The sequence below is a fragment of the Miscanthus floridulus genome, chromosome 18 (assembly GCF_019320115.1).
Source record: "Miscanthus floridulus cultivar M001 chromosome 18, ASM1932011v1, whole genome shotgun sequence".
In the NCBI taxonomy this organism is placed as follows: Eukaryota; Viridiplantae; Streptophyta; class Magnoliopsida; order Poales; family Poaceae; genus Miscanthus; species Miscanthus floridulus.
Genome location: NC_089597.1, coordinates 118,201,711 through 118,272,212, shown reverse-complemented (window position 1 = coordinate 118,272,212; position 70,502 = coordinate 118,201,711). Strand labels below are relative to the sequence as shown.

The following is a 70,502-nucleotide window of genomic DNA, read 5'->3' as shown; positions in this document are numbered from 1 at the left end:
CTTAGGAGCCACCTGATTGCGTTGAGCGCCCACGTCCGCGAGAGACTCCGAGGGGCGTTGCACACGGGTGTCAAGCGCGCCCTGGCCGTCGTCTCCTCGCATTACGCCATCAACCTCGAGGCTGTCAGCGACGGCTATGTGTTGCCAGAAGATGACGAGGAGGCTGATGCAGAGGTCGTGAGGCTGTTGGAGGCAGCCGAGGCGCCTGGCACTGCGTTGGCCAAGCTGTTCGAAGAAGAGGTGGTCCCTCCCGCGCCAGCCGCCGATCCTTGAGCTTTGACCTGGGCCAAAAGGGGCCATGTAACCGGATTTGGGTTAGTTGCCGAATCGCGACGTTTTTTGTGGCCGTCGAGGCCCTTAAAGTATCTGTGTATGTGTGTTTCTTAACCGTTTTCCATTCTATTTCTAAGTCCGTGCCCTCTATCTCGATCTTGGGAATCCGCAAAGAAAACCCTCGGGACCTAAGTCGTCCTTCGGCGAAGGGTGGTGAGGGAGCTGCCGTAGCCCAGAGGCGTAGGCCGTTCTCACGTCTCGACCGGCCCTTTGGCCTCCAGACAGACTTTTGGTCTTTGGGTTTCTTGTGAAGGTCCCGTCGGAGCGCGAGAGTTTGGCGTGGAAATTTTCGGAAAACGGTTGAGAAATGGTGTCCGGGACTTAGGGGGGTTCCCCCTTTTTAGCCCCCGAGGGAGGCTCGACTTTGCAGAGGCAGAGCCGAGTCTCCCTTATTGCGTTATTGTGATGTCGAGCCCCTATTGATAGACAAGCTCTCTGTACAGAACTTCCTCGGAGCCTACGCTGTCCTTTGGGTGAAAAGGTGGTGAGGGAGTTGCCGTAGCCCGGAGGCGTAGGCCGTTCTCACGGCTCAGCCGGCCTTTTCGCCTTTGAGGCGATCGTATGGTCCTTGGGTTCTATACAATCGGCTTGTTTATAAGGGGGGTTTCTCGAAAAAATTATAACAACTAAGAACGCTTCTTTATTGCATTTCGAGAAACAATGTAAACAACGTTTGGAATTTTAAGGGTAGAAACGACGTAGCTGTTCTATGTTCCAAGCGTTGGTGAAGATTTCGCCCTTCTCGTTGGCTAACTTGTAGGTCCCGGGCTTCAGCACTTGAGCGACGATGTACGGCCCTTCCCAGGGTGGGGTCAGCTTGTGGCGGCCCTTGTTGCTCTGCCTCAGTCTCAGCACAAGGTCGCCCACCTTTAGGTCCCGGCTTCGGACGCGCCGGGCTTGGTAGCGTCGTAGGGCTTGCTGGTACCTGGCCGAGTGTAGCAGCGCGACGTCTCGGGCTTCCTCCAGTTAGTCGAGGGCGTCTTCGCGGGCAGTGCGGTTGCTTTGTTCGTTGTACGCCTGTAGCCTCGGGGAACCGTATTCTAAGTCAGTGGGGAGGATGGCCTCGGCTCCATAGACCAGGAAGAACGGTGTGAATCCCGTGGCCTGGCTCGGGGTATTTCTTAGGCTCCAGATGACTGACGGGAGTTCGGCAAGCCATTTCTTGCCAAACTTCTTCAACTGGTTGAATATTCTTGGCTTGAGGCCTTGTAGGATCATGCCGTTGGCACGCTCTACTTGGCCATTCGTCCTTGGGTGCCCTACGGCCGACCAGGCCACCCGGGTGTGGTGGTCGTCGCAGAACGTTAGGAATTTGCGACCGGTGAATTGTGTCCCGTTGTCAGTGATGATGGTGTTAGGAACCCCGAACCTGTGGATGATATCCGTAAAGAACAGCACCGCTTGCTCGGATTTGATCTGAGCGATCGGACGAGCCTCGATCCATTTGGAGAATTTGTCGATAGCTACCAGCAGATGGGTATAGCCCCCGGGTGCCTTCTGCAGAGGCCCAACCATGTCCAGCCCCCACACAGCAAATGGCCATGTGATGGGGATGGTTTGGAGGGCTTGGGCCGGGAGGTGCGTCTGTCGAGCGTAGTACTGGCATCCCTCGCAGGTGCGTACTAGCTTTGTGGCGTCGGCCACCGCTGTTGGCCAATAGAAACCTTGGCGGAAGGCGTTACCCACGAGCGTCCGAGGCGCCGCGTGGTGCCCACAGACTCCCGCGTGTAGGTCCCGAAGTAAAGATTGGCCAGCCTCGGTGGTGATGCATCGTTGGAGAATACCAGATGGGCTGCGCCTATATAACTCGCCGTCGCAGAGGACGTAAGTCTTGGCGCGTCGCGCAAGCCGTCGGGCCTCGGTTCTGTCAGCAGGAAGGTCCTGTTCGACCTTGGCCTGAAGCTCGCGGAGCTGCTCCAGGTCTGGGCGTCGATGCCCCCCGCGAACGGGGTTCTCGTTCCGTGCTGCCGGGGCTTCGAGACGCGGAGGCGTGGCATCACCCGCCCCCGCCCGGGGCGGTGAATGATTGCCTGTCCTTTCTTCCTCTTCGCCCACCGTTGGCATCCCGAGCCCGACGTGGAAGCACTCACGGGACGGATCGTGAGTCCCCTCATCGTCGGAGTCGGGATAGCCGAGGCAGTAGTCGCTTGCGGCCAAGAATTGGCGCAAAGCCCCAGGGTTGTGGAGTTCGGAGAAATCTACCCCGGGCCATGCCTCGGCCTCGTCCGAGGGGTCGGAGTGGGTGCTCAGGTCGAGAGCGAAGCGCTGGCGGCGTTCCGAGGGATGCTCGTGAGCGGCAGCGTAAGCGTAGGCGTAAGAGGTGGCGGCATTCCTCAACCCAAAGGGGTACGGGAGCGGGGTCGTTTCCAGATTCTGCCCCGCCGGGGTCGGTTCTTCAGGGAGTGGCGGAGCGGGGTTAGATGACTGGGCATCGCCGTAAGCCCCCGGCGATTTTCCTTTGTCCAGGCTCAGGTCAGACAGGTCCCCAACCAGGGACCCCGTACCAACAGCTGGTCGCAGGATATCGGCGGGGAGTGGCGTGCCGCCCCGGGCTTGCGTAGCGTCGGGGTGGCATTGCTCGCGTCGTGCCTGGCGAGCGTGGCGAGAGCGGCCGCCCGGGCGCCGCCTGCGCCTGGGCTGCCGAGGCGCGACTTCGTCGTCTGACGGTGGGGTTCGAGGAGTGAGGAGCACCATGTCGTACTCATGCCCTAGAGACATGAACTCTAGGCTCCCGAACCAAACTATGGTGCCGAGACGCAATGGTCGTATGTGGTCTGCCATCCGGAACTTGTTAGGATGACGGAGCTGACACGCAGAGCCCCTACCTGGCGCGCCAACTGTCGGTGTTTTGGAACCGGGGGTCCCCCAACCGACGAGTGAATTTGTGCTGCGTGCCCCTAATCCCGGATGGTGATGCAAAGAGACACAAGGTTTATACTGGTTCGGGCAATCGAAGCCCTACGTCCAGTCTGAGAGATCGATCTTGTATTCCTTGCATCTGAGTGCTCGTAGTAGGGGTTACAAGCTAGGTGAGAGAGGGAGCTAACCCCAGATCTCGGCGAGGGTGATGCGGACTGCTCGAGACGTTGCTCCCAAGCAGCCCGGAAGTGCGTGGTTCTATCGGTGTGTTCGTTTTTTCTCTGCCCCCCTAGAAATGGCCCCGGCTACCTCCTTTTATAGTCACAAGGAGGAAGCCAGAAGTACATGAGAAGGCTACTATTTGCTGACGTATTCCGCTCCCTGGAGTAGCATGGCGTTGTGGGAGTTTCCGTCGATGTCTAATCGGTATGGTCTGGCGACATGTGGCGCTCCTGTACTTTTGTTGACTTGGTGAAGTGCCGAGGTCTGGTGGCTGCCGTAGTAGGCTGTGATGAAGCCTGCCGTGCTGAGGCCGAGACCCACTGTGCCGAGGCCTGCTGTGCCGAGGCCTTCAGCAGGTGGCAACGTGAGGTCTGGGCGGCCATCGTCGATAGTTGATTTAGGCGGAACAGTGCGGAACGTGCATCTACAGGATACGGTACCCTGTATCGTCAGTAAGGGATGGAAAAAAGGCGATTTGGCCGTTGTCCTGTCGCCCCTGTCGCGGCGTACTACCGATCGTGGCTTACGTAGTGGGGGCAGCTGGGCGCTTTAATTGGATGTGATAGCCTGCCAGAGTGACTTTTGAGGTGGAGGCGACGAGGTTGCGGGACGAGCCCAGCTTCGGGCGAGGCGGAACATGGCCAGTTCGCCCGAGGCCCTACCGGGAGTCTCGGGCGAGGCGGAACTCAGTTAGTTCGTCGGAGGTCACAGGAACCCGGTTCCGACTCCCCACGTCGTGTCCGTCCTGGGTGTAGGAGTTTAGGCGGCACAGTAGCCGGTAACCCCTGCACAGTCCCGCCGTGGATGGCAGGGTGCTGACGTGACGGTCGTCTGGTCTGCCACTTCGCTGTACTGTGCCGTCGTGGGGTTTGTCGGAGTGGTTGAGCGCCTTGATGGGACGTGCGGAAGTGACATGCTGGTCATACTCAGTCTCGTGCGTCGCGGGGCTCCAATACGGCTTGATGCAGGACATGGCGCGACGTGCTGGTTGCCGTGTAATGACGTCGCAGGGAGTAGCGGCTCTGCAGATGCCGAGGCCGAGCCATCGTGTGGGGCTCGGTGGTCATGGACCCTCACGCTGCCGAGCCCGTGAGGCAATCTGTCGAGGTCTTGGGGGGAGTTATTGGCCCTGGGTACTGATTCCGAGGCCACAGTAGCCCAGATGTGGCTCCCCGCGCTGCATTGTCCTTGGTGCAGGAGTTGGCATACAGTGAGGCATGGGCGTTACGGTGGTTAGTACAGTGGCGGGTAACCCCTGCCTAGTCCTGCCTCCTGTCCCATCGGCCACTTGCTGTACTGTGCCGGGCGTGCGGCTGTTGTCAGGGGCAGCAGTTGGCTGAGTTGATGTGACGCGACGTTTTGCCAGAGGGACGGGAGAAGGAAGAGGTAGCGGAGTGCTGCCGAGCCCTCCTTGCGTGAGACGGAGGGTCGGTGGCCCGGCCGAGGCCTTCGGCGGGGAATCAACCGAGGCCCGCGGTGAGGGGGCCTCGGGCGAATCGGAGAATCGGCCGAGGCCCGATGAGGCCTCGGGCGAGTCGGAGAATCGGCCGAGGCCAGCAGTGTTTAGCTGGTTTCGATCTTTACGAAATCTAAGCAGTCGTTTTTTGACCTTGCTTAGGGTACCCCTTCTCACGGTATCCGACAACTTCGTTGTAATTCGGGAGAAGTGCGAGGCCTATTTTGCAAAAACATCAGCGCGCGGGGGATTTCCCCACCGCAGGCCGTCTCCACGTGGGCCGACGTCGAGTGGGCCGCGCGTGTGGGCAACGCGGGAGAATTCATTTTTCTTTTTCATAAGGAATTAGAAATAATTTTCTAATTTAATTTTTGAACTGATCTTTGATAAATCATATAAAATCATATAGATGTCCAAAAATTGTGAAACAAATTTTGTTAGGTTTCTAAAATTATGCTCTCGTATTTAGTTCATATATACATATTGATACCAGGAGCTATTAAATCATTTGAAAGTGCTTAATATTATTAGGTTAAATATTGTAAGAATTTTTATGATAAATTGGTGATAGCTTTAGTCCTAAAAATTTTATAGTAGCCTCATGGTATTATTATGTGCTCACTGTAATTATTGTAGCTTTAGAATAGACTAAACATTAGGATAGTTAAGTGCTTTTTGTTTTAAATATACATTAAATCATTAGTAGAAATAAAGATATATTCTTCATTTGTAAAGCTAGGTGTTTGTTAGTTGAACCCAACACTTTGCTTGATGAAGATGATAGTTAGCTTAGTATCTTAGTCATTAGAGCTAGCTTAGTAGCTTAGTATGTGTATTCTTATTTTAAGAGTTGTTGTTGCATAAATGCTAAGTGTTGTATCATCATCGCATGCATGTAGAGAACGAGTTGGTGGAGATCGTGACCACCGACGATCATGAGTTCAAGGAGATCATCGAGGAGTATGAGGAGGAGATTCTCGTGCAGGAGGAGGTCCCGGAGCCGCTACTGACTGACTCAGCTGACACCTCGTCTGCCCAAGGCAAGCCCTGGTGCATAACCCTTATTTTTTATAATCACTGAATATATATATGTAATGTGCATTTACGTTACAAGAATTTTATGAAAACCATATGCATAGATATAATTGTTCTATGAGTCCTACTAGTATAGGTTCGAGTAGCTGCTATACTTAGGCTTTCGGTAGCGTGAGTAACCTACCGTTACTCACAATAGATGATTATAATTACTCTCATGATAAAATGATGAAAGGTAAAATGGAGACAGGGCAGGGATATGGTATGGGTATTGGTGGGTGTAACAGGTTGTGTCATGCGCCCATCAGGGCTTAGCTTGGCTACACTGTTTTCCCTGTTTGTGTCGATTAAGTACCGTCCGTTGCTATGGATGGTAGTCAGGTCACAGACTTATTATCCTAAGCACATACTTGCTTATGGGAGCGGGAAGGCTTGTTACGTTCTTGTCGTGGGTTCCGGCTCTTTCTGGACTGACTGATTAGAGGTGGGGACAGGTGGAGGTCTAAGCACCATACTGAGGCCGGGTCTCAAGTGTGGGGGCTTGTAGTCTAAGTTTGGACGGGGACCTCGACCCCGTGGTAAGAGTAGAATGGGTTGGTCTTATTTATGCCTGTGGTACAAATGGGGCATGTGTTTCGGGATACCCAGCTGGGATACATTGGTTCATGAATCGCCGTTTCTGTGAGACGGTACGACTTGGCTAGGGTCTAGCACTATAGTAAGAACTGGAAGATGAAAGATGATAAAATGGTCCTGATGGCTCAACCCTTGCTTGAAAGTAGAACATGTGCTTAACTAGAATGGTTAGCTAATGATGTAATCATGACTGCTAATAAAGCTTGACTGTAAGAATGAACTATTAGTGATGCTTTTCGCAAACAAAAAGAAAACAGCAAACCCATATTGCCTATCGTATTTCTTGGAGTCAAAAAACTATTCCCACTAGTCGGGTAAGTCTTGCGAGTACATTGTGTACTCAGGTTTTATTTTACCCCTGTTACAGGTGCAGCTTGAGGAGTAGCTCTTATGTGGAGGATTCTTCTAGTGGGCACAGACGGATCCTTGTATCGTTTCTTTTAGATGTTTATTTTCATTCTGCTGTTTAATTACCGCACTCTGAACTCTGGTATTGTAATAAATAATTTTCAAGAACTCTTGTTGTATCAAATGGACTAAGTGTTGTAAGCTCATACTCATTATTGGATCCTAGCGGTAAAACGTGGATTGTTTCGAGTTCTCCCTTGGGGTGGGCTTCGATAGAACTGTCCGATGTAGCTAACTTTCGAGGTGTTTAGTGTCCAGTGGAAGACGAGCGTCTTCGAAAATGTGTTATTTCAAACGATTCTGCCATAGAGCTCCCTGGTTGGGTCAAACAGCAGCACGTACCGCTCCTTCCAGCCTCGGCCGACGCCACCGTTGCCATACACGTTGGTCTGCATTCACCCGCCATGGCTTGCCCCAAATGTTGCCCAGGAACTCGAAGTCCAGCTTGTTGTGCCGCTTCTTGAACGCGTCGCCGGTGGATGCCTGCAGGCAGCATGTAGGAAGGCAGGAAGCATGTAGTTGGAGGGAAGCTTGATGAATGCGCTGAAGAAGCCGTGCTCGTACATACATGGATGAGGAGATGAAACCAGACCCTGCAACAAATTAATCCACCGCAAATGCATTCTCGTTCATCAATCGGATTAATAATTGCTCACTCATCGGATAGATGTTTTTGAATATGATCGACAAGCAATCCAGCAATCCAGCAATCAAATTGTTTATTGATGAATGTGTTTGACAAAGGCGTGCATGAAAAGTTGGTAATAGACAATCGTCGGTGCCGTGGTCGGCGGAGCGGAGGATGTTGGCATGTTGCCTACGCGTCCTCGAACGCCATCGTCGTCACGTTGATCGCCGGGAGCACGGACATGGCCGCAAGGACGACGAGCAGCGCCATCACCACCGCCGGCGTTAGGCGGCCCATGTCTGTACGGACCGCCACCGCCACCAGCCGAATGTTTCAGGGCCGCGCCGACCAACGATTGCAACCACCTGCTCTACACCATGGCCACGCAGTGGCTCACGAGGTGCCGGCCGTAGCCCGCAGAACGTCAAGAAGAGCAGCAGCAACTGGTTCAAGCTGTCGGCCATGCTATCGTTGGCGCGGGCTACGTCCTCCGCCCTGTTTGACGTCGAGGGCCTCGACGAGAACATGTTCATCCCGACCTGCCGACCAGGACGCCACGACGCAGCGACGAACAGCTTCAAGTGGCAGATCGACTCCGTGTTCCGTGGTGAGCTCCCTGACCAGAGCACTGTGGCGGTGAAGCGGATGAACGGGCTAGGCACACAGAGCCAGCGCGAGTTCCTGACGGAGATCGCCGTGATCGGCAACGTCCACAACGTGAACTTGGTGAAGCTCCGCGGGTTCTAGGCGGAGGGCGCCGGGCGACAGCTGCTGGTGTACGAGTACATGAACCAGGACTTCTTGGACCAGACGCTCTTCCATCCCCTGCGCTGGCGTCGACACGCTAGAGCTAGAGTAGACGGCCCAGCTACATGCGTGTGTGGGCGTGGTGCACGGGCTGGCGTACCTCCACGCCGGTCGCGGGCGCCAGCGCCGGTGAGGGCGAGGGCGAGCGACACCACGACGAGCGAGTCAACAACGGGGAGCAACGTGTGGACGCTGGTGCGACAGGGAGAGAATGGAGACCAGCGGGGAAGAGAATGGAGATCGGCGCTGAACGCTAGGGCCACAAAGGCAGAAGGAGGCAAGGGCACAATGGTCTTTTTCCATGCTAAGTTAGGGCTCCTATGGGCGCTGCTGCGCTGGCAAGCTCACGTGGCGCGCCACATCATCAAAAGTGGCAAAAACGTATGAGGTTCACTATTTTGTATGACAATTTTGTAGGTTCCATTCTAAAGCTGGCAATTGGAGAGGTGCTATCCGTAAGGATGGCAATAAGTTAAATATCCCCGACGCCGCAGATGAGGTGGCACCAGAGCTTCCAAACGAGGGCGGTGCAGACGAGGCTCGCGGGGTTCTCCGACGGGAGGCGGAGGAGGACCTCCTCCACGAGCTCCTCCATCAGCTCCGATGGCGGCGGCGGCATGCCACCTTGGTTGGTGGTTGGTGACAGCAAAAATGCGGGATAGATCGAACGAACTATGGTTTTCTCATCAACAGGTGAGTTTTGTGGCTTGCCTAGTTTGATGGTGTCTTTGCCAGGTGGGTCCAGATCGAGGTTCAGATCCCACAGGCCAGCGACGACTGCAGTTCAGCCCAAGTGCCGAACGCTTACAAGGGTGTGTTTGGTTTGTTGGCCAATTTCTAGCTTGGCTAGAATCCTAGCCTAGGCAGTCTTAATCTAGTCTACCAAACCAACCCCTGATTGTTTGATTGACCGTGATGTCTAAGCGTAGCTAGCACTAGGGTGTGTTTGATTGTCTAGTTTGTTTTGATATGGTTACCTCTTCTGCTAATCGGTAAGGTTACCCTCTTTTAGGCATTTCCTCGAACAAATGGTGGGCAGCGAGCACAACGGTGGACACGGCAGAGCAGGGCGAGCAGAACGAGCTTGGTGGCACCATGGTGGACACGGCAGAGCGAGCACGACGGCACCACGGCGAGCACAGCAGAGCAGGGCGAGCACGACGGCATCACGGCGAGCACAGCAGAGCAGGGTGAGCACGACTGGAGCACAGCTGGAGTAGGGCGAGCACGACTGGAGCACGGCGAGCATGACTGGAGCAGGGCGAGCACGACCGCGCGGCTGGAGCACGGCGAGGAGCCGGCGCAGCGCGCTTAGCCGACCTGCCGCGTCTCCGTCTCCGTCGTCGGGAGCAGTAGCCGCGGCTCGCCCTGGTCCGACGCAACAACTTCGCCGTGGCGTGGCCGAGCGGGACGCTGGTGTTCCTGACCGGCTTCGACACCGCCCTCTCGGTGCGTGGCCTCGCCGAACCTGGAGCATGTGGTGGGCACGGTCTGGCTGTGCGGGTCAAGACCTCCGTCACGCCGCCCGAGTCCTATCCGGACTTCCAGATTCCCACGCGCCCCCCCCCCCCCCCCCCCCCCCCCCCCCCCCCCCCACCCCCGGCCGCAGCGGTGTTCCACCACCAGGATGACAAGCCGTCGCGCCACGGTCGCGTGGCCCCTCACACCTTCGCCCACTTCGAGCACCCCAACGCCGCGGACCGCGCCGGCGACTTCTTCAGTACACGCATCCCCGCGCAGAACAGCTACGTCGATGCTGTTCCCGGACTCGCGCCGCGAGGTCGGCGACGTCGTGGCGCCCGGCACCTTCCTCGTCGTCTGGCACGGGACCGACGACTCCACCTCGGCACCTTCCTCGTCGCCTGGCGCGGAGTAGCGACGGAGCTCGCGTGTACGGGCCGAGGAGCTCGTCGGAGCAGGGGACCACCACCGACGGGGAGGACGAGCAGGGGAACACCACCGGTGGGGAGGAGCAGCAGAGTACCGGCGGGGAGGAGAGGAGAACGACGGGGAGGAGTAGCAGAGTACCGGCGGGGGCGGTGACAGGAACACTCGGGCCGGCCGATTTGGTATGGATGGCGAGCCCTAGGCTGCGAAAAAACTTCTCCGAATGCAGAACAGCGGTAGCATATATCCATCATCACATGATTTCACTTATTTGTTTATTTCTTATTTCCATTAATTTCCAAAATTCTGAGAGGGCTCAAATTCAGCATCGGTACACGGTAGATGGCTCCCACCCCACCTGTATATCTGTATTTTTGTATTTTTTTTCAATAACTAGAATCATGCCCGACCGTTGAAAAATAATAGCACATGATAATTCGAGTTTGAATACTTGTTATATTATAAAGAACGGTGCTTTGAGTGTGGTGTTTTTAACATTCTGTTTGTAGCCAATCATCAATATTACATGAGTTTTCATGAACCACGAACCATTAGAATACAATCTATGGTTTGATGTGAACAAAGGTAAACATCGTGTATTGATTAGCACGGTAAAATTATAGTACAGATGATCATTGGCGTTGTCAAGTAGTACCACCGTTCTGCATAAATTGGTTGACGAAGCTGACAACTTGTTTCAAATGGCCCCGTTCGGCTTACCTTAAAACCGGTTTATTCGGCTTCTTTTTTTTTCAGCCGGAACAATATTTTTCTCTCACAACGATTCAACCAGAACAGTGTTTTCAGCCAGTTTCAGCCAAGTTTCAACAAGCCGAACGGGGCCTCCCATATAACATATGGGCTAATGTATCCCAACACCCTATGCTAATATTAATTAGTATAAGCCGCGCGCATTTGCGCGGACGCAAATTTGCTTTTTGGTTTTGTTGCAGCGATGATGCTTATAAAGAAGGCGCACTGATGCAAGGACATAATGCAAACACACAGAGAGGTCGAATAGGTTAGGTAATAGCTGTCTGCACTGGAGAGAGATCGCTGGCGGGTCATATACATATCTGATGATGTACATAAGTAGGCTAATACTGGATATCATATATAGGTACGTATATGATACAGATGATGCAGCGGCGATGCGTTGCAGGTGAGGGCTTCATTCTCTGTTGTATGAGAGAGAGCCCTCGCGGGCGTACGCAAAATGCGACTCTGTTAATCTTGCAATGGTTAATTTATAAGATAGTCTAGATACATAGGAAAAAGGTACCTAGAGAAGCCAAAACCCAGGTATAATGTGGAATGGAGGGAGTGGTAGACATGTCACAAGCATAGATTCAACTATGAGTAGATTACATGTCTTATATTATACAGATGTGGCGTGGCAGCCAATGCAATACACATTGTAAGTGAAGAGTCTACAAACGGCTGACAGCAGCAACCTTTTGGTCCTTTATGAAGATCGAAGAGTCTACAAACAGGTGACATCGGCAACCTTTTGGACCTCTGTGGCTACTCAGCTGATTTATTGAGTAACGATCATTAAGCACTGTCACATACAGTCAAATTTGAAGAAGTGTTAGGTAATCCTATTTGTTACCTAATAGGAAAGGCCCGTGCGGAACTGTGGCAATGCCACAAATCTGATGAAAAGGGTCAAGAAGCTTAGTACCTTTTTTGTCCCCCTGGAACATGCAGCAGGGCATTGTTTTGCCGTTATTCAGATGGCATGCCCAATAGCTGTTTGCTCTCTTCTTGCTACCTGTTCAAGGCATTGGATATCTGTAAAGAGATGAACCACAGTATTAGATCCTGCATGTTTAGGCAAAGGCTACAGGCAACCTTGTTTCTTAAGAGAAAAAAAAGTACTGAAATCAAGCGGCAACTGGTGTCACAACAGCAAAACCAATAATGTATGAAAAGTACAAAACCTGGAGCCATTCTTAGAAAATATGGTGCGAAATTCCAAGGAACGCTACTAATGAGGTCAAGGATGTTCATATCTTGTTGTCGGATAAGGTGACCTTTTTTCCCAGAAGAACAAAGCCGATGAACTGTTAGCATAGGAGGTGGACCCTATTTCTCAAGCAAACACAGCTGAGAGTATAAAAAAATCATTAATGAACTAAATAGCAGCCTGTAGGTGAAATTTGTAGAAAGTTCAGCCAAGGCTACTGTTGAATAGTAAAGCACATTTCATCTGACAAAAAAATTGTTCAAAGAGGCATTTGGATGAATATAAAAAAGGCCACATAAAGTTCAGAGATGAAGATGCCTTGATTTTTTTTTGTACTTTCCTAACCCAGACTTAGGTTATATGTATGTACAACTCTGAAATTTTTCAGTACAAGGAACAAAAGACTGCGAAAACAAGGGCAACGATAATTATATGAATACCAAGTACAGCATAGCTAAAAGACAAGGCTGCATCAGACAAAACTGAGAAGCGAGCACATGGTCTGTAACAAATATAAAGAGAGAAAATAACATACTCTTCATAAGTGACCGAACAGTTTGTCAGTGAGGACCCAAAAAGAGCCAGCGTTGGTATGCCTCGCTCGAAATAATATAGACAACTCAACCTCGATGCCATAGAAATAGGCACTATCACCAGGAACCTCGTGTGTGATCGAAACGTACGGAAACTGACAACGGCATGCAACAAAGCTTACGAAGAACTATTTGTATGCCTGCAATAATAGATGACGGCAGGTAAGGGTAGAAAATTTCCTTGTAACAAAGAGAAACAATAGGGTCGTGAAGAACTATTATTTTTTTGGCACAGCAGGATAAAAAAATCCTTGTAACAACGTAGCCTGTTCAGCGCGAATACAAAACTCAGCATTTTTTTTTGACAGTAAGGCAGCAAACACAGGCAACTAAGCATAGTGCCGACATATATTTGGCAACAGAGCGTAAGGTATGAAGTAAGACCATACAGGATAATCTAAAATCATAGGAAAAACTCTAGCATACTAAACAACAACAACAACAACAATAAAGCCTTTTAGTCCAAGCATATTGAAGGCGGGAAAAGAATAAAGCACAAAGCTGTAAAGAGGAAATACATGGCGACGAATACTATGTCATCTCCATTTTATGTTTTGAAAAGGCTAGCAGTATATCGTGGTAAGCATGAGGCGAAGAAAAATTAGCATTGCTATTATACAGAAATCGAAGGGGTGCGTTAGGGATGAACCTGACCTTAACGAGTAGAATCATCATTGTTATATGTACCAACAACAGTTGCCTATACATTAAAAAAACATGTAAAGTCCAGTAAGCAGGTATAGGTAGGAAATCAACATGAAAGGTGAGGAGGTTCAGACTTTGTCTAATATGGCCAGGCATGATCGAGTACCAACTATCAACAGCCCTTACAAAAGCAGCATAGATAATTTTTCATCGTAGGCAAAGTTATCTGTAAAAAATAATGGCTGCCATGTTTGGATAGCACATTTACAGCAGCAAGTAAAATGGATGTGCATACAGATCATACCATTGCAAAATACTCAGCCGCATAATAGTTTACTTCATGGAAGTTGTAGTCCCGTGTTTCATACTACCATTTTGGTGTACCGTACCTGACAAAGTCATAATAATATCTGATCATGAGGACTGCATATATAGATATATATCATAAAATCAGTCCCAAATGTGCATCTTCGGGTTAGAACTAAGACAGCGGCTAACCACATATAAGTAGGTATATGAGTCTACATAGGCAACAAACATATTCAAATGCTTGTAGAAGCCCAAAAATATATGAGAAGAAGGTCCTGCTCTAATAATCGAAAAAGGAGACTAACTCAGTTTATCTGCAAGCATGCCTCAAAGTAAAACACAGATGAGCCAACTGCGCCTAACCAGAGGAACAGAGATATGCATATCAGGTAGGGTGATCACAGCGTTAGCCAGAAACCTTCAAACATTATGAAAAATTCAGGTTTGGGTTTTTTTGAGATTGGATAGGTAGGCGTGGTGAAGTGACCAGTGAAGACATTTCATCATCAGCCACGGTATTAAACATCCAGATTGGTCAGGTCAAACCTATGAGCAAGATGAATGAATAACTTGTAACAATTAGTGTGAAAAAGGATGCATCTGTAGTTGCAAATAGCGTTTAGGACCTGGCGCAACTGTTTTACGAAGGAAGCAATGCACACTGTGAAATCATTAAGAACTATATTATAAAAGGAGCACCACTATTTTGAGACAACATCATACCTTTTTCTGGAGAAGGGGGCTGCAAGAACATGCAAACAGTAGTGTGTACACACCAGCCTGCAACAAAAGAAGCAGAGGATAAAGGAAGCCATCTCATTGGTCTCTAAATCTAATGGCAGAGGAAACAATGTGCAAATGCTGCAGAAGCACAAAGAGGAGTCACAAAAACCGAACAAAGTGGTCTTTGAAATTAGGTGAATCCCTCTCCTTTCTTGAGTAGCTGAGAAACGGAAACCTGCAATGGGACAATAAACAATCAAGGCCGGCGCATGTAGCATGATTAAAAATGCAAGTTTATTTAGCAAAGGCTAACTGGGAACAGATGTATGATCATAGCCATCTGTATTTGTCACATAAGTTGTGCAGCAAAATATGAAGCAAAACAGTCTACTACTGGAACAAAGAAACTACTTTCTATATTAGAAGAAAGGTTTTGTCATGCTTCTTCTCAGCTATAGCAGGAGGCAAATATCCGCTGCACTCGCTGAGCCAACGTTGGAAACAAATCTAAGCGAACGTTGTACATTAAGGCATGGGGAAACCTACATGAACAAATGAAATCTGCATCACCCTCCATGCTGCAACCCTTTTGATTTGAAATCAGTAGAAGCTATCATCATGTATCAATACAAATCTGTGGGGCACATAGAGGATTTGTGACAATAACAAGGCTCAATTAGAGATAACGAGATTTAAAAAAGGGAAAGCACCTAAACAATTGTCTTGCGAACTAAATGGACATGTATATTTTTCATGCACCTAAAGATGATAAGCATCTCAACTTTTCATGGTCCAAGGGTGAAACGATCAGAAATAATGAAAGTTGGCATGATGGTACATGTGTCCGATTTGGTCTTTTATATTTTTCTTGAGCATGCAGTGCGTATAACTATCAACAACAACAACAAAGCCTTTAAGTCCCAAACAAATTGGGGTAGGCTAGAGTTGAAACCCAGCAGAAGCAATCAAGGTTCAGGCACGTGGATAGCTGTCTTCCAAGCACTCCTATCTAAGGCTAAGTCTTTGGGTATATTCCATCCTTTCAAGTCTCATTTTATTGCCTCTACCCAAGTCAACTTCGGTCTTCCTCTACCTCTCTTCACGTTACTATCCTGGCTTAGAATTCCACTACGCACCGGTGCCTCTGGAGGTCTCCGTTGGACATGTCCAAACCATCTCAACCGGTATTGGACAAGCTTTTCTTCAATTGGTGCTACCCCTAATCTATCACGTATATCATCGTTCCGAACTCGATCCCTTCTTATATGACCGCAAATCCAACGCAACATACGCATTTCCACAACACTTATCTGTTGAACATGTCGTCTTTTTGTAGGCCAACATTCTGCACCATACAACATAGCAGGTCTAATCGCCGTCCTATAAAATTTGCTTTTTAGCTTCTGTGGTACCCTTTTGTCACATAGGACACCAGATGCTTGCCGCCACTTCATCCACCCTGCTTTGATTCTATGGCTAACATCTTCATCAATATCCCCGTCTCTCTGTAGCATTGATCCTAAATATCGAAAGGTATCCTTCCTATGCACTACTTGACCTTCCAAACTAATATCTTCCTCCTCCCGAGTAGTAGTGCCGAAGTCACATCTCATATACTCAGTTTTAGTTCTACTGAGTCTAAAACCTTTGGACTCCAAAGTCTCCCGTCATAACTTCAGTTTCTGATTCACTCATGTCCGGCTTTCATCAACTAGCACTACATCGTCCGCGAAAAGCATACACCAAGGGATGTCCCCTTGTATGTCCTTGTGACCTCATCCATCACTAAGGCAAACAAATAAGGGCTCTAAGTCATCTTCATCAGGATGGCTAGATTTAACGTTGGCTCGCCACGCCTATCACAACCCTCCTCCTTTACCAGGGCTTGGGACCTGCTATGTTGAGACAACATAGGCGGAGTTGCAGTGCATATAACTATATTAAAACGAAAAGATCTACTCCTTTATGAATACATAGTATTGCATGAATAGATGAATGAGCTGAGAAAATAGCATGCCTAGATAACAACAGAGTGATATCTGTGGCAACTTTAGGGATTTCAACATGAATCACTTGTCGTCTAACAATGTATTTTAAGGCACGTAACAATTGAACTAACTGTAAGTTACACAGCGCAACAAGGATATTAGCTTTCAGTGTTTATTATGCTCGACATCTAGCCAGTGAAAAGTACGGAGAGGAGGTACGATAGAATTCAGAAACATATAATTCATTGTCAAACTCATCATCCCACTCAGATTCTTCAGGCTGCAGTTTTAATATATTGGATATCATCTCCCCAAAGTAAATAGGCAAGTCTAGTGGATATATGAAAATTTCAATGCACTTGCAATGGCCAATCTTGGCATGATAAGGAGAGGCAAATAAGAGGCTGTCAATCTCACATATATCATAGATGAGCGTACCTAGTGCAGAGGGCTCTCGCTCTGTGCGGGGTCTGGGGAAGGGTGTCAGTGGCAAGCCTTACCCTCGCCTGTGCAATGCGAGGAGACCGCGACTCGAACCCGGGACCTTCCGGTCACGGGTGGTAAGACTCTACCGCTTGAGGCCCGCCCTTCACATATATCATAGATGAGTCGGCAAGAAAAGCACTCGCAGTGGGCATGACCTGTACACCATCTTTCGCAGCTTTTGACCTGCAGAATTGGATACACAACTAAGGCGACAACATAGAAGACGGAAGAGCAGTGTTCTTGAAATGCAGAAGTTATAGCCAACCTTTGTACAACCAGAAGAGCACGGCATCCACGTTACTGCTACCTAGGAGGGAAGCTTCTGTCCTGGCATTGTTGTAAAACCAAAATCCATGTGCAGCCAAATGAAGGCAAGAAAGGAACCAAATTAAATACCTGGCTCAAATCCCTCATCCACCTCCAGTTTAGCACATCAGAACAAGCACACACATGATTTGAGGGGCATCATTTTGTAAACAAGGGAAAATATAACCATCCTCAGACCTTGGAAGTAAGAAAGATGGCCAGGTTGTTGTAAGGGCACGGCAATAAAAAAACAGAAAGAATCTAGGGAATAAGAGTAGCCTCAGAAATGAACAAAATGACATTGATCTCTCATAGGCGTGAATGCTCGTTATCTAGGTAGTGCCGTAGTTGTCACCCTTTTGTCCTCGGTCAGCATACGAGTGTGGAAGAGCGCTATCCTGGAACAGCATCCAAGTTTTGATAATCCTATGGTTGTCGTTTCCAATTGAGTTCTCTCTTAGGAACCTGAGCCTGTATATGTGGTTGCTAGCCTTGAACATTGCGCTACGAAGACTTTATCTATGCCTTTGCTTGACCTTAGGCCCAAGTTTAGTTCTCTTGAATGCTTGCATGTGTCGTGGTTGTCCCGCTCCTATGTGGGAGGACCTTGCTCAAAAATCCTTATCGGACTTCATTGCTCCTTCTCCTACAGATGATCTGGTGCAACGCTAATCGCTATCTACCCTGGCTTTGGAACCTTATCCTCACAGATTCTGTCATTGCTTTATCAACTGAATCCCTAGTCAGCGCAATGGCTCTGTCCCTTGAATCTCGTTTGTTTTGTCTCCAACCCTTTCAAATCTCTGAATATTTATCAGTCTTGATCTCATGTTGCTACTCGACAAGACCAAATCTCATGTTAATCTTTATCTGATAATCACTTGGGTGGACACAAGACATATATGGAAATTAGCAAGAGTCACCTGCTCAGTTGTCGTCGACAATTAGGCTATGTTCTCTTGCGCTGTGTTTTGATCTTCAGATCGCCTCCTTGTTGACTCCTAACCTTGTGACTACCATTATTTGCTATCCCTCCTTCTCATGGTGCTTGCTTCTATGCAACCCAAATTGTGCCACGTGAGATTTCTTGTGGGTTGTATGTTCAGTAATGGTGCCACGATTAGCGATCTACGGTGCCGTGATGAAACCGAGAGCCTCCTATGGGCGCGCACACAAGGTTGTGCTGCTCGGCACATGCTGGTATCGAGGTTTCTAGTCATGATCCATTGCAAAACTGCACCGATGTGTTATTTTCACGTAAGCTCTTCCTTGGTTATCTCTCCTTATCATGTCAAGAGATCTATATGTTGAACTAGATGCAATAGGACTCCCTTTTGAAGTCGTCCAACGATTAACCTTAAAGAACAGGTCACTAACCTGAACATTAATAGACTGCAAGAGGTGGTAGACAAGTGACTCGACGTGACTGTCCCTATAATGGCGTCGGTCATCTAGTGAGCAACTTATGTCATTCTCGTTGGATCAGAAAGGTGCACCACACTTAAGGTTGAGCAAGTTATCAGTCGGATGATAAATGGACCGGGATATTATGCGTTGTAATAGGTCACCTAGTACTTATGAGTTTCCTGTCCAAGTTTTCAATCTTTAGGTGCATAAGGATCACGTAGATGAACCGACCTCCTTTAGTGTGACCCCTTTCTGCTGACTTCAATGGCGACCATCTGTAGGCTTCGACCACAATTTTTATTATCAAGAGTGAAGATTTGGAACCTTTTTAGTGTTGAGGGACAACTGATTTGTTACCAGTAGGAAAGTTAGTCTTCAGTTAGGTAACGACTATTTGGTAACTATGAAGGCCAGATCTCACAGAACAATGTTGATCAAGGAAACAACAAACCTGGCCCCGCAATGCAAGTGCTACTTCTTCTCCAAATGTGCTATCAAGTCAATTCCATCATGGACAATCACGTATATAGTACAAGACGTTGTATCGGCTAGGTAGGAGCTAGCGAAAGCATGTCCCTAGTTTTAGTCAGCATCTTTGTGCCCTAAGGTGCCACTAACACATGTGTCCGGACTCTATTGGATGAAGTGCCGAAGGATATATAGGAATGGTTCCTTGTCAATGTAGAAATGCCCTACATGTGGAATAATGTTTTGTGCCCTGCGAAAACAGCCCATAAGTCCAATGCTTGTGCATAGTCAAGTTGGTGTCTAGAACGATGGTTGAAGTATTATCAGAGAAGCATGTGAGGAAAACTCTAGCCCCCATCCTCAGCTAGGGAAAGGCTGCTGCTGCTATGAGAAAGGTTAGAGAGTGCAAAACCCACACCTCAATGTGTGAAGCAAAGAAAAGGGAGAACATGAAATATGTCCCGATTTTGTGGCACTAAACCGGTTATCTTTAAGCCGGTGGTTAGTGACTCAAACGAAGTTGGATTGACCCCAAACTTGGTGATCTCATTCCTCGCTTAGGACCCTTCAATATCTTAAGTTGGTTTGAGTATTGGTTGAGTAAAACATCGGATTTGAGAGATATCTTGTCGGCTCGGTTTGCTGCCATTTCAGAACAGAGCAGTTTTGGTAGATGAATTGTTTGGATGGTCAAACGGTGTCCGTTTGAGTTGAATTTTGGTGAGTAGTTAGAAGACCCCTGGATCTACATGTCCACCAAAATTTGTGCATATTGGAGTAGTAGTTTGTGAGATATGAATAGAAAACAAAAGGGTACATAATCTACAATTTCGTTGTGACTGCGATCATCATTTGCATTAGACGGTTGTGTTTGTCATTCCTGCCAAGAAATTACAACTTGTAGGTGTATTGCTATTAGACAACCCTCCATACCCTTAAGAAGACTAATTGCACCCCTATGTTCCTTGCCTTTGCCCTCTTAGATCAGCAATGCGTGGGCAGTCAAGGTGTTCTAGAAGTCGAAAATTGTGCCCTTGCAATTCAAAAGCAACTGGAAAGGTGTCAAACCGTAGATTTTCGGATTATGGTTTTTGAGATATTGATTGGCCTTAGAATGGAAGCCTTGATGTCAAATATAGTTTAAGAAAGCTGGTTTTGCTACGATGCAAGTCAACCCAACTTGCTGTGCAACTGCACCACGAAGGCAAATTATACTCAACCTGCTTAGTAGTGAACTAGTCCCTAGTTTTGTGATTACTTGCAACTTGTGTTGTCCTCCAAGCCTCGCTAATATCCTTCTGCGTCAATGGTTCTCCAATGCTGACATGCCTTTGGTACCTTATATGTGTTTTTACCCAAGAGGTTGCATCAGATTCCACCCAGATCACTATTGCAACTTGGATCCAAAGGCTCCCTAAGGAATGATCATCGAGAACGTTGAGCCGATAGAGTCAGCTACTACGTTTACCACTCACTCAGCAGACTTAGACCATACAATATTGTTATCAGAGAAAGAGAACTACACCCATGGAACATTATGTAGCTTTCCATCAGTTGGCATTAAATGACTAGACAGTTACAACCGGAATAGACATTGTCTGTTGGTTAGTCGGTTTTCCATAACCTTAGTGGATGTTTGTCGTATAGGATCTCATCCCTTATGAAAAGTTGTGCTCAAGCCACTTTTGTAGAGATCTGCTTTTCAAACCTTAGGAACAAATATAGCACCGTTGCAAGGAATATCCATCAACAGGCTGTGATCTAGTGCAAAGTCCTTATGGTCCGTGCTATATCCACTTGGGAAGTAGATGCTGCAAGTATTTAGTCTACGTTTGTATCGCTCTTCGTACATCAAGGACGAAGTATGTAAGACATTGCTATCTTGGATTCCTCCCAAAGTAACAATACTTCATGAAGGCCAACAAAGGAAATTCTTCAGACAAAACTTACTACAAAGGACAAGTATCAGAAAGTGTCTTGACCAAATTAGCCTCTCTTATGCTTGAAGCTAGGTAGCCTAAAGCTATGGCTGATATTGGAAACTGGTAGCATGTCTTTCTTCCATAAAAAGTCTTTCGTCCTGAATCTCGGGACGCGATTCTTTTAAGGGGGGAGGGCTGTAACACCCCAGGTGTTTGCCGCTAGTTAAGCAATGGGTTTAAGCTCGAACATGGCATATTAAGTGATGATGAAGATGTCAAGGTCAAACCTATAGAAACGAGCCCCAACCTAAACTTGGATATTGCACCTTTGCTCGCCTATAGACCCCTTTTCAAGATATATGCTTGGGTGGTGTGATTGGGATATCTTCATGTGTCTCACATCAATACCCATCTATATTGGGCACTCGAAAAGTTTCATGAAGTTTGGAATCAAGAAGTCACATGAAATGACGAGTTATGTCCTTGCTTGAATTATTTTATACAATGAATGACAAGGCGCTACTAGGCGCTCGCCTACGCGCGCTTACGCGCTAGGCGGAGGGGCACCGCCTCGCCTAAGGGGGTAGGCGGAGGCTAGGCGGTGTGCCCCCGGATCCAGGGTTGCGCTGCCTGCGGGAGTGACAACGGGTGGCGGCGAGCGCGCCAGGAGGAGGCTAGCAACGGGCGCGGGCGTGGCTGGGAAGAGGGCGGGCTGCGAACGCGGCCAGGAGGCCGCATGCAGGCAGAGGCTGGGGCACGGATGGGAGGAAGACGAGACGCAGTAGCAGGACGGGAGCAAGCGAGCGCCGCCATGGGGGAGGAGAATGAAGGGCGAGCGGAAGAGCTGCCGCCGTCGGAGGCAGGAGAACCATCGGAAGGGACTTCGGGTGAGAAGCAGCGGGAGAGAAGAGAAGCGTCGGGGAGAAACCGGATGAGCTGCGACTGGCGGCTAGGATGGGAGAGAAGCGTTTTCTCTTAGGGTTACACACTATATATAGATGAATATGTTGGACTTGGGATGAAAATACTGCTATTGGGCTTTTTTTAGCCTGCTAATAGGCCTTTCTCTTTAATAAAGTCCACTTATCTCTTATTTCCTTTTCTTTTTTAAACATATATGTATGTAAATGCTAGCGCCTAGAAAAACGCCTTGTATCGCCTAGGCTCGCTTAGGCCCGCCTAGGCTCTAGGCTGAGGGTCACCGCCTAGAGAGCGCCTAGCGCCTTTCTTAACATTGATTTTATAAAGTGAATGGAATTCTCGATCGTCAACCAAATCTTGCAACCATGCCCAAATGACTCTAGATGAACTCTACAACAAAAGTCATGAAAGGTTCATGTTGGGCAAATGCCAAGAAAATGCTCCAATGGATTAAAAAGGATAATTTAAGCTTCATCGTGATCCTACTTTGGTCAAAGTAGAACAGTAGGTTCTATACCAGTTTTGAGGTTGGACCTTAAATGAAAGTTGTAGTCCATATCATGTAGAACAAACTTTGTTTTTGGACTAAGAGCTAGATCAGCTTGAAAGTAAGTCAAATTGAGGTCACAAGATCGAATTTGCTGTTGTTTTCAACACTTAGAATTATTCCAAGTCTGGAATTCATTGTCATTAGGTTGGCATTCCGCGTTCTCGAGTTTTTATTAAGCATCATGCTTTGACCCAAAAATAGAAGTTGGAGATATTTCATTAGAGAAGAGCATGTAAAAAGTTGGGACAAGTTTGATCATGTTTTGACCAACAAATTGGAGTCCTAACCGAGCAAGGCTTAATCCTTATTAAGTTGTTGACAGTGTCAACTTTGGACTTGATTAACCGCTAATCTACAACTCTAATGACTGTACACTTTAAATAGAAAATGTAGAGCAGTTTGCGGGCTTCAAACTTTGTTTTGGGCCTGAGGTCTAAATCGGCCCAGATCTGGCCCAATTTGGCGCCCACCTTACCCTCACCGACGCTCGCCACGTGCTCGACGTTTTGCCTACGTGGCCACCATGCACCAGAGCTCGCCCCCCCCCCCCCCCCCAATGGCCGATGCGCGTCCGAACTCCACGCCACGCGCTGCCCCACTCCCTGCGCCTCCAAATACGAACGCCCGAGCGTCGCCACGCATCCCGTACTCGCTCTCACCCTTCCTGGCGCTCTCCCTCTGCGCGCGCACGCCAGAACAGAGCCACCATGGCTGCGTCTGCCATGGCCGAGCTGGCCGCCGTCGCGTCCCCACCGTTTTGGGCTCCCCCGCGTCCTACCGTGTGCGCCACCACATTCTCCGTCGTGCGTCGCCCCTCCTACACCCCTTTTCCAGTCACCTCGACCGCCGTGGCGTCGTCGCCACCGAGCAGTCGCCGGCGCTCCGCCTGCTCGCGCGGCCAGCAGGCCACAGGCCGCCTCCGTCCATGTCGCGGCCACCTGGAGGCTCACCTGGATCCTCCTCTGCCAGAGCCTGCAGCTGCACGTCGTCGGCGCCGCCTCAGCCGGCCGGAGCCGCGAGTCTAGCCATCCTCTGCCCTATTTTCCGACCAGGGACCTCGCACAAGAATTTGATGAAAGGGAGGGATCTAACTGCGAAGTCTGTGACTTAAATGAATAGTGCCGATAAGGACCTATTTGCAGTAAATTTACTGAATCTTTGGAAATTCATAGTAATTCATAGGAAATTCGTAAAATAGCAAATGAGGACTTTTTGGAATCCTTGTAAAATTCTCTATGCATTAGATCTATAATATGGCATGTTTTAGTTTAAATATTTTGCGGCAAAAATAGATTTGTGCAGTAAGGTCGTAATGCTAGTTGAATTTGTTATTTTCCATAACTGCAGATCTAGGGCTCCAAATGAAGTGAAATTTTTGTGGCATGCTACTCATGTGATGTTTGATGTGTGGTAAAAATTGCATGGTCATTGGTTGCTGCATGAGTGAGTTATTGGTTTATCTTGCTCTCACATGATTTCTTGCTTTATCAACTTGTCCTTTTCATAGAGGTTGCTATACATATTCAAATGGAGTAAAATTTATACATTAGACTATTGAGAGTATATATGAGCCACTGTAATTTTTGTAGAAGTTATTGTGCACTTTTGGTATATGTTCATTAAGTCACCTTGTTATCTAAAATAAATTAAGAAATGCATTAAAAGAATTTATTTGGTCATGGACACTAGGTTTTCTGGTGTTCTTTAGTCATGTGTGACATTTTGGTAAAGTTGGTTTTGCCCGATTATGTGTTTGCAACATAAGTTAATAATTATTTTCTTGCAAATGTGGTTTATGGACAGATTTAGGAACTTAGCAAAGTTCTTTATGATAATGTGCTTTGTTGTGAAACTTGTTTATACAAAAGATGTAGATAATTTCATAAGCTTTCCAAAATGTCTTCTTGCAAGTCATTTGGATTTGTGTAACTCCAGTTATAGCTAAATCTTGTAGCTGCTGTTTGCATGTCCAGAAATTGGTAGATTCCAATTATAGTGTTTGCTTGTATATGGTTAAGTGTAACTTATGCCTTGAATGACGACTGAGTTAGAGCACCTGAGATCTTGGGAAACTTGTGCCATGCTTGATGTGCTTGCTCTCTATAGTTAGTGGTGTGAGGTTAGTTAAATAGCTATTGGTGTCTATGTCTTGCATAATCTTATGTTTGTCTTGAATGCTTATGTGATGCATCTTGTGTTACAATTCATCACATTCATACACATGCATCTTGCATCTCATTTAGGTACGCTAGATGAACCACATGAAGGACAGGATGTTGGAGCCGAACCCGGAGACGGTGCAAGCTAACTGAACTAACTTGTGTCGGATCCCAGGCAAGCCCCGAAGCATTATAAGTCTTCTACTTTATAAAAGCAATTCTTTCTATATATATGAGTTTATATATTGTTGCATTAAGTTGTAGGAGTTGATTGAAACCGTTGATGCATTTATTACTATTCTTGCCTACCTTATTACCTTATTACCCTGTTAGGTCGGGATCGAATACCTGCTTAGCCTTGCTTAGACCGGTAGCGATCGGTGATATCCGGTCACCTACATTATAGGCGGTTACTGGAAGAGTTTAGCTATGGAAAGAATGATATCCTGTAATTAACCATGTGTGATGGATAATTAGAGACCGGACGGAAAAGTTGGAGGCAACCAGACAGGGTTCTGGGGTGCTGTTAGTTTCCGTCTGTGTCGATTAAGGACCGACCGTTGCTCGTCCCTCTTGTCATGTTGAACGCATGCCTTACATTTAGTTGGCCGAAGAAAGTACCATTCGACCGCGAAGCTGGGAGATTATTCAGGCCAAGTAGATTGCCCACAGCGCACTGTACCGGAGCAGGTGTGGTAGGACACGGGGGCGCAATGATAAGACCAAAGGGCAGTCGGTCGGCCCTCGGGTACATGTGGTTCCTGGCAAACTCGAGATTCCTGGATAGTTGACTCGGTGACCGATACCTCACTTTAGCGGGTGAGTGAGGTTTGTGTAAGGAATAAATCACCAGCTGGTTAGGAATCAATTCAAATCGCCATCGCTCCTGGATAGTGAGCACTTGACTTGAGCTACGGCATCGTAATAATTATGATGGAACAATGATGGTTATCTGGATGGTATGAGATATGCTAAATCTAAGTTGGTAACTGGATGTTATTGGTTAATCAAGTGATTGCTATAGTACAGGTGCTTACCTAGATGGATAGGTCATAATAAAGATGATGCAAAGTACTTAAAATGGTTTCTTCATGATAGCTTATGCTTTTCGCAAACGAGTCAGCTAGCCCACTAAAGAAAGCCTTGCATAATCCTTGGTGTCGCTTTGTTTTGGTTTAAGACGGGTAAGTCTGGCTGAGTACATTCGAGTACTCAGGATTTATCCCACCTTGTTGCAGGTGATGTTCTCGACCTGTTGATGATGGTGGCTAACCGTCGGTGGGCTCTGTGATTCTATACTTACTTCTCATCTATATGCTTTTGTCGGATGATGTCACTTATGCTAGCCATATATTTGGAACTTATATTAATGTATTCATTTGAAAGCTATGTTGTTTTCACTAAATGGTTTTGAAGCCCAAACTTGTACTATTATTTGTGAACCCATTTGTAATGTTATTTCCGCTGCAACCATGTGTATGTGATGTGTATTTGCTTAATCATGCAATCTTGGTTGTGATATTGATTTACCGAGGTCTTTCGAGACACTCGGCGGACTACCGGGTTTATATAAGTGAAAGTATGCACGTGTCAACGTGTTAGCGGGGACAGCCGTACTTGATCTTATATAAATTGGGCGGTTCTGTCACAGCCCTGCCACTTCACCGATTAGCCCCCCAGTTGTCGCCACGTCATCCCTCTCACCGTGCCACCATGTATGGCGCGGCACAAGCGTTTCGCCGCGCCAGGGAAATAGACGAGAGCAAAAGTGTTAGTTTTGGAAAAAAATAAAACAGTGTTAGATTTAAAATTAGTTTACAAAAAGTGTTAAAAATAAAAAAAAAATCCGCTCGTGACGCAGGTGGCGGGGTCGCCCGTGTTGGGTGTGGCCGCACTGGGGGGTCGTCCGTGCTATGGGCGACCGTGCGCGATGGCGGGTGAGACGCTGATACGGCCGGGCGGTCCCGTGCTGGCATGGCGGTTGATCCATGCGCATGGAGGCCTCCCCACACTGGTACGCCGCCCGATCCAGGGCCGGAGAGAGAGATGCATGCATGACGGGGGAGGGGATAGGGACCGCTGGCCCGTGGCTATGCCCACCACCGGGGCTCGCCCGTAGCCGCGCGCCGAAGAGCGGCCATCGTGGGGGCCTGGCTATTGTGGTGCCACATCGGGAGATGGAGAGGGAGAGAGAGATGTGCATGGAGGGAGGAGAAGAGAAGAGACCGTCGGGACTCACCCGCATAGGGGATGGAGGGGGAGGGGGCCGCCGACGCGCCACCCACGGGATGCGCCGTCGCTTGGCCCGCCGGCGTCTCGGGAGACACCGCGAGAGAGGGAGAGGATACGAGAGAGAGAGAGAGAGGATGGGGAGGGCTATGTGCGTGGTTTTTTTTTTGCTAGACGGGGGAGAGTACATGTGGCCAGCGTTCATCGTCGCATTTCTAGACGACGTGGCCTGCTCATGTCCACGGGAGGGAATTTCAGGCGACGTGGTCGGCTGTGTGAATTCCGAGCGATGTGGCCACTTTGAGAGACCACAGAAGAACATTGGTTTGAAGCAGTTACTAGTCCATCACGCGCGCCCTTGCGCGCGTAGTATATTAGGACGATTATCATATACAGATGTAAAATTTTTGTTGGCAAAGAATTTATTTCTCCTTGACCACCGCTGACTAAATAAATTTAGTTTAGTATGTTCAGAGGGAATGCTGATAAGATGAGTAAGTTAATATATAGACGCATGTAACCTGAAGATCCAAATGGGCAAAAAAGGAGGAGCACATACCTGGTCGATGCGGTACCATTGAGAATTGACATATTGAATATGTAAGAAATCGGGAAGGCAAATGTAATCAGGAAATGACATATACGGAAAACATGAACAAACTGCATATATGAATATATTAGTGAACCACTAAATCAAAGAATTAATTGAACTGAGAGGTGGGAAATACACTGCCTATACATAGGTAATTGGAATTGTGTAAGAAGAGACGGCAAAGCTACAAGAATCTAAATTACCATTATGTCAATACTGTAAGTAACTTTTCATAAAAGAGATCAACAAGAAGAACATGTAACATGAAAAATAGCAGCATTTATATAACCAAGACAATAGATATTGCCAACAAAATATTTCTTTTCAAACTAACTTTTGAGTTTCAGAATTTCTGAAAGCGCTATGGTGCCAAATTCAAAGGCATTGTCATTTCAATAATCAACAACTCAACTAAGACACTACATGGAATAAGTAATGGGAAAATAAGCTGAGTAAACAGGCACACAAGAAATTATATCATAGAAAACAACTCAGGACTACAGACTACATCCACATTCAGTGAAAAAGCAACTCAAGTATACATACTGCACAAACAGTCACTTAAAAAGTTGTGCTATCAAGGGATGCTAACCCAATTGTACTTGCAAAGATTGTCAATATTGTTGCTCTTGCCAGATGCAACAGCGATTCCCAAACCTGAAATGTAAGCCATGAAGTTGATGAATGATTTGCCATATTTTCTTCCCAACAGAATTAGCAATCTAAATGAACGATGTGTAGATAAAATGGGTTAGACTGAGGAACGAAGACAAAGTGGTTCAATCCAGGCAATCTTACCCCACGAATGAACAATGTGTACATAAAATGGGTTAGACTGAGGGATGAAGATAAAGTGGTTCAATCTACCCGACACCATGGTTTTGAGCTCAACAACTAACTTGATGAGCAGGAAGTTTAACTAAACAGTAAATCTCCAATAATAGGCAAAACTAATTAGTGAATGTAGCTATCAAAATAGATAGTGAATTGGGGTAAATAAGATCCAACACCATGTTTTTTATGTCAGCAGTTAACCTGATGACCAAGAAGTTAAACTGAAAAAAATCTCAACTAATAGGCAAAACTAATTAGCAAATGTAGGTACCAGAATCAAATCAAATATCACGAACATTGCAAAATTGCTTGGAAAAGAATAGTTGGAGACATTTATATTCTAATGAGAACGTGTATGTTCAGGTAGCTACAAAGTGTCAACGATAATTAAACAAACGCTCAGAGCACAAACCTTATGAAAGCTTTGATGTCGTTGTAAATAGATCTTTACTTCACCAACTACAGAAACTATAGTACTAAAACTATCATCAGCCAACACCATGTGAGATGCCCCTTTGGCAACCTGAAACATTAGAGATTTGTTTTAAAAAACACTTCAAATTATAGCATGCAAAGTCATAGTTTTAGAGATAAATCTTCGTTGTGGGCAACACAACATATAAATTCATTTCCTATAGAGTTAAGCTGATGCTGTTAAGCAGTGTCCGTTGGCTATATTTATAAAACAAGAAACATAAGAAAGCAGTTATTCTCTGGTGACCTACGGCACACCCCTTCCAATAACAGCAGTTCTTGAATTTAATTGTCTGAAAACAATTGTTTTATAGGCTTCCTGAAGTAGAATTGATATGGCAATTCAAAAGGCTGGCAGGTCTATGTACATGACACCAAAAAGAAGTGATCTGAGGTGAATCTTAGTAAGATGTAAAACTAAGTATTTACCTGAGTTCTAGTAATGCCAAGCAGAATTAAGATGGCAATTCAAAAGGCTGGTAGGTGTATGGCCATGAAACTAAAAAGAAGTGATTTGAGCTGAACCTAATAAGATGGAAACCCAAGTATTTACCTCAGTTCCAATAATGCCCATAGCTAATCCTCCAGAACCTGGTAATAGTACCTAAAACTAACCATCCGGCATATGCACAGGTAGAAAATGATCTGCAAAATAAACGCTCGAGTAGTTATAGTTTAGATCTGTAAAACTATATACACCTTGGAGTTGGGCTATAGGCATCTTTGTAAGTGAAATAGAGGCTAGCAAAAGATGTTAGGAAAACAATAGGCAGTAACCATATCTCATAGCGGTATTCCATCAAGCAAATAGTATGCAACTCATATAGAATCATTCACACCTAGCTGAGATACAAGATGGCATGGTCATGTTAGCACAGGTCAAAGAAATTGTACAGGTCGGTCAAAGAACACCCTTGCAGATGAAATACAGGTTAGCAAAACGAAAGGTACAAACCACATATCACATGGGCATTCCATCGAGCACATGTTATGCAACTCTTATACATCGACATTTCATTGAACACACGTTATGCAACTCCTACAGAGTCATTCACATCTAGCTACAAATACAAGATGCCATGCTCATCTCAAACGCAGGTCAAAAAACACTAAATCCGAACAAAAATAAAAACCTAACACACCATATATGTTGCCTCCAAGAATAAAATGTATAATCAAAGTAGCTGGAAACAACAGCTGCAAATCCATTCATACCTATTGTGTGGCCTTTTGTGCAGGTCGAGAAACTGAAGAGGGGATGACCAGGTGGCTTGCTGCCATGGGGGCATGGGTGCACAGCCGCGACCAGCACGCGCCGTTGGCCCTCCTGGCAAACGGTGCCAGCGGTGGCTTTACAGTGGAAGCAGAGCATGCCGGGTATCAGCTCCTACTGGCGAGTGGCACCGGCGGCCTAGGTCCTGTGCACCACCGCCGAGGGGCCCTGTATGCCACCGCCTAAAACCCTAGCCCTAGCAGAGGCAAGGCAACGAATCCAATAAAGACAAAATAAAAATTAGACAACAAAGAAATCACGAACTGAGGAGGCCGTAGATGAGCCTGGCACTATGGAGAAGGCGGAGCAACGGAGCCGGCGATCGAAAGAGGTGGCGCTACGAAGACGGAGGAGGTCGCGGCCAGGCCCGTTTGACGTGCCGCAGCGAGGAGGGATGGGGGAGGGGAGGCGGCGGAGGGAGAAGAAGCGCAGGGAAGAGGACGATAGATGGGAGGTGACAGGCTCCTCATAAGCTGAGAAGAGGATAAGGACACGTTTTTTTAACGGTGGGAAGGAGGTTCAATCCACTCTGTGAATTCAGGATCGGACGCGGTAAAATTTTTTTTGCTGTCGTGGACAGGCTAGGAGGCGGCCAAAGCAAGCTGCCTTAATAAGAGTAGATTCAAAATAGTTGCTCAGTACCAATGTGGTGCTTGTTCTATAATCACATAAAAACATAATCCGTGCATACTATTTTGTAAGAATATTTTTATGGCATGTTTTGTGGACCTGAGTTCAGAATGAAGTTAAAATATCATAGCAAGAAGCAGAGTTGATTGGGTATGATCAAAATCTAGTTAAAAGAGGCAGTAACTTAATTATACACAAGATTTGAAGTTCAGTTAGAACTGTACTTCACAAAGTTACTCCGTAGCATAATTGAATGTGAACATTAAGAGGTTGTTTGGCAGGACTTCTCGCGCGGCTCCGGCTCTTGCTCCTGCTGAAGCCCTGCCAAACACCCGGCAAGGAGCCGGACGAAACGGTCCCAGAAAATGAACTAGGAGCTCGAATGCGGCTCCTCTCTTTTTCTCAAGATGTGAACATTTAGGACCCGTTTGGAGGAGCTCCTAGAGGCTCCGGCTCCGGGACTGTTCATGCACTGTAGCACGGAGCCGGCGGAGCTCGAAATTGTGGCTTCGTCGGCTCCTCCTCTTTTCGGCTTCTTTTCAGTTCATTTTGTGTCTCGATTTCCGAAACGGCTCCTGCTACAGTGTTGCTACAGTACCTCGGGGTGAGTGGCCGGAGCCGCCAGGAGCAGCGCCAAACGGGTCCTAAGAGGAGTCTGATGTTTGAACAAATGAAAAGGCTGTGGGCCACGACTAAATAAATAGTGTGCTTTCAAAATTTTGAAATCAATTTTCTTCTAAACCATGTATCCGTTTCTAAATCTGTTTTGACCATGATGTTATTTACAATTAATGAAATAAAATAAGATCAAACAATGATTATATTTTGATTTTTTCTTAAAAAGTTAATATTTTTATTTAGAAATACAACTATGAAAATTCTCTTTTGCTTGAAACATGTTCCTTTATTCTCATGACACATTTTGTGCTAACTCTTCCACATAAATGTGGTGCAAAATAGCCTTTTTAATATCGACCATCAAAAGAGCCAAAACATGAGAAGCTATTTTAGCAAATGTTTTTTCAAAAGGGCTTCTGCTCCTTTAGAGAAGCCGCTCCTTCAGAGGAAGGAGCCAGAGCCGAAGCCGTTTTGAGAGGAGCCGGAACCAAACAAGCCCTAACTTGCATACCGAGAGGGCACCCTCAACAGTATGATCTGTCTTAACAGTATTCGCTGTTAAAAGTGAAATATAATTCATAATCTCTTGGACACGTGAATATTGTTATTTTGAATAGACAAATTTTCAAAAGAGTCATCCCTTATGAATGGTGGCATGTTCCTTTGATGACATAACTGTTCCTGCTCCTGAAAGTTATTGTAAACTAAATATCCAAAGAATTCCTTTGACGACATAACTAACTGTTCTTGATCCTAATATAGAAAATGATCCAATGCTTGACAACTACTGGTTCTAAATGTCCAAAGAACATTTTACTTTAATGACTTAACCAACTGTTCCTGATCCTAATATCTAGTATCAACAGATGAGATCTATGGGAAAATGCATAGCGCACAGATCAACAAATGAGATATATGGGAAAATGCATCGGTCGCGGCAATGAATACAGTGAACACATACTTTAAACAGGTGATTTAGATGCGTGTGTTTGTCTTATGCCTCCCGTTCTCTCTAATGTCATCTTAGGAGTGACAACGTATTGAAACTGATTGTAATTGGAAAGAGAGTGAAAGAATAAATGATACATTGATGGATAACAAGTGATGCCGAGTTCATGACTATTTGGGAAGGACATGTCCCTTCGCAAGGTATGACGTCATCTAATCCCAAGTAGCATATGACTAAAGAAACTAATGTATAATTAACTGCCACTAATTGATCATCTAATTATATTTCCAACAAACTGCTTTCACAAAGTGAAAAAAGCTCTGGACTCTGGAGAACATCAGCAACAGTTGGATTTGACCTCAAATAACATTCAGCGTTCCAACATCTGGTCCTCAGGTATCATTCATACTCAAGAACTCTGTATAGCGCAAACAAACCAACACGAAAAAATGGAGAATAATGTCAGGAGACAAGAAAGCAAACATGTAGCCCTGAAAAACACTCATTCAAGAACTCCATATAGCGCAAACAAAACAGCACCAAAAAAAATGACCATGTAGGGGAATGCAGAGAAGACAATATTGGGCAAGGGCACTTAAGGATCTTCACAATAGAGAGCTGACTCGTTTTACAGAGCCGACTGAGGAGATTGAGGGAGCACAGAGCGACATGGTGCAGGCTGATGATATTTCGCAGCATTCTGAGCCACAGCCGGATAGATACCAACTGCAGGATACTTGGACCTATTTATGCAGGACCCATATTTCCAGAACCATGCAGAATTCCTACACCTTCACACGGTGAGTTTTCAGTTCAGAACCGGGATTCAATACTATGGGGTTGAGCTTTCAGAACCAGGATTCCACACTATGGGGCAGCAGTCACATGGACACTAACTTCCAGCAGTTTGGACATATACATAACTAACTATCAGACAATCATGGTGTCATGAAGATGTTAGTTATGTATAGGCCTAATCATAGCATCACCAGTCAATGCCCATGGCTACTGCGTTCGGCTGGTATAGTCCATGCTTGTTTCAGCTTATTTTCTCTCACAGAATACCATTCAATCATCCAAAACCAGCCAAAATATACTGTTCACCAGACCATCCGAGCGAGCTGTGAGCTCCATCACAGAAAAAACCACAAAGACTATGGTAGAAATGGACATCTAAAGTTGAGGCCGCTGCTATTTAGAGTCAAATGGCACTTCCTATCTATGAGTGTTGAGATCTTCACTGGTCTAGATAGCAGAACTTTAACAACTAAAATGACAGCAAAGCAAACTAAAGAAAAAACTTATCACATCAAACTATAGAAATTATTGGTACTATAACAAAGGCAAGAATAAAGCAGTCATCCTACAATACCTTGTGGTCAACCAACAATGGAAAAACCAAAGACCGTTACACATATCTGCAGAAGAAATTTTGCAAAGGATTCGAGCAAATTGAGGAATGTTGGACATCAGGATGCACACACTGTTTGAGGACAGTGAATGCATGATAACTTATTCCAAGCTCGCTATTGGCAACGTACAGCACTGAATGCGCTACAGAAAAGAAGCACACCAGAGACTCTAATTTGTTGCCTCTCAAGACACAATATTTCCAGTGATAATTGTTGAAGAGAAACCTCAAAACAAGCAAGATTAACATGATACATATATACATACGATACAAACAACTTAGAAAATAAAGCAGAGGACAACAAGATAATTCAGATGGGCTCAGCTCAGCGGGATATTCGGCATACAGGTTTAATCTCATTTAAAGAGATTTGACATGTGATTTGGTCTGTTGAGCTTGAATATTACCATGTCGTCACTGCCATTACTCTTAAATTCATTTATCAAGATATCAAATCAACCAACATTTAAAATTAGTTACACTCACAACTGAACAAATGGTCTGACACCGCACTAGTTCATGAGAGATATCAACAGATAATAGGCAAAAGTTTGCCTGTTCTGCAACAATCATCTCATCGAAGGCCAAGATCGAACAAAAACGAAATCAGACAATCAACTTTTGTTCAGATTTAAAATAAAATGCAGCTGAAAGGAGAAACTTCAAACTACTATAAATACATAGTTGTGTCAAATAAGTTTTCTCAGCACCCTTTGGAAGGAATAAGACAGGGATAACTTACTTTGTTATCGTCATCCACACCTCTAACTAGACCACTTGAACAATAAAAAAAAAGTTTCAGGGACAGATCAGGCGCTTTCACTTTCAAAGTTTTACATTATTTTATATCCCAAAAACACATGGAAAATTTATCAGCTTTGCATGCGATGGAATATATGTGGCCTTTCCAGGATTGGATTGACACAAAGACCGCCACCAATCAGGATATAACCACACAACTACCTAGAATAGCATGTCACGTCCGAGCCATTATACAAAGAGGAACAGAGTCATCCTCCAGAATTGGTAATGGACGCATCAAATGGAAAAAAAAGGAAAAAACATCTACATCTAAAATGACAAAGATATTGCTCACTTGTTAGATGAGTTCAGACAGCCAAGGGTTTGGTCTTCAACTACCTCAAGTAGTATCAGAAACTCTAGTCCAAAACACAATTGCTCATCACCACTCAAAATCTAACTTCTCAGAGCAGGAAGTAAAGAAAAATGTATGCAAACTAATAGTAAAAAGGTTGAGAACTGGTACTTAGGAGCTCAGACAGCCAAGGGTTTGATCGTCAAATACTACCATGATAATATCTGAAACTCTAGTCCACAAAAGTTGCTCTTCACCACTCTCATTTCAAATGAACCATTGTAACCACACAGAAAAGAAGACACGAATCCAGTCTATGATGCTGCCTGGAACAAAGAGAAAATAGACCAGAACCAGGACAAGCCACTGAGCTACAGCTTCGTGCCACAGCTGCACAGCTTATGCTTAGAATCCTAGGCAAGGACAAGAGATTGAAGGGATGTGCCTAAGGCTATCTAATACCTCTGCCCTCAGGGTTTCTAGGCATCATTATGCTGCATAGAATGCATTTTGGACTTTAGATTTAGTTATAAACTACAAATCCAGTCTAGTTTATAAGTCACATGTATATCAAGAATCAAATTTTACAATCTTTGACAAATAATTTGGCCAATAATTTTTAACTATTATAATACAGATTTGAATATTTGATACAGTTAGATTTGTGATCAATGTACTCTTCAGCATAATCATCATTTAAAATACAACTAGTCAATAGAGGGCGTGAGCTACATGCAAAGGCAGCCAAAACTACAGAGGATGTACATCAGACAGATGAATTAGTTTGACATAAGTAGCTAACTTACTTGTTCTGAAGGCTGAAAAAATAATTATGTTGCAACGAAAAGGCAAAATATGTGGCTTAAACCCACAGAAGTAAACAATCTTGTGCTGTTATTTAACTCCCAACTCACAGTACAGAGCCGAAGCTGATGACAACACACACTCTCCGAGTTTTTCAGCCTCAACACAAATCAGAAAGCACTAGTGCAAGGATAGTTAAACTCGGTTCCGATTTACCCAGTATAATTATTTGAGAGAAATAACTAAACTACAATACTATTACTAAACTGCAAATACATTTGGACACTGCCCAGTCTTGTCATGCGGGTGCAGCAGCTCCAAGTAGGAGCTACGCAGGAACTTGAGCCGATTGCAGACTCCAAATATTGGACGACTTCATGAGTGGCCAATGGAATGCAAGGTTTGCACCAAGAAAAATGCATGATCCTAAGTATAGATTTGTCAAAGCATGACACTGATAAGGCTCAGATATGAATCAGCTTTATCTGTCATGAGTTATCAGAAGCAGAACTGGCGTTGGAAGCTGAAGGTTGTATCATCACTGCCAAATCAATCACATGAACGAAATGACCTAATGCAGAAAATAACAAGAGACAATTGAATGATTACTAGATGGCTCATATTAAGAAATTCAACCATTATTTTTTTCCATTTGCTTCACGGGTTAGATCAGAAGCGCGGGTAATGTCAAATCACTGCCATCAATCATCAATTCAATCAAACGAAAGAGCAAACCAAACATAATAAGAAATGATGCACTACGAATATCTGTATCCATTACTTTGACACAGACCAATCACAAGATTCATCAGGGCCTGCAACACTGAATGGCATAGTGGATCTAGCACAGGCACTGGGGCTTCCTTCTTCAAGTAGTAAATCCGACAAGCCCGGGGTTAGCACCGTGCAGAAACCGAGCTAGATCTTCAAATCGCGAGCGAGATTTTAAAATAAAACAAACGGAATAAAGGCGAAGCAGTGGGAGACAAAACTGTAGTCAAGTAACAATCATATTGCCTACTGGAGTCATGGCAACAGAAACGATTTCTTGACGCGTCGATCTATCCCCTCCTTGCGTGGGCGGCGCAGCACGGAAAATTCGTGCCCCCGCCGTTATGAACAGGAGAGGAAAACAGTACTGTACAAATCAAAACGATGCAAAACAACTCCGTCCGGCAAAAGATAAGAGTAAAACGAGAGAAGCAGACTGCAACGCTAACGACAAACGAAAGCTTAGACGATGATGAGGCGGGGGCAACCAGGATGACAAGCGAAAGCTTAGGCGAGGTGGTGGTGGCGGCGGCGGCGGGCTGGTTCTTGAAACCCTAGAGGTAGCCGGTAGGTAAGAGGAGCACGGGTTGGCTTTTTTTTATAGCCTCCGTGGCGGCGAACGGGTCTAGGGCAAACGGCATACCGGCGAAGCCGAGTTCAAGCGTCGAGCCGACCTTGAGAAACGGCAGAGCCAACAGACAGGCTCGAGCTCGATTCCACTTCCACCGAAGCTCGCCAAGGCTTGAGCTTGCTGGGCTCGAAAACTCCCATGGGCCGCCTATAGGCCTTCCGGTCTTCCCTGTTGTCCTCCCATTTCCCTTCGTGGCATTCGTCGTCTGCGGCTCACCCTCCCGGCCGCCGTCTTGACTGTAGCAAGCGGGGTCGCCGTCCGCCGCGTCCAGGAGCCATGCGGGAGGGGATGAGGGAGAGGGACAGAGGCGGGAGCCCGGATGCGTCGGGCCCTCCTCCCTTCCGCGGCCCGTCGTACAAGACGAAGCTGTGCGCGCTTTGGAGGGGCAGGGGCGGCTGCCCCCGCCCCAACTGCGGTTTCGCCCACGGCGAGGCTGAGCTCCGGAGGCCACCCCCGCGCGCCTCCTTCCAGCCTCGCCCTCGACCTGGTATGCACCACGCGCACCTCCGTCCGTCCGTCCCTCCCGCTCTCATTCTCGATCCGCGCTTAGTTTGTCGTTTTAGGGCTTTGCATCGCCTTACTGTCTGCTTCTGGGTTTTGCCGTACCCAAAATGTTGTCGATTCTATGTCAGTCTGTCGGATTAGGTTATTTCGGTGGTTTCAATCCGAGCAAGAGACACTAGCGCGCTCTTCTTCAGAGTGATGCATCTTCTGTCTGTTTATTGATCGAGTTATAGGGATGATTGGTTGATGACTGGAGGCACAGCCCGATGTTTGAATGCTAGTGGTGCAGCAAACACTGGCAGATAGCAATGAGATCTGAATCATATGGTCTCAGGTGCAGATCTAGCAAACAGGGAAGATAGTTGCAACCGCAAGAATTATATAATGGTAACAACTTGCAAGTGCATCCTTGGAGGATGTACAAATGGGGGTGCAAATGTTAATAGCTGACCATTCTGGAAGGCTTTATAGTTTCTACTCGTGGCTGAGAAGACTCTACACTTCAATTGCATAACAGTATGATGATTTGGCACCTGAATCTTTTCTCAGTTCGCGTTATATCTTATCGTCTTATGGTGCATATACACTATGATTCCTGTGTAGTGGTACTTGAACTGAGTGCTTGCTGTTGCAGAACACAAAAATCATCAACAATCCTGATTTCATTGCAGATAATCTTGGCAATGGCATTGCTGGTTATTATTTTGATTTTTACAATAGATGTCTCATGGGCAGATTTGTTGAGATTGAGATTGACTGCTTCCAGAGGATGACACATCCTATTTCCATCCTGGCCTTCTTTTCAGTTGGCAATCAGTCATTTCTGATCACTTGAATGCTTAACCTGCCTCAGAAGAACTTAATATGGAAGATATCATACATTTTATCTTCTCGATGAGATTCATGCTATGGTCAGTGAGCTTTAACAATGCTGTTAGAAGTTTTTGCAACTAACTGAAACACGCCCTTTGAATATGCTGCATCAAGCTATATCCGTGGCTTTATTGTTACCTGCTCTTCAAGCATCATCTTGGAACAAGATTTTTGGCAGTCATATGGATAACATCTGGTCAAGTGAAATTAAATTTATTTGGTGCTATTGGAGTTTTGGAAGATTTTACGTCATGATGATTGGAATATGATAGCTAATTATAATTAATTTTGGTGATTCCATCCAAGTGTACTTCAGGTGATTGGTATTACAAGTACTGGATCTATTCTAAGTGGTGAATCATGATGTATAATCATGCATTGGCATCTTCTCTTTCATTAGTTGTATTGGCTCGTCTGTGTTTATGGCCTATGGTGTATTGATATTATTGTGGACCCTCTAATTCTTGTAGCTAATTGAATAACCATATGGCTCAAGGTTGTGGTAAGCTTAATGGGTTTCTGTGTTGCCTTGTATCTATGCAGTTCCATCTAACTTTTGTTCTTTGATGGCATAATGTTTTTTGGGTAAATCTTCCACCTTCCTGGTTTGTAGGGAGAAGGGATTACAGAGATCATGAGTTTAGACTCAGGCCTGAGAGAAGACACTCACCGAGGTATTCCCCCGAAAGAGAGATCAGGCGTCGTTCCTTTCGTGATAAGAGACCAAGTTCTGAAGATAGGGGTAATCACTTTTTCTGTGCACACTTGTGCCAATAAAAATTATTCGCCATTGCCCATTCTATCCTCTAACTACTCCCTGAAATTTGATTTGCAGGATCTAGTCGTTCAAGATCACCTATTAGGAAGAGGTATGTAGGAAAGATTATTAGGGATTCATTTCAGAATCTGGCCGCTGTTCGGTTTGTTGTGCGTTCAGTTAACTCTGTATATACTTAAATTTGTTTATTCCATCGGGCTAGTCTATCTTCGCGTGACATCATGACTTAATCCCTGATAATTTATTGGTTTCCTTTAATTTTTTATCTGTGCGAGCTGCAATGTTAAGTTTGTGGTTTATGAGACCCTTTATTCTATTGTTCAACCACAATCTACCATGGAGTCTAATTATTATCCATTTATAACTTTGGGTGGAGGTGTAGGGTCTTAGTGTTGGTTTAACCAAGGAGAGTTTTGATCTTATATGTTAGACATGTGACCTGTATACATGCTATTATTTGTAACTTTTTATGGCTTCTGAAATTGCCTATCTTTATGTTTATGTTCTATGGACTGTTCAGTGAGAGAAAACATAGCAAAAGTCCTGATGGTGGAAAAACCGATTCATCCATAAGTTATAGAAGTTCTGATAACGAAGACAGAGGAAAAGATGAAAGGTACTTAAGCAGTGATGAGAAAAATGGTCGTGAAGAACAAGTAAGTTTGAACTATGCAATCCATCAAATTGCCATGATAACATACAAGTGAATCTATCCCCATATTCCTAGACCTTTTTATATATTTACATGTGCCCTGCAGCTGAAACAAATGCATCTGGACATGGAAGCATTGCGTGAAGATAAATCAAAGCTGGAGGTCAGTTATGATTTTTCAGGACATGTCTTACATATTGATTACTTATCACCTCGAGTTGTTAATATATCTCCATGAGTCATTTTATTTATCAGTTGATCACGGTTGTGATTTTTTTAGTTACTCTATGTTATGACCGGGTCCTATCACTCTATGATTTGAATTCTTCCCTCATTTCTGTTATTTTTCTGCCTTAACTGTAATTATTGTGATGAAACTTTATTGTTGTGGAATTTCTCATCTATGTTACAAGACATTTAAATTAATCCATTAAGACCAAGTAGAACTTCTGTGGATGAGGACTAAGCAACAGTCCTGATCATCAAATTAGCATAATCAACCTTGGCTGTATATATAGATATTACAATTTTTCACTGGTTCACTATGTCGCAGGCGATATTGGAGAAGAAGACTGATGAAGAGCGCAAACTTTGTAGCAGAGTAGAAGATCTTGAATTGCAATTGAACAAAGACAAAGAAGATTGCCAAAGGTCTTATATTTCTACAAAATACTTCTTTTCATATCAATTGGTGGGTTCTTCAGCATAAGAGAAGATCACCAAGTATTTGTTTTCCCCCCTAATGCCTCCTTTTCAATTTAGGATGATCTCCAAAACCAAAAAGCTAATCAAAGCACATGGGCGTTATATAAAAGCACAGGAGGATTTAAAGAGGCAGGTTTCTTTTCCCCATATATTAAATGTACCTGAACTTGTGTATGGTCTGAAATAAAACATAATAGCACTCCTAGTTTTAGTCCTTACATGATTGCCACATAGCTGTTCACCATTTTGAGGTCTGCAGGTCTCAGGCTCGCTTTGAGAGGCTAGCAGATTTGCTTGCTTCAGATATTTTGAAGCCTTGTACCAAGGAGCAGGGTTCCATCGGGATTACTGCTAATGAAGATCCATATAATGCTAATGAAATGAACCCAAGTGACCAAAGACAAAACCATGTTTCAGCATCGAGAAAAAGACCTATTTCCCTCCCAACAAGTGAAGAAGCAAAAACTGGTAAACCTACATGAAATCTTTGTAGACATAAATTTGATCCTGGAATGATATTGTTTATCCATATTGATCAAGTCTGTCAAGATAGTTATTATCTATTCTCCACTTTCCCCTCTTAATGGTTGATGCTTGACATATCTCCTGTTCTCACACATGGGCATCATTATCTTGAATATGTGCACATTTTACCACATTTTTTTTCATGTGCAAACTGTTCTTTTTCAGGAAAGAGACAGAGAGAGAATGACGAAGATATGGTCCCAACATCAGAGAACTATAGACCTGAAGATGCTCTAGAACATGTCCAAGATAGCAAGGCAACTGATCTACCAGAATCATTTACAGTGAAGAAGTTAAGGGAGGGTGACTATGTTGATGTAGGAAACATTGTCTCTTCAAGCAATATTTTTGCGGATAGGGTGAGACGTCTTTCTTGCATTTACTCATTTAGCAAAATTGTTTATAATCATTTACTAAGTATGTCATGATCTGATGCCTCATTATGTTATTATTAGACGTTCTCTTTAATGCCCTTTGTTATCCTAAAGCTATTAGTTCTGCAAATTCCATGGAAATTTATGTAGTTTTGTGAGTTTGGTATCATAGAATTTAGGAGAGGTTTCAGAATATGGTTCTCAATACACATGCCTCACTAAGATATAACACTCAATTCTTGCGACTTCCGAAATTTGACACTAGAGACACCCAGTCTTTATTTCAGGTGTTTCTACCCCATTTTCTCTGTTTCCCTTATTTTCCTTTTCCATTTTATTTCCCAACACATGTTAGTGGACCATTATGCAGTTGCCTCTTATCCCTTCGCACAATACATCTGGAGGCCGACCACTGTCCACAGTCACTTGCTCTCTCTGGTGAATCATTCCCCGAGCAACTCACACTTTCTTCCTCCCTGTCACCTCCCACACATGGATCACAGGGTCCTCTCCAGCCATTGCAAGGTATGATCCGACCAGGCTGGAGTTGATGCACCACACAGAGCCCATGTGGGCAGCCAACTCCTGACTGAGTGAGCCCCTTGCACGTCTTCCCGTACAGCTGCACCTGGCCCTTCCAGCATTGCACGAGCCAATGCCATCAAGGCTGTCCAGGTGGCAGAATTGAGGCGCTAAACTTCCTTCTCCTTCTCCCCTTACTTGGTGCTGTGGCGCCCATACGTGACAGTGGCCAAGTGCTTGATGCCATGCAGCCATCCTCCTATGGCTTCCTCTGGGGCTTGGTTGTGGGGGTGGACGAGGCCGTGTCAGTTGTCAACAGCTTCATTAGTTCATGCATGATTGATGAGCGACCAATGCAGAGCTCACACTCCTTGAAGGTGAGCTGCCGGCCAGTATGCACCTCCCATACTACCTCCTCATGCACCTTCCCAACCTTGATTCTGTGTTGTTGCTTCCTGTTCTGGCATTTTGCCCACTCCACATTGCTGGAGCTGGCTGCCGCAGCGCAACTCCAGAGCAGCGGCTGGCGTCCTTAGGCGGCGCATCAGGACGAGTGATATTCAGCCGCGGGCTCGCAGGGGCACAATTCCGGAGCATGCTCAGGACACGGTGCTGAGGAGGGTGCGGTGCAAGGGTGGAGCATGGATGGTGAAGGTCCAACCAGCAGGAATGGCAGCACAAGAGATGAGACGAACAGGAGAGCCACACATCGATATGTTGCACTCTTTCTCTAGAGGTGTTTGGTTGCCTGGGCGAGCCTCTACCCTCTAGGCTATGCTATCCTTTGGGCAATCTTACTGAATGATTCACTAACTGTGGAGGAACAGATGTCTGTTTTTGTACAAAATAATGTGGACATAGGACTAAATCTTCATGTAGCCATATAGATCGCACCAGTAATGGTTATGGTGATCGACATTTCAATTGTTCAGCAATAATAACTTTATCTATCTATATGTAGCCCCATGTTACCAAGTAGTATCCAGCAACTGGGTTATGATACCATTAATTTTCTTTGTTATTATCTATTATGTAGAACATGAAACAGCCTAATTTTAGCATTCCCTTCTTGGTCAAGCAACTCATTGATATGCATCTTATTATTTACAATAATTATGTCATGAGGCAAATCTTAGTCATGTAGAAGTTGTAAAAATATTGTCACCTTGATCATTTTCAAGAAGTTTGCAGTGTTTTTTTAGGGTCTGATGGATTCTTCTGGTATTTCGAGTCGTCTACATATCTCTTCCTAACCTATAATTTATCTTTTAAAACATTTTAGTGTATCATGGAATATTATGTTGTAGTTTGCCCGACTTGACTTAAAAATGTATTTTGATTTTTCTCCATTGCTCTAAAGTTTTGTTAGTGCCACTTTCTGTTTCGGATACTAACAGCTCATTTATCATTTTTGGAAGACATTTGAATATGTTTTGAAAATTAGCTTCTGTATGCAGTTCTTGAAACAAACTCTTGACACTATGCCTTCTGTTTTTCAGTACAAGGGTGATGATGAGGAAGTTGATGTTGATTAGTGAGCGGATGCTGTCGGTGGTTGATAATGATTTAAGCTGTAGGAAGCGATTTCAACAGACGACATCGATGCGCTTCTAAAACTACTTGTATGCCTTTTGCATCGGGTAATAGGGACTGGTATATTTGGTAGCTATTTATGTGCTTAGACTGAGTTGTGATGCTGTCAAACATATGAGTACATTCTTTTTCCCTTTTGTGTTTCCTGAGGCTCGAAGAGGATCCTAATCTGTACTCGCTTCATGTATTATTCTTAGCCAGTTTGAGTAGACTTTTGGATTGGTTGTGTTATTCTGCCATGCATCCATGATTCATCTACCTGTCATGAAATGCATGCGTGATCCTTAAACTTACCAAATGTCTTCTAAGTCTATGAATTCTGATACTTTAGGTTCATAAAGCTGTGCACTTATGTTCAAAGTGCACAAAAAATCTTTACGAGTTTGACTTGTCAACATGGAATCTCCACATTGCCATGCCATGTACTCATGTTAGCAACCTTAGGGCGTTCTGAGCATTTTATGCTTGAATGACATGCTAACTATGATATGCTTGTCTTAGGAAATCAACAGTATGTATAATCATGGTTTTGAAGGCGTTGCCTAGGTGTCCAGACGCTAAAAAAGCCTGGGTGTCGTTGTCATCACGACAAAAAAAATCAGCAAAATGAGAGGGCAGGGGAGGGAGAAGAGAACTGGAAGACCACGCAAGGCTGAGCACCCATCTCCATCCGCTCTAGTTCCCATGGCCATTGCAACTTTCTTCACCAGCAAATTTCTGAGAGATTGCATATCTAGGAGGGGGCTCTAGAAGGATTTGGAAAGAAGGTAGCACCAGCAGTGAGGAAGGGGATGGGGATCTGGAAGGGGGTGGCACCAGACGTGAGGAAGCCAGGAAGGGAAGGGGAAGAGGTCGTTGGAGATGCTCGACGTTGGTTTGGGAGGACAACAAAAGGTCATGCAACGTGCCACAAAGGTTATATGGACTGGCTGGTCGACTAGGCCTTTTTTTTGTGTGTGCCTTCTCCTTTTCTTTTCTTTTTTCATTTTCATTTTTCTCTCTCCTCCATGCCACTCCTTTGAAGTTTCCTATAAATCAAATGGCGTCGTCTTGCCTTGCTTTATGACCGCCTAGGTGTCGCCTAGGCGACTCAAAGGGGTGGCTCACCATGTCTCGCCTCACCACCTTAAAAATTGTGTGTGTATATAAAATTCTTATGTACCAAGAAAAAGTAAATTCTATCTTCTTGAACTATCATTTTTCTCCTTACACTTTTAAAACCAGATGTCCTACCCACCAAACTCTAGATCGTTCAAATTACTTGCCTATCTAGGTTTGGAGCAGTTTTAAAGGTGGGTTTGTCTTTTTTTTTAGTTAAAAAATCAATTAACACTTGACAAGGTTTTTAAACCACAGAAAAAATATCTAAACTTATAAGAATTCTGAAGAAAATCTAGAGATATGAGATATGAAAAATCCAAATAAAGTATTTAAAGCTCATGAAAATATTTATAGATGCTTAAAAAATAGATTTAGCTCTCGGAAAATGGAAAAATATTCATAAAAATCTAGAAAATTTTCAAAACATTATAATATAATTGATATGTAAACATATTTTGAAAACTTTTCAAAACAAAAACATAATATACAACTAGCATGAATGCATTCAACATTAATGTATGTTGCATTCATGTTGGTTACATCTTATGCATGCAAAGTTTTTTTTAAAAAATTATACATCAATTATAGTTTTGTATTTTTTATTTTTTTTGGATATTTCTCATTCTCCTACATCTAAATCTAATTTTTGAAGTTTTTAAAAATAATTTCATGAGTTTTTAATATTTTGTTGGATTTCTAATATCTCATCAATCTCTAGATTTTTTTGAAAAATTTAAAAGCTTAGAGATATTTAAAATCTTATCAAGTATTTATATAACTAAAAAAGATAAACCCGCCTTAAAACCATTCCAAAACAGATCCGCAATTGATTGGTGGGCCTAGTGGATCATGAAAACGAATGACCACACCATCCTATTACATGATGGGCCGATTGGAGTCTGGATCGGAACCGTCTGGTCCAGCGGCCTTTAGCCCTTTGCGAGGCCAGCGTGACACCTCGCCCGAATTTTTTATTTTTTAGCCTTTTTTGAAAATTTTTCATAAATATGCCCCTGGAGGAAAGATTTCAAAATCTGGGCCCTTAGCTCGGCGCCATCGTTGCTGGCGCCGAGCTAACACGTCTCAGCGACAGCGTCCCTGACGCCGAGCTCTTGGGCTCGAAGCCAACGTGGCGGTGACATGGCAGGCAGCTCAACGCCAGGAACCCGGGCGGCGAGCCTGTCTTACGTATGGGCCCCAATCTTTCTCTCTTCCTCTCCCTCTATCTCTCTCTCGCTTTTCCCTCGCCTGAGCAGAGAACCGCTGCCGCCCGCGGCCTCTCCCGCACCCAGCCGCCCGCGCTCGCGCGCCCTCTCCCTCGCCACGCCCCGCACTCGACCACCCGCGCCGCGCCGGTCCCCTCACCGGCCTCCCGCGCCGCGTCGGTCCCCTCGCCGTTCCCAGCGCCCGCCCCACGCCGGTCCCCTCGCCGTTCACCAGTGTCCGCGGCTCGCCCGACGTGCCATTCGCGCAGAGCGCCGGGCTTCCCATGCCCGCCACGCGCCATCGCCATCCTCGGCCACGCCCCCACCGGCCCCAGCACCTATAGTGCCCGGTCGTGCCACCGCCGACCCAGCTCGTCGGCCTGACCCACGCCCCGCATCCGCTACGACTCCGTCGACGTCCGCGACTCCGTCATCGGACAAGTAAAAATTATGAATTCGCAATGTGTGTACTTAGTTAGCTTTGATTGTAGTGTAGTAGTTTTGGCATTTGTTATTTACTAGTTAATGTGATGACTCAGGTAGTTGATTTAGTTAGTGATCCAGTGAGATAGATATGTAGATAGATAGAAACATAGATACATAGGTACATAGATATAGTTAGATAGCTACTTGGATAGGTAGTTATATATTTAGTTAACTAAATAGGATCTAGCTATTTAGTTAGTACAATATATCTGTGTATGTAGTTATTATCTTATTTACTTAGTTTGTAGTTAGAAAGTACTTGTTAGGTACTATCTATCGTTTAATTTGGACTAAAGGACATGTGTTTCGTTATGTATTTGAACTAGATGGACAACCTAGTGACAATATATCATGGAGGCACCGTTGAATACGATCGCTATGGATATGTTGAGTTTGTTGACATGCAAAGCATGCCTGTGCTATTCAATGATAGACCTTCATTTAGTGAGATGGTTGTAAGGGCTCAGGAGGAGCTGCATTGCCTTGGAGATGATGGCATTGTAGTTGAGGGTGTACTGCACCTAGGTTCTCCTACCAACATCCTCAGGCGAATGATCCCAATTGGGTGTGCGGATCAGTGGGAGAACTATGTGAGATTAGCTATGAAGAGCTAGCTACAATGTTTGGACGTGATTGTGCGTCGGGTGTTAGTTGATCCCATCCCTCATGGGTTTTCCCCACTAATGGGTTAGCAGGCACACATCGACCCTCCCGTCCTAGAACCTAATATGGATGTGGAGGTTGCACCTATGGTTCCTGATGCTCGATCTGCCCCCAATGCGGCAGTTCGAGATGCTTGTCTGACTCATGTTGTTGTGGCAGATCCTCCTCATAAGATCCCTTTAACACAGAATCATTCGAGTAAGTGTCTTAACTGCATGGTTATTGGGAGCTTACCCCCTTCCTTACATCTATTTCTTTCATTCTTTCTTTATTTCCCTGCTTATGTTGCAGGAGACATTTCTAAGAATGTGGATGTGCCCCTTGTTGCTGCGTAAGTGCACTATGAAGATGGATTTCGTTGCTCCAATAGTGTTGAAATTATGAATGATTTGGATCCATATGAGATGACAAGGGCTCTTGATTCTGATGATGATTGCCCTGTTGGAGAGCTGACAGAGAGTGATGTTGAGATATTGAGGCGTATCTTTCCCGACCACCATGATCCAAGAGTTCAGTGATCTTGCTCATTCCGATCAGGCATGTGTAGAAGGACGTGATGATGAGCTCCTAGAAGCTCCTGAGGCCGGCCCTAACATGGTAATTGAGAGTGGGAGGGCGTTCAAGGACCTCCCTGCATTGAAGAGGTGGTTGCAGGCATTTGCAGTGATACGAAAGAGACCTTATAAGGTCTTGCATTCATATGCGGAGCACCGTTACATAGTTGTGTGTGACAAGGAACACTGCCCATGGAGGGTTTATGCAAAGAAGCAAAATGTCACCAAAAAGTGGAAGATAACAAAAGTTGTCGGGCCACACAATTATGCTGACCATGAGCTGACACTGAGGCATCGACAGTTGACATCTACCCTCATTGCCAAGCGGTTGATGGAAATAATGCAGGGAGAACCCAACATGAAGGTGAGGACAATTAACAGGATCATTGAGGCGTTGTATGGAGGTTATGTGATAACTTATGGTAAAGCTTGAAGGGCTAAGCAGCAAGCGTGGAAGATGGTATATGGGGACTAGGAAGATGGGTACGAGCAGCTGCCAGTACTTTTCAATGCAATCAAAGCGGTGAATCCAGGCATGCATTATGAGTACACACCAAAACCAAATGCATGAAAGGATGGGAGGCATATATTCTTCTGTGCTTTCTGGTGCTTCCCTCAGTGTGTCGAAGTCTTTAGGCAGTGTCGTCCCATCTTCTCCATTAATGATACGTTCTTGATTGGCAAATACCAGGGCACACTTCTTATTGCCATATCCTATGACGCGAACAACAAGTTGGTTCCTTTGGCATTTGATTTGGTTGAGAAGGAGAACAATGACAGTTGGGGATGGTTCTTGATGCTAGTCTAGATACACGTGGTTGGGCCTGGCAGGGAGGTTGGCATCATATCTGATAGGCACCAGGGCATACTTAATGTCGTTCGAGAGCAGATAGAGGGGTATGCACCTTTGCACCATCGTTGGTGTACTCGACACCTTGCCAAGAATCTACTCTGGAAGGATGGTGTGAAGGGTAACTTTGATCTGTTCTAGGAGGCTGCTCGACAGCTTGAGGACAAGTACTTTCAGAAAATGTTGGAACAGGTCAGAACCGCATCAAATGCAGAACGTAGACAATGGCTCACAGGTTTGATGAGGGATTTGGAGAAATGGACGAGAGCTCATGACGTCGGTGGATGAAGGTACGAGTTTTAGTGCAGCAACATGGCAGAGTCATTCAATAAGTTGCTATTGGGGATACGTGGTATGCCCATGAATGCAATCGTTCAATTCACCGTCTATAAGCTTGTTGCCTGGTTCAACGATAGACACGTCCATGCATTGAAGTTGCGGAGTGATGGAGAGATATGGGCTCCAAAACCAAATACACACCTAGAGAAGGCAAATGAAAGAGCTGGCACATATGAGGTTACATGCTTTGACCACGCCACAGGGACTTATCAGGTCGAGCATAGGGGCAGTACAACGTCCGACGGTGAGGTTCGAGAGTCAAGGATGCACGTGGCTGTCCTCTAAGATTTCAAATGCACTTGTGATAAACCATGGCAGTACCACTTTCTATGTTCCCATTTGGTGGCAGCAGCTAGGCATCACAACTATAATATCGAGAGCATGATACCTCATGAGTTCAGTGTTGACACGCTTATGCACACATGGAGCCCCCGCTTCGTGCCTTTCCAGGACCCTAGAGAGTGGCCTCCATATGATGGGCCAAAGTACATTGTAGATCCAGCTTACCATTGGAACAAGCGTGGATCAAGGAAGAGGACGAGGCACATGATGGTTATGGATCAGATACCCAGAAGAACGAGGTGTGGGAGAGGAACCCCATTTGTTACTGACCCCGAGCAGTATGAGTGCGGCAAGTGTGGTAGACTTGGCCATAATTCATGAAGTTGCCATTGACAGATTAGTGAGGTGCGACTATTGGTTGATTTTATTATTTCATATTTGTCGTAATCATTTAATTAATTATGTATGCCTCAATTTATGCTTGTAATTGTGTCAATTACTTGTACATTTCTAAGCTCATGTTTTATTGTATATTGAATTTCTAATACATTGACTTTTTTGTAGGATGGCACAATTCCACCTGCTCGACCCGACGTACGAGGCAACCCACCGAGGATGTCTCATAGCGCAGGGGCAGGTAATAATCTATATGTTTTGTTCAAATTTTGGTGAGCGTACATGTGTTCGTGAAGTAACAGGAGACTATGTTTTATTCCATGCAGGATCTTCCGCTCCTTCATCCTAGAACCCACAATGGGTTCTTGGATATGCGGTACGATGATAGGTACACTCCTTTCCTGCAAAGAGCTAACCTAGATGTCATCTCTTTTCAGGTTCGTCATGGGTTGCCCAAGTTCAACTCAGCGGCCATAACTGCGTTGGTTGATAGGTATTATATTCAATCATTGCCTCCATTCATGACCATTTGTTCATGCGCTTGCCTTTTTTACATGTAATCTTGCTTTGTCTAAAATATAGGTGGCGGCTAGAGACTCATAGCTTCCACCTACCTTTCGAGGAGATGACAGTCACGCTCTAGGACTGTCAGAAGATGCTAGGCCTGAGGATTCACGGCAACCCAGTCACCGGGCAATGTAGGTCAGAAGGCTAGAGAGCATGAGTGGAGGCCTTCCTTGGGCGTGAGCTTGGCGAGCAAGGGGCTTGCACTTCTGGAGTTCTCATCTCCTGGCTCCAGTAAGAGTTCGCACAGTGCCCTAAGAAGGCAAATGAGGAGACAGTTGGGTACTACTATAGGGCGTGGATCCTACACCTGTTTATCTATGTTCTCTTCCCCAACGCCACGGGTGACACTGCGTCCTAGATGTGGGTCCACTACCTCAGTGATTGGGACCAGGCGAGTCACTACAGCTGGGGCTCTGCAGTCTTGGATTTTCTATACCGGCAGCTGTGCGAGGGGTGTCGTCGGACCTCGTCCACAGCATCACTTGGTGGATGCGTGTACCTGCTCTAGCTGTGGATGTGGGCTCGTCTTCCAGTTGGCCATCCAGAGGTTCTGGCTCATCGTGAGTGGTTCCAAGGTCAGCCTCTAAGCTTGGTACTAGCATGTGACACATTGCAGGCTGAGGGTACAGTGGACAGAAGATGACTACGCCGACATCGAGTCCTCTGATGATGAAGACACGGCGTATGACCAATCTACTTGTGCAGGAAGGTAGGTGGAGACAAGACCGATCTTGGACAGAGTGGTAAGTCAATTGCCTTATTTTTCTACGTTAAGTTGCATACCAATACATTAGACGTTAGAGTTATCTATTTTAGTTAGTGCCACCTTCGAGCCGTATCATCCTTATAATATGTTAGATTCTTATACAAAAGAAAACAAAACCTATAGCTATCTGTTCAGAAGTATTATTACTGACAACTTTGTTGTAGGACAATACACTCAAATGCTCTATTGAAGACATTGAGCGCATTCGGCCGAGAGTCAGGGACGACTACATGCGTAGCTTCCTAGACGTAAGATTCAAAATATTCTTTCAAATATATTATCAATACGTTAGATTCTTTTAGTTAACATAATTTTGTACAACAGAGGCTGTCACGTCGGCTACGCCGTGCGGCTGCTCGTTGTGGTTGTAGGACAGACATGACGCAAGATGTGTACGTTCCTTTCGCAGGCAGAGGAGGCTTAGGTTCCTGTAGCCAAGCAGCTACAGGGGACAGGGACGAGGACGACGACGACGACGAGGATGACGTGGACTAGAGGCATGAGGAGCTTGGCCCCTCTCAGCTCCATGACGCTCCCTCGACTTAGCTTACACAGCCTCTAGGCACTAGGCGACACCGTCCACCTGACCCTTATACTCCAGGTACGAGCGCTCTCGGTCACAAGGGTAAGGGTAAGAGTAGGAGGCTATGAGGGTTGTGGTAGATGTTAGTATGCACTATTATGGATTTTATATATACTTTCATGTAACTATTTAGGACTGTATGGACATTGTGGACTATTTGGGCTGTGCATGACATGTTATGTTGATTGTGGTGTTCATTGTGGTTGCATTGTGCTCTTTGGATGATTAAATGTTTGAATTATATAATGATGTCTATGTTTGTAACTGTGGATGCTCCTAAAACAAGGAAAACTCTTGTGATTTTTTTCGTGAATCATTAATCATTCTACACTGCTAAAAAGGCACAAATGTAGTATACAGATTAAATGTAAATTCATTAGAACGTGTATAGTCCAATCGTATCATACAGACGCTTTGCAGATGAATCTAGGCTTTTCAAGTAACAGTGAATGAATAAAGGTTTTTCAGACAATGAAAATAGACTTTTCAGTTACAAGGACAACAACGATTTATCACTTCACTGATATAGTACTAGCATGCAAGGAAGCACAACTCCACTCTATCTCCACCATCCATCTTATGCTTGTTTGATCCAAGGGCTGAGGTGAAGAGGCACACGGATCGCTGACATGGCACATTGAGAGGCCTCTATTTCTCCTCTCAACCTATAAATAACCCCTCACTCCCTCTCATTCACACACAAAACAAGGAAAAAGAGCACTCCTCAGCATTTTCTTTTGTTGCAGTACCAATGTATGGAGGGTTGTCTAGAGAGAGAGGAAAGCGAAAGGGATCAACCATTAGGTGGGAGGGTCCTCTTTACCCTAATTTTTTTGAGGAAGCTCTTTATGAGAGGTTCCCAGTTGAGAGCAAAAGCGATTTCACCAAAGAGGCACCACTGAGAGGATACGATGAACGAAAAGAAGAGTAGCCAAAATGCATGCATGGTGAGGACTGCCTAGTGCATATGTTCACTGAGAGAATAGATGGAGGTCGTCGTTTCTTCAAATGCCCGTGAGCATGGGTAATTGCTATTAGTATTTGTTTCTTTAATATGTTCCTCGTCTATACAACTTACATGACATACTTATTGTAGTCTTCCTTGGCCGAAGAAAACTATGAGTTCACTAGGTGGGTCGATCCTGAACCTATTTATCCGCATGCGGAATGCATCTACTACCTGTAGGACCGTATCTTCGATCTAGAAAGAAAAGTTAGCAATGGTTACAAGGACGACGAATAGGAAGACGAAAACAATGGTGTCAGTTCACAGGAGGCACTCTATAATGATCCATATTGCACCTACCCTAATCATAGAAACAAGGGTCCTTCGTCGCCACCCCCGCCGCCGCCACCATCAACAATGGAAGGCTACTTTGGAGAAAGTGCAACACAATTTGCTATGTGGCCACACTGCTAGGATGACTTTATCTTATTCATATGCCGCATCTATGTGTTTGTTGTTTGGTTTAATTACCTAAGGCATCTTAGGTTTAGTCGAAGGAACTCTGTACTCTAGTTCGGTACATGTTGTCACATACCATTTCATGTGTTTTGTGTGTTGAATTATATAATACCCTACTTCGTTAGGTTTTATTTGCAGCACGTGATCATATTTCAATACGTTCGTAATATTAAACTGAATATTATGACCATAAATAATGAAAATAACCACATAATGAAAAGTCTAATACTATGCAACATTAAACAATATAATAATACTAGAAGTACGTGCCTATAGTAGACATAGGGGGCAAATGTACTTTCAAATCCTCAGTCTGAAATATACTGAGTAAGCAACTCATCATCCGAGTATCAGTCCTCTACCATAACCCTGTTGCTGTGGCTAGGCTCACCTGCATTGCTCTGACCTACCTATCGCCTGTAGTAAGTGGCCTCCGCTTCATCTGCAGCCTCTGTGGCCTGAGTGAAGAACGCGTAGTCATCCTCCTTCGTTTGCAAGGCCGCCTCTGCTAGAGCAATGAGCTCGCTCAATCTGCCACTGTCATCTTCAGCCTCCTCCACCTACAAGTCCGCCTCTGCTAGAGCGATGAGCTCACTCAGTCTATCCGATGAGCTCACTCAGTCTGCTAGTGTCGTCCTCAGCCTCCGCCTGCAAGCCCACCTCTACTAGAGCGATGAGCTCGCACAGTCTGCCAGTGTCGTCCTCAACCTCCCCCGCCTGTAAGCCCGCCTCTGCTAGAGCGATGAGCTCACTCAGTCTGCTAGTGTCGTCCTCATCCTCGTCCCTCCTCATTAGACAACACAATCGGTGATTGAACGGTACGATCAGCTCGTGATCTATGCTCATCTAACTTCTTTTCCTCATACTTTGCACGAGCCACCTCTACGGCATGTTCCTCACTGCATCTAATCCCTTCATATATAAAATGCAATCAGTTAGCAACACGATTATATTATATTTAAAATCAGGCAACGAAAAAAGGCTTTCAAGCACTCACTAGCACATAATGCAACAACATGCCCGTTCAAGACCTGTATCTGTACTCTTGTCTCCTTCCTTGTCTCCTTCCTTGCCCTCTCCTCCTCTAACATCATTTGTCTCTCCAATCCCCATTTATCAAGCCGACCGGGTAATAAATACCACGCTGTCTAGCAAACTCACGCACCTTTTCTTCGTGATGTTTAACGAATAGGTTGACGTAGTCAGATACATATCCCCTCGTCCGTGCAATTACTTGCCTCCTCTTCAGTTTATCCAAGAACTTAGCTTGACCATCATAACATTCCCACCTGCATTTCCTAGTGCTCTGTTTAAATAAAAAATTATATCATATATGTCTTATCAAAAGAAACAAAATACGATTTCATGTTTACTACAAAAATAACCAACCTTATCATAGTCAACCATATGGCCGTAATAATGGCCTATTCCAAGCTTCGAAGGGACTAGGCCATATTTGGATTTAACACCATATTTGCACATGACAGGAGGTGCTTTGTAAATTACCCTTTCTTTCTTCTTTTCCTCCTTTCGCGATTTTTTCGGCCATTTGTTCTTAGGAGTTAGGACCATACAACCACTACTTGAAATGACACTTCGTCATTGAAAACACCTAAATAAGGTGACATTAGTACATGAACAATATAGCTCAATATTTCAACACATACACTTTGCACTTACTTTATGCTTGTTTGGACACATAAACTTTAACGTATTCTCAGGGGTTATCACAGCTTGATCTCTGCAATCGCATAGAGGAGGTTCCTCGAGTCGTCTAACTACAGTTAGGTGCTTCTCCTTTGACGTTATTGGTGGAGGGTTAGGGGGGTGGAACCCACCGCTTGAAGTGCTCACGTGGATGTCTCCCTCTAAACCAATCGTCGAAAAGGAGGTACCTAGGATCAAACTTGTCTGCATCGTCAATCCACTGAAAGAAAAAGCACCTCTTATGGTCCTACACAACGAGATTCCAATAAAATATTAGTAGCATACTTACACAAATAAACAAAAAAGATAGTGAAAATAATTTCTTACATTAAAACAACTGCATGTGTAGAAGCACCACGTCGCTGTGTCCGGATGTTTCGATTGAAAAACGTGGGCCGGGAAACCACAGTCACAGTTAGGGGCAGGGAGGTCAAGAGGGACAGGAGCATCTTTGCTAGACGCGTCGGGGTATAATTCTCGAGGACGACCCCATTTTCGTCAAAACTCCTCCCGATATATTTTTTGCATCTAACAAAACGGATGTAATTTAACAAATAAAAATCAAAACATCACAAATAAATATCAATGAGAACTATAACTATAATAAAATCAATTTCGTTCTAAGAACCAAAAGCAATTAACATTAAACCCTAAAACTAGGGTTTCTCATTTGATGCACAACAATGAACCAATAACATAACTACATGCGATGTGGTTACCTAGGTTTGCTAGCTTTTCGACGCCTTAGCATCATCCTACGGTTGTATAATACAAATATTGAGGAATAAAATAAAACCCTAAGTAATGACGATTCTTAGGTTGAAAAATCTGACTAATATATATCGAATTGATGCGAAAAAAACTAGGAGAGGAGCGAGAATACCTTGCTCTCAACGATCTACGGATCAAATCAAAGTTTCCAAGTGGGGAGAGAAAAAACCCAAAAAGGAGGAGAAAAAAGAGGAAGAAGACTCGGACAAGAAGGTTGGGACCGGTGTTAAAACACAAGCTCGACGCTAGACACTCTGGTGCCGAGCTCGACGCCAGGATCTACGGCGTCGAGCTTCCTGCCACGTCACCTTCACGTCTGCTTCGAGCCTAAGAGCTCGGCGCCAGCACGTGTAAGCTCGGCGCCAGCAACGATGGCGCCAAGACAAGGGTCCAGATTTTGAAATCTTTCCTCCGGGAACATATTTGTGATTTTTTTTTTTTTAAAAAGCGCTAAAAATAAAAAATTCGGACACCTCGCGGAGTCTCTCGGCCTCGTGTCCTCTCCCCCTGTGGCCCCGTCCCGTCTCCGCCGCCGCCGTCGCGGCTCTCGGAGCCCTACCCTTCTTCTAGCCGGAGCCCCTCATGGACCGGCAACCCCAGGACTACGCGGCCGCGGCCATGGCGTACGCGCAGGGGCAGCAGCCACCGCCGCCGCAGTACGGAGGGTACCACCCGCAGGCGCCGCCGCCTCAGTACCCGCCCCACCCTTACGGCGCGCCGCTCCCGCAGTACCCGCCCGGGCCCTACGCGCGCCCCATGCTGCCGGCCTACTCGCACCTGCCGCCGCACCAGCAGCCGCCTCCCCCGTACGCGGCGCACCCGCCACCGCCGCACGTCTTGTCCACGCCCTCCCCGCCGCCGCACCACCCTTACATGCACCCGCCGCCGTTCGAATCCGCCCCGCCGCCGCCGGCTGCGCCCCCCGCCGATCCGGAGCTCCAGAAGCGCATCGACAAGCTCGTCGAGTACATCGCCAAGAACGGGCCGGATTTCGAGGCCATGATCCGCGACAAGCAGCACGACAACCCGGACTACGCCTTCGTCTTCGGCGGGGAAGGTCACGCCTACTACAGGTACATGCTCTGGCTCTTGCCGCGCTCGCCGGTGCCGGCGCCCTACCCGCCAGGCTCGATGCATATGATGCCGCCTATGGGCCCTATGATGAGGGGGCCGCCGATCCACCAGCCGGGGTACCCTCCATTCTATGACCAGCACCAGCAGTTTGCTGCTGCTCACGGCCATGGGGACTATGAAGCTGCAGCACAACCGTTCAAGGGACTGTCTGGGCCGCTCCCAGCAGATGTTGCTGCTGAGCTGCAAGACGTGCTTAACAATCTTAACGGCACTAAGGAATCAATAAAGGGAGCAAAGTCATGGTTTATGCAAAGATTGCCATTTGCACCGGCTCTGGCTGAAGCTCTTAAGGAGAGAGTATTTGTGTTGGAGGATTCGGAGCGGCAGCTGCACATAATTTTCCTGGTGAATGATATTCTTTTTGAAAGGTATGGCTCGATTTGTTTCCTATCTTTATTAAAGTAGAACTGCTTACGTTATGCCTTTTATTTTTTAATTGTAGTTCTTCTGTTGAGAAATAGTCCTTATGTTCCTTTTGATGAATACTTCAGTTATCATGCTGAATTGCTGACTGACATACCAGTGCATGAAGTGTTATCTAATGAGCATATATTGTTTTCATATCTCATTGCTGTAGCGCGCAGCTTGTAGAGTGACCAATTCATATTTCCAGCATCCACACTATTTACCTCTTCATAAGCACTCACCAGATTGGGAGTACTTGATGCAATCTTAGTTCACCCAAATTCATTTCAAAAACTACTATACTTTACTAAGGCCAACATTTTAACATTGGAAGATAAGTACTTCTAGGCAAATAGAAGGCCTTAAAAAACAAACTTACTTTTGTCTTTTGACAGATTATAAAATCGATAAACATAGAAAAATACCCAGGTGCTTTGTTTCATAATGATAAGAGAGATCATATATCTTGTAATTTAGGAACCTTTTCTCATGCAGATGAAAGTGGTACTCCCCAGCTTGTTACCATTTTCTGGTCCATTAGAAACTGAGTGTTATAGACATAGCAAGTAGACCCTGGTGAAGCTGTGATGTGCTTTTTTAAACGATATTCTGTTGTACCAAATGCATACATCCTTTTGTTCAGAGGGACCCTAGCAAGCTTATCAATACCATTCAGGATGCCATTCTGGATTACCCATTGGAACGGAATATTTCAATACTAGACAATATCTGTGTACGGTGTACCATTCTGGAGTATAATAAACTGTAAATGCATTTATATTTATTAGTAATTATTTGCTAAAATATTTTTATATATTTATTGCCAAAACCAGCAAACATACCTGTGGCTTGCAACGGGAGAGAAAAATTCCCCATAGTCATATGCTGGCGGGTCTGAACCAGCCCCTAGGAGGCGTATAGCTGTAGCAGGTCACCCAGGCCCACATGCCACATCTGTTCAGAGTAGGCCAAACACTGCTCCCGCGATTAACGATGGTTCAATAGTGAGCACAGAAAATCAGTGTGAGACTCGAGCGGAGATGATGGAAACCAGAAACACCATGTTTAGACCCATATGCGGAACACGCGAGGGGCAGATACAGGGGACTAAAAATAGCTAGAACTATCGTTCAAAGCAGAATCGCTAAAATGTATCGGGACGAAGATATATCTCACACTTAATGCAGAGAGGGACCCCACCAAGATCATTCTATGGTGTGCCCTAGCCAGCTTGACTAACCTACATATGAATGCTTTTGTTGCCTTGCATGAACCGTTTCTTTAACAGGGCAAGAGTACTATAGTAGGAGGCTATTCCTTGAGTTCAATTATGCGTCGTACCATAGTAGCAGTCTGTTCCTTCCTTGTGTGTGTGACAACTTTTCCGTTTAGGCAAACATGCAACACAGCCCTATCCAGGCACGGGAAAGACATAGGCGCGAAATAGGATGGGAAACTAATGAAGGAGGTCTCTAGAAGTGTCGAAAATTAGCCTATTTAATATTATGGATAGATATAACAATGTATGCATATTTTCTGTGCTTGGGACTGAAAGGCTATGTTGTTGTTGTTGTTGTTGTTGTTGTTGTTGTATATAACAATGTATGCATATTTTCTGTGCTGCATAAATTAGAATTTACTTGCTTACAATCAGGTTTACACACACGTGTACCTATATTACTGGCCCTACCGTTCTTCCAATAAAAATATTCACTACCTATTTGGAAGGTAGCTACTGCCACCTGCATATTCAGAAGGCTTACACAGACGTGTACATTTGTCTCCTCTTACCTATTTCTTCCACTCAGTGAAAGCCAGAAAGAAGTATATCTCATTCTCTCTCTGCCTTATCCTTTCTCTTATCCTTGCTGGCTCGCTGCCATGGCCGGATGGCCCTGAGCTGCAGGCCATAGATGGAGTTGAGGTCCCAGGGGCTGTCCGTGTCTAGGAAGCAGACATCTTCTCCATCCCAAACTTTTTTTTATCGCGTCACAGCCGCCTGGAGGGAGAAGCAACAGCGGTTGCTCCTGTAGTATCGCTATCACCCCCGCCCAAGTTGAACTCGAAGAATCTGTTCTTCTACAACTGGGACTCTCCTTTATTAACTAGTGCTGGCATCCACAGAATGCTAGATTTCGCCTGGTACAGCCGAAATCAGCCAGAACCATGACCGGTACTGGATTTGACCTCTGTTGTACCAGTCTCTACGGCGGTCTGAGGTAATCTGGACGTTCTGGCCTTTACCAGAATGAGATTGACAACTCTGTCTGTAACCAGATCTTAGTCTCCATGTAGCATAAGTGCTAAAATTTGGTATAAATTTAGACACTGCAATAGGAGGGGCCCATGTAGGAAAATAGAAATGCATGCATATATTATCAAGTTGAAACGAAGTTTTGCTATATATGTTTTAAATGTGCTGATCTTTCATGATATTGAATAATACCCAACTAAGAAGATTGGAATGGTTTAGATCACTAAGGATTCTGTTTGGTTAGGATATTTAACACCTGTCCTCAAGGAGCTGCTAATGCTTGACCCTTGACCGATCAAATCTAGCTTCTGAGAATTTCGAAATGCACATGACTTGTAACTATGCGTATTTAATTTAATGCATTGCTGATTTCTGAATGTATTTGACATGCTACAGCTTACAAAGACGAACTAATATTCGGGACCTTGACAATGAGGCTATTGCTTTTAAGTCTGTACTGGGTTCCATGCTTGCAAGGGTTTACAATAATTCACAGAGTAAAGATGACAACCAGACTCGCGTTGAGAAAATCCTGCAGTTTTGGGGTTCAAAGGAAGTTTACGACCAGGAAACAATCGCTAATTTTGAAAGAGAGATGAAAGGTGGCTTGCCTTATCCTTTGGTGCCACGACATGTTTCACCAGATCCATCGACCTTTTCAGGTATCTTTTTTCTCTGCTTCCTTTACTACCTCTATTTCCCATTCAGTCTAGGTACTTCAACCTTTTTTTTGTTATCTGATGACGATGCTAGCTCTGAAATAAGGATGCTATTTTGTATTCTTTGAGTACTTAACCTGTGAGTTTCCATCTGATTACCATCTTTCTTCATTTGATTCGTCAACTCACATAGCTGTGATCCTAGTAGCCCCGGACTGCACTGGCTGCTATATGTTGTAGCCACTATTTAGAATGATTCATAACTTTCTAGAATTCATTCCTGGAAACCTATCTGACCCATCATCCAATTAGAGAACTTTATCCTCTGGCTGATTTACTTGTGTTTCTCAGTTAAATCATTCTCTCGTTTGATTCTCCGGTCTTACAATGTCTTTTTGGAATAGCTTTTTAAAATGTAATGCATGTACATTTTGCTTTTTGGTAGTAAAAAACCTAAAAGCTGCTAGATGTTTTTGCAGGATCAGCGCCATTGCGCTCAAAATGGTCCTCGGAACCTCCAGAGAAGGATAAAGCAATCCATCCTGTTGCTGGTGCAACCCAATCTGTTCCCTCTGCACAATTTCCAGCAAACCAACTTCCAGCTGGTGTTTATCCTCCTGTAGGCCAAACTACTTTTGCAGGATCTTTGCCAGTGCAACCATCGTTAATTCCCTCTCTGGCTCCTCAAAGCACTGCTGCTACAAATGATTCGAATCCACCTCCTTATCCACTCTTCCCCCCTGGCCTCATTCCTGGAATGGTTCGGAAGATGCAAATAGGTAGTGGAGTGCCATACTCTCCCTTAAGCCCGCTTGACATCCCCACTACCATCCCTCCATCAACCGTCCCAGAGTCTGAGATCCTTGAGCGTGTGTCGAAGTTCTTCAGTGATATTGGGGAGGTAAACCCATCAGAAGGTCCAATGAGACAAAGCGAGCCCGATGACTATGATGACTACGAGAGGGAACTCCCTGCCCGAAAGGGAGGCGCTTGCATCCCTCCCCCACCGAATCTGCTTGTAACAAACCCTGAGACAGGGATGCGTGCTGATGGTAGTGTTGACAGTAAACCAGGGTCCAGCGGTCGGTTGGGTCTCGGAGCTTCTGCCGATCCGAATGAGGTGGGACAGTATGATGATGTATATTCTTCTTATCGTAAGCAAAGGAGCACAACGTATCACTCTTCCATCACTGCTCGGTCATCGACGTAGTGAGGGCGGCAGAGATGCCTCGAACATTTCCAGGTGATGTTGTATGGTTACATGAGATGACGAAATTGTAAGAACTATCCTGTCATTATTGTACGATGCAACTTTGTATGGCAAGTGTGATCTACGGCTTCTTAAATCCAAACGTAGTTGGCCCAATTGCAAATTATACATGTTGCAGGGATCTGCTGTTTACTTGACCTACTACGTTTTACTCCCAAAATTTAGGTACTCTAGAAATTTATTTCGACACGAATCAACTTTTGGAACAAAGTTTACCGTCCTGTTCGTTTGGACTTGTTTGGCTTATAAGCCACGGTTGAAAGTACTGTTGGCTGATTTGGTGTGAGAAAAATATTATTCGTTGACTGATAAGTCATGGCTTATAAGACGAATACGACCGAGCGAACAGGCTGGTACTGTTATCTTGTAGTTGTAGGCTGATTGTCACCTTATAAAAAGGAAGAAATTGAGTGTTGCCTTGTAAAAGGAAATATAACTATACTTGGGTGCTTGTGCTAGAGATATACGGCTGTAAAACGTAGACACGCGTGGGTTGGCCAAGAAGAAAGTCACGACGTGTGTAAGCGCGAGACAATAGGATGAAGAAGCATACAGCACAACACTATACAACTCAGCGCACTAGTACAAAAAGTAACTATTTTGTGATGAAAACATAAACCGATGCACATACAGAATAGTGGGCACAGGCAAAGATAAACATAAAATGGAACTACAAGCTAGGATCTCGAACTGTACAAAGCACAAATGATGTCAAAGCGTTGATTGCAATAAAAAAAACTGCCTCAATGAAGAATAGAGCTTACATTTACAACAAGGAAAAAGCAATTTTCTTGACTGACAAAAAGTAACTATTTTGTGATGATGGCTAATACCTTTGTTTCAAAAAGAAAATGATGACTAATACCTAAACCACCGTAAGTGTATGTAGTGTCTTGGTGTTTAGTTGTTATGCGCAGGCAAACCGTGATTAATAAATCGTGTTTGGTTATTTACATTTTGTGACCTTTAGTTACCTCCATATTCTAGTTGAGAACTTGATATTATAGCTGGCCAAATGGTCCACGGCCGGGCCCAAGGCACGGGTTTCGGCCTGGCCTAGGAACGGCACGGGTTATGGCCGTCGGGACCGTGCTAGCCCGGACAGACTGAAGGGCCATGCCTGGTAGATTGATCATTGTCCCACCATGGAAAAAGTTTATATTATCTCCCTCAACTTTTGTGAAAATCTATTTTTCTTTCCTCAACTCTAAAACCAGGTAAACCACCTCCCTGAACTTTTAAAACCCTTCGTTTTACCTCTTTGACCGGTTATAGGCGGTTTTCAAATGCGGTTTTGACTTTTTTTTTATTTTGGCTGAATTTTTGAAAAATCATAGTAAAATCATAAAATAAAAAGTCTAATTTTGTTAGACTCCACATGAGTAGATCTACACAGTCAACATATAACATGGTACACTTTAGTACAATTTTTTACTGTAGCTTTAGATCTTATGCTTTTCTGTAATTAATTCATAGCTGCAGGTGAGCTAATTATTGTATGTTTGAACTGTAGTAAAAATTTTATACTCATTGGATCATGTATAATGCTTGAGCTAGTTATAGATTTATTTAGGTGTATGCTTGTTAAATAGTATTTATAAATCTATAACTAAGTTATACATGATCCAATGAGTATGAAGTTTTTACTACAGTTCAAGCATATAACAATTAGCTCACCATAAAAATTTCACCACAATTGGACTATGAAAACTGCAGCTATGAATTAATTATAGAAAATCATAGATCTAAAGCTACAGCAAAAAATTTGTACTAAAGCCTACCGTATTATATGTTCACTGTGTAGATCTACTCATGTTGAGTCCAAAAAAATTAAATTTTCTATTTTTATGATTTTTCTATGATTTACTATGATTTTTTCAAAGATTCAGTCAAAATAAATAAAAAAATAAAAAGACAAAACCGCCTTTGAAAACCGCTTATAACCAGTCAGGGAGGTAAAATGAACGGTTTTAAAAGTTTAGGGAGGTGGTTTACCCGATTTTAGAGTTCAGGGAGAAAAAACAAGCTTTCACAAAAATTGAGGGAGGTAATGTGGACTTTTTTCTCCTGAAAGGATCTAACAATGCTTAGAGGGAGGGGGTGAATAGACGTATCTAAAAATTAACTGCAAATACTAAGTTCAAATTTGTCAGTCAATGTCGGAAGTCCCAACAGTTTGGGTCGGAACTCCCGACGTCGTCAGAAGTTCCGACACAAACGTCATAAGTCCCGGCGCCTACGTGAACTACAAAAACAGTGCCAAATTTAACTTTGTGGATAAATAATCTTACAACCCCACTTCCTAGTGGTTTGATGAAGATGTTGGCTCACTCTCTTGACACCTAAATGCCTCCAAACCATAGATCGAGTTCAAACCCTAAATTGAAGTTCGGGAGAGAAAGAGAGACAAACAAATACAAGTAATCTAGAGCAAACACAACAACAAGCACACGGGACACAAGGATTTATCCCGAGGTTCGGCAACCCCATAAAGGAGCTCCTACGTCCTCGTTGTTGAGGTGACCATAAAGGTCAGAGTCTCTTTCACCTCCTTGCGTCTCTCAAAGCAATCACAAAAGGTCACTTGAGCTTTTCACTAAGAAATCAAGGATAATACAAACTTTCCAAGACTCTTCCACAAGATAGAAGCTCTTAGGCAACGTCTAGCCAGCTAGGGGCAATGCCCCAAGAGTAATAGACGTAAATCCAACCAGCTTGACGAAGAAATCAAGTGCTCAAGCTTGCCAAAGTGATTCTCTCACTTAATCCACTCTCCTTTCACTTAAAACCCTAGGGGAATCGAAGATTGGAGCAAAGGAGAGAGGAGAGGGGTGCCTTTGTTGCTTGGGAGCTGTTGTGGACAAAGGTTGGTGAGCTGTGAATGAGTCCGTAACGGTTAGAAGTGAGAAGATGGCTATTTATACTCACAGTAGAAATCTAATTGTTCATATCTACGTTGGAAGTTCCAACGTAGATCTTGGGACTTTCGACCTTAACAGAAAACACTGTTCACATAGGGTCAAAAGTCAGCATAACCAAGTCAATGTTGGAACTCCTGATAAATGTAGGGACTTTCGACGTACGTCGGGACTTCTGACGTGTGCAAACAGCCGACCAGCAAAACCCCAAGTGTCGGGACTCCTGACATGGGTCAGGACTTCTGACTATCGGGAGTTTCGACGTATGTTGAGACTTTTGACGGGCGTAGATAGCCGACCAGCAAAACCCTAGGTGTTGGGACTCTTGACTTGGGTCGGGACTTCCGACTGTCGGGAGTTCCAACTCACGTCGGGACTTTAGACGGCCACGGTCACCGCGCAGGCTAAGTGACTGGACGTTAGGACTTCCGGCATGAGTCATGACTTCCGACGGTCAGGAGGTCTAGATTACGTCGGGACTTCTGACACCAACAGTCACAAAAAAATATTCTACATGCTCGTGGAGTGCTAAAGTGTCTCTCTTTTGATTTTATTTTTATGCTTGAGCACTCTATCTTTCTCAGACCAACTAAGTTTGCATCCCTCTTTATAGTGCGGTGGATCCTAAACTCGAAAACAAAAATAAAACCTTTGGAGAGTGCTTTGAGTTCGTCCACCTTTACAACTTCAAGAATTGTGGGATACCATTTCATTTTTATCAACTCTTTGAATCTTTCATGGGACTAATAGCTACGACATATCTTATTAAGATCACATTAGTCCCAAATTTGGATGTCATCAATACACCAAAACTCACATAGGGGGCAAATGCACTTTCAATCTCCCTCTTTTTGGTAATTGATGACAACCAACTTAGGCTTTTATAAGAATGAAAGAATTTAAAGTTTTTGAAATCCAAAATTTATGATGAGCTCCCCCTTGATGTATGCATGAATTTGAATTTCAATTAGAATCATCTATACATGATTTGCATACATCAAGACAAAAGCTCCCTCTAAATTTTGCAATCCGTGGGGGTGCAACAAGTGTGTGTTAACAAATATATATCCATGAGAAGAGATGCAATACGACATGTTATATTCACACAACAAGTAAAAAAATATGATGGCCAAGATTTTAAAGTAGAAACTTGAAGCAACACATGGCCATCCAAAATACATCCACCATCACAAGTAGAGACAAGCACAAGCTAATAAGGTAGATAGATAACCATTACTTGTCCTACACACACACACACACACACACACACACACACACACACACACACACACACACACACACACACACACACACACACACACACATATATATATATATATATAGTTTTTCATCACATACTAGCCACCACACGACATAGTTCATACAAGCTAAAGGTTTTAAAGTCTCAAAACTAAGTGACTAACTAACTTATTACAAGATAGATCAAAGCCTAACACTCCTCCTTTATCAACAAGTGCCAAAAAAGGTGGTAGGCCACATGAAGAAACGACTACTCGTCCTTGTAGTCCTCATCATCATCTTGGTCACCATTATCACCACCATCGTCGTTGTCGGCATCATCATCTTCCTCCATGTAGTCCTCATCTTCTTCAGTAGCCTTGCTCTTGCCATGAGGGCAAGAAGCAGCATCATCCTCATATGCCGCACAAGCCTCATCATAGAGTGCCAAAGGATCATGGGGAGGCACAAATGGTGGCGGAGGAGAAGACACAATACCAGCCTATTGTTCCAAATGATAGAGCCTCTCTTGCATATCATGCTCACGTTGAGCACTAGCACAACATTGTCCAAACATGTAGGTCATGAGGAACTAGAACTTGTTGGGCTTCTTACTAGAGGAGGAAGAAGAGAGTGGCTCAGCACTGGAAGAGTGAGTAGCAATAGGTGGTGAAGCACCACGACAAGAGCGAGAACCTGAAGCACCTTTGGCTTTGGCTTTGGCTACATTAGCCTTCTTCCTTAGTTCTTTTGCAACTATGATAGATGTCTTGTTGGAGATCTTAAGGAGGTTGTGCTGAATGTCTATGGGGAACCGAATGCCAAACACTTGCTCAATCACATGCATGATGTAGGGGGCATAGGGAAGGTGCCTCACAGGATCCTCAGTGGCATCATGTATCTTGTTCCAAATGTATCGGCTGATGGAGAACAACTGAATATCATCACCAAAGCGCTAAAGCACCTTTAGAGAATCATCACGAAGGAAAGTGGAGTCACCTCACTTTGGATACAAGATCTATCACAGAATGTTATTGAGAACATAGTAGTAGGGCTTCAGATACATAGTCTGTCCATCAGCTGGATGTCCATCAAGGTACATATGCTGGTACTCCTCCAAAGCCACATCCTTATACTCAGTGAGTTCAGGTGCAGTGCGGTCGGCGTGACTAAAACCAAGAAGGCGAGAGAAAGTAATGAAATCCACCTTATAGTGCTTTCCTTCAGTGGTCCAATGGATGATATCAATGGCATCGGTAGGATCTTTCTCATGGTGATAGGAAACATAAAACTGACATATAATCTCATTGTTCCAATGCTTCCTAAATTCCATCAAGTAGGACAACCCCATTGAGCGCATATCACGAACCATCTGCACTAGCTCAGGCTCCTTGAACAAACGAAGAGAATAGGCATCAATGCATTTCATCTGAATAACCGGTGGCTCCCTCTTCTTTGGAAACTTCCAAAAGATGATGGAATTATAGAAGTCAAAGTAAAACGGGTGCTAGAAGCGATACTCAAGCCAAAGATCCTTCTCTTCCTCAACATAAAGATTTCTGCCTCTCATGGACCTGATGTCCCAAACTCAGTGACGGTAGTCAACTGGTAGAGGAGGTGTCTAGCCACCAGCAGGATTAGGAGCCATGGAAGGCTCCCACATGATTAGCAAAACCCCCGAGAAAAGAACGAGCTCACTAACGAAACCCAGGCCATGAGTTGGGGTGTGAACAGGTGGAGCAGCAATGGTGCGGCCAGCACGCTCAAGAGCTTCTTCTGCATCAATAATAGGATCATCCCCAATAGAGGTAGAGCAGGAGGAGGAGCGGCAGCAGATGAGCCTTGATCGTCACGGCAATAGGCAGCACGGGAACCACCAGCACTAGCACCGGGACATGCTGCTTTGGTGTGGCCAAATGGCCTGGGGACAGCAGCATGGTCTTGATTCTTCTTGGACCTCTTCTCCTTACGATGCGAGGGACTGCCACCGTCCATGGCTACGAAAAACACGAAGGGGAACTAAGAAACAAGACAACGAGAAGAGAACGAATATCGAGAAGTGAAGAACCATGAATGGAGTGGTGACCATTGGGTCAGGAGTCCTGACCGGAGTCAGAAGTTCCAATAGTCAGGAGTTTCGACGGTCGGGACCTTCGACGGTCGCCGGGATCTCCGACGCACATGGTGACTACGCCATTCATGGGGCTTCAAATCTCGACACATATTCACACAAGGAGGATGGAGGAGTAGAGAGGGAGAAGGAATAGAGGCAAATCATAAGGTACATTGACATTAGGGTTAGGGCACCATGGTAGTACCTTGAAGGAGGAAAGAAGACGGAGGAAAAACAAAATCCATAGGCCACAAACAAATTGACGAGCACTAGCACCTCCATGAATGGAATCTCCACCACTGAGCCGAGGAAGAAGACCTGAACATGGGCGGTGGAAAGGGGGTGGAGAGAATAGGAGTGCCGTCAGGACCCCTGGTGGCACAACCGGAAGGGATGGGGGCTAGAGCTCCCAGTGGCCTAGAGCAGGCCAGAGCCACCGGCGGGGCATGATGCGGTAGCGTGAGGAGGAGCGAGGGCAACGTGAGCGGCGGCATGAGGAGAGAGATGCAGGGTGACAGGAGTGCGGGGAGGGAGAGAATAACTACAGTAATACGGGCTAGGCCGGTTATAAATGAGATTTTAACCCTAGATCAAACAACGTGGCATGGTTAAAATGAACGACCCAGATCTGTGTCGGGGCTCCTGGTGTTGGGCCAGGACTTCCGACGGTCAGGAGTCCTGGCGTGAGCTGTGACTTCCGATTGTCGGAAGTTCTGACCTACGTCGTGACTTCCAACGTAGGGAAACTGAAAAACAGCTAACCTTGAACTCACTATACCATGTGGGGCAAAAATATGATGGACGCTAACATTTTCACAAGTGACTAGATTTCATACAACCAACACAAAGCAATAGTCACTCATGAAAATTATAAAATAGATTTTGAGAGTGTCACACAATATTTTCTTAATTCTTGTCTCCTAACTAGATCAAACAAAGCGTGTGTAAAACATCAAGCCACGTTACGAGAATCAATGATATTTAGTTCACTCCTCAAAGCACAAAATCTTGACTCATCTAGTGGCTTTGTGAAGATATCAGCTAGTTGCTTTTCGGTGCTCACATGGTGAATGGCGATATCTCCTTTGGCTTCGTGGTCTCTCAAAAAGAGATGCTGGATGTCTATGTGCTTTGTTCGAGAGTGATTTACATGGTTGTTTGCCAACTTAATGGCACTCTCATTGTCACACAAAAGTGGAATCTTGGTTAACTCACATCCAAAGTCCTTGAGGGTTTGCTTTATCCAAAGTAGTTGGGCACAACATGCACCAGCCACCACATACTCGGCTTCGGTGGTGGACAAATCAACGGAGTTTTGCTTCTTATAGCTCTAAGACACCAAGGATCGGCCAATAAATTGGCACGTCCTGGTAGTACTCTTTTGGTTTACTTCGCAACCGGCATAATCCGAATCGAAATAGTCAAGTAACTCAAAAGTGGAGCCCTTAGGATACCACAAGCCAAGATTAGGAGTGTGCACTAAATACCAAAAAATTCTCTTAACAGCCATCAAATGACATTCTTTTGGATTAGCTTGAAATCTTGCACACATGCACACGCTAAGCATAATATCGGGCCTAGATGCACAAAGGTAAAGAAGGGATCCAATCAAGGAGCGATATACCTTTTGATCGACGTCCTTTCCACCTTGATCAAGATCAAGATGTCCATTGGTTGGCATGGGTGTCTTGATGGGCTTGGCCTTGTCCATGTTAAACTTCTTCAACATGTCGTTGGTGTACTTGGTTGGACTTATGAACATGTCATCCTTGAGTTGCTTGATTTGAAATCCAAGGAAGAACTTGAACTCTCCCATCATGGACATCTCGAACCTATTTGTCATAATCCTACTAAATTTCTCACAAAAAGCTACATTAGTACTACCAAATATTATGTCATCGACATATATTTGGCAAATAAAGATATCATTATTGACTTTGCGAGTAAACAAAGTAGCATCAACCTTTCCTATCTCAAAACCTTGTTTGAGTAGGAAATCCTTCAAGCAATCATACCATGCTCTAGGGGCTTGTTTGAGCCCATAGAGCGCCTTATCGAGCTTGTAGACATGGTTTGGATACTTGGGATCTTCAAAGCCCGGTGGTTGCTCTACATGCACCAACTCAGATAGGGTGCCGTTGAGAAATGCACTCTTCACATCCATTTGATATAGCTTGAAATCACGATGAGTGGCATAGGCAAGTAGAATACAAATTGATTCTAGCCTAGCCACTGGTGCATAGGTCTGCCCAAAATCCAAGCCTTTAATTTGAGTGAATCCTTGAGCCTCCAACCTTGCCTTGTTCCTTGTTACCACGCCATGCTTATCTTGCTTGTTGCGGAAGACCCACTTGGTTCCAATCATATTTTGCTTGGGCCTTTCCACCAAGGACCAGACTTCATTCCAAGTGAAGTTGTTCAACTCTTCTTGCATGGCTATCATCCAATCTGGATCATCAAGTGCCTCTTCCACCTTATGAGGTTCCAAAGGAGAAACAAACGAGTAATGTTCATAAAAACTTGCTGAATGGGAACGTGTAGTTACCCCTCATCGAATGCTCCCCAATATGTTATCAATGGGATGATCCTATTGAATGGATTGCTTCACTCTAGAATGTGGCACTTGAGTTGATCTTTGGATGGGGCCATCATCATCATCATGATCATTTGGTGGATCACAACCATGAGCTTGTGGAGGGTTGACTTTGCTTCTTTCTTCATTGTTGAGTTGAGGTTGAGCTTGCTCATTGTTGACACCATCTTCATGATAATGACCTTGTGCTTCATTTGATCTCCTATCTTGATTATTTCTTGTTGCAGAAGCTTCACCATGTTCATTGGATGAAACATAATGAATGGTTGGATCAAGATCAACATGCACAATGTGGTCTTCATCTTCGTCTTTGATGGGCTTTACTTCACCAATGGTGAGCTTTTTGATTGCTTTGTGTGGAGCTTCTTCATTACCTACAGTCTCAACATTGACTTGCTCCTTTTTAGAGCCGTCGGTTTCATCAAAAGTCACGCCTACCGTGATTTCAATCAAACCAGTGGTTTTATTGAAAACATGATATCTATGTTCGTTAGTACCATAACCAAGCATAAAGCCTTCATCAACCTTTGGTGCAAACTTAGAGCTTTTGGATTTCTTGTTAAGTATAAAACACTTGGATCCAAAAACTCTAAAGTAGTGCACCTTAGGCTTTTTACCGGTTAGAAG

General features: G+C 45.0%; 2 protein-coding genes, 10 non-coding genes and 2 pseudogenes across 14 annotated transcripts; 2 read left to right on the top strand and 12 right to left on the bottom strand.

The window, feature by feature from the left end:
* Window positions 1-33,386: 33,386 nt before the first annotated feature.
* On the bottom strand, window positions 33,387-33,563 carry LOC136525030 (small nucleolar RNA Z112; annotated as a pseudogene).
* A 477-nt stretch (window positions 33,564-34,040) lies between these two features.
* LOC136525046 (small nucleolar RNA Z107/R87) lies at window positions 34,041-34,152 on the bottom strand. Its single transcript, XR_010776376.1, has one exon. It is a non-coding gene; the product is annotated as a small nucleolar RNA Z107/R87 (small nucleolar RNA).
* Window positions 34,153-34,409: 257 nt separating this feature from the next.
* LOC136525000 (small nucleolar RNA R38) lies at window positions 34,410-34,491 on the bottom strand. Its single transcript, XR_010776336.1, has one exon. It is a non-coding gene; the product is annotated as a small nucleolar RNA R38 (small nucleolar RNA).
* Window positions 34,492-34,617: 126 nt separating this feature from the next.
* On the bottom strand, window positions 34,618-34,755 carry LOC136525058 (small nucleolar RNA snoR80). The gene has a single exon (XR_010776387.1). It is a non-coding gene; the product is annotated as a small nucleolar RNA snoR80 (small nucleolar RNA).
* Window positions 34,756-34,828: 73 nt separating this feature from the next.
* On the bottom strand, window positions 34,829-34,923 carry LOC136525023 (small nucleolar RNA Z157/R69/R10). Its single transcript, XR_010776356.1, has one exon. It is a non-coding gene; the product is annotated as a small nucleolar RNA Z157/R69/R10 (small nucleolar RNA).
* A 71-nt stretch (window positions 34,924-34,994) lies between these two features.
* Window positions 34,995-35,089, bottom strand: LOC136525025 (small nucleolar RNA Z157/R69/R10). Its single transcript, XR_010776359.1, has one exon. It is a non-coding gene; the product is annotated as a small nucleolar RNA Z157/R69/R10 (small nucleolar RNA).
* Window positions 35,090-35,704: 615 nt separating this feature from the next.
* LOC136525052 (small nucleolar RNA snoR97) lies at window positions 35,705-35,806 on the bottom strand. Its single transcript, XR_010776382.1, has one exon. It is a non-coding gene; the product is annotated as a small nucleolar RNA snoR97 (small nucleolar RNA).
* Window positions 35,807-35,911: 105 nt separating this feature from the next.
* Window positions 35,912-36,010, bottom strand: LOC136524994 (small nucleolar RNA Z278; annotated as a pseudogene).
* A 74-nt stretch (window positions 36,011-36,084) lies between these two features.
* On the bottom strand, window positions 36,085-36,177 carry LOC136524981 (small nucleolar RNA Z223). Its single transcript, XR_010776321.1, has one exon. It is a non-coding gene; the product is annotated as a small nucleolar RNA Z223 (small nucleolar RNA).
* A 63-nt stretch (window positions 36,178-36,240) lies between these two features.
* On the bottom strand, window positions 36,241-36,328 carry LOC136525067 (small nucleolar RNA U36a). The gene has a single exon (XR_010776396.1). It is a non-coding gene; the product is annotated as a small nucleolar RNA U36a (small nucleolar RNA).
* Window positions 36,329-36,393: 65 nt separating this feature from the next.
* Window positions 36,394-36,537, bottom strand: LOC136525073 (small nucleolar RNA snoR134). The gene has a single exon (XR_010776401.1). It is a non-coding gene; the product is annotated as a small nucleolar RNA snoR134 (small nucleolar RNA).
* Window positions 36,538-36,618: 81 nt separating this feature from the next.
* Window positions 36,619-36,744, bottom strand: LOC136525060 (small nucleolar RNA snoR111). Its single transcript, XR_010776389.1, has one exon. It is a non-coding gene; the product is annotated as a small nucleolar RNA snoR111 (small nucleolar RNA).
* A 386-nt stretch (window positions 36,745-37,130) lies between these two features.
* Window positions 37,131-43,764, top strand: LOC136520234 (zinc finger CCCH domain-containing protein 13-like). 3 transcript variants are annotated; one of them, XM_066513685.1, is made up of 11 exons: window positions 37,379-37,516; window positions 38,205-38,908; window positions 39,020-39,148; window positions 39,242-39,275; window positions 39,705-39,840; window positions 39,943-39,999; window positions 40,390-40,487; window positions 40,599-40,670; window positions 40,801-41,009; window positions 41,232-41,425; window positions 43,462-43,764. In XM_066513685.1, exons 2-11 carry the CDS (start codon window positions 38,893-38,895, stop codon window positions 43,495-43,497), a joined length of 981 nt encoding a protein of 326 aa, XP_066369782.1. In that variant the 5' UTR covers window positions 37,379-37,516; window positions 38,205-38,892; the 3' UTR covers window positions 43,498-43,764. The 3 variants fall into 3 exon arrangements, with proteins under 3 accessions (XP_066369781.1, XP_066369782.1, XP_066369783.1); XM_066513686.1 differs by having other exon boundaries at window positions 37,400-37,516; window positions 38,168-38,908; XM_066513684.1 differs by lacking the exon at window positions 38,205-38,908 and having other exon boundaries at window positions 37,131-37,516.
* A 12,008-nt stretch (window positions 43,765-55,772) lies between these two features.
* On the top strand, window positions 55,773-61,115 carry LOC136520822 (uncharacterized). The gene is made up of 3 exons (XM_066514481.1): window positions 55,773-56,792; window positions 59,480-59,745; window positions 60,222-61,115. The coding sequence occupies exons 1-3, from the start codon at window positions 55,873-55,875 to the stop codon at window positions 60,950-60,952; spliced, it is 1,917 nt and encodes a 638-aa protein (XP_066370578.1). The 5' UTR covers window positions 55,773-55,872; the 3' UTR covers window positions 60,953-61,115.
* Window positions 61,116-70,502: the final 9,387 nt, after the last annotated feature.

Excerpts from the sequence above, each read along its gene's own strand:
- LOC136520234 (XM_066513684.1), top strand. The coding sequence starts at position 37,306 with ATGCGGGAGGGGATGAGGGAGAGGGACAGAGGCGGGAGCCCGGATGCG. Across the intron at positions 37,517-39,019 it reads CCAGCCTCGCCCTCGACCTG|GGAGAAGGGATTACAGAGAT; the intron begins GTATGCACCACG and ends CCTGGTTTGTAG. Across the intron at positions 39,149-39,241 it reads ACCAAGTTCTGAAGATAGGG|GATCTAGTCGTTCAAGATCA; the intron begins GTAATCACTTTT and ends TTTGATTTGCAG.
- LOC136520822 (XM_066514481.1), top strand. The coding sequence starts at position 55,873 with ATGGACCGGCAACCCCAGGACTACGCGGCCGCGGCCATGGCGTACGCG. Across the intron at positions 56,793-59,479 it reads AATGATATTCTTTTTGAAAG|CTTACAAAGACGAACTAATA; the intron begins GTATGGCTCGAT and ends GACATGCTACAG. Across the intron at positions 59,746-60,221 it reads AGATCCATCGACCTTTTCAG|GATCAGCGCCATTGCGCTCA; the intron begins GTATCTTTTTTC and ends ATGTTTTTGCAG.